The sequence below is a fragment of the Prinia subflava genome, chromosome 26 (assembly GCF_021018805.1).
Source record: "Prinia subflava isolate CZ2003 ecotype Zambia chromosome 26, Cam_Psub_1.2, whole genome shotgun sequence".
Classification (NCBI taxonomy): Eukaryota; Metazoa; Chordata; class Aves; order Passeriformes; family Cisticolidae; genus Prinia; species Prinia subflava.
In genome coordinates, this window is record NC_086272.1 from 1,074,862 (window position 1) to 1,146,196 (window position 71,335).

General features: G+C 51.7%; 2 pseudogenes; one reads left to right on the top strand and one right to left on the bottom strand.

The window, feature by feature from the left end:
• The first annotated feature begins 25,385 nt into the window (after positions 1–25,385).
• Positions 25,386–52,455, top strand: LOC134562174 (cytochrome P450 4F3-like; annotated as a pseudogene).
• On the bottom strand, positions 44,424–45,976 carry LOC134562065 (zinc finger protein 239-like; annotated as a pseudogene).
• Positions 52,456–71,335: the final 18,880 nt, after the last annotated feature.

Below are 71,335 nucleotides of genomic sequence, written 5' to 3' on the forward strand. Positions count from 1 at the left end.
CTTTCAGCCCAACCACCTCTGCACACTCGACAAGTCCTGCAGCCACCTGGTGATGTCCAGGATCAGGTACAGCCCCAGCCTGGCTCTGATGGCTGGTTGGGGTTGTGCTCTCTTGGAGATGCAGCACTGAGACCCCTCTGCTGTCCCCATCAGGTTCTTCTTCCTCAGCGGGTGCAGACTGGGACAGTCCCACCATTTCCAGCTGCTGAACGACTGGGCCAGACATATCCTGGACTACCCTGTCATTGATTACCCTTTTTCCCAGGTGAACCCTGCCAGGCTGCCTCCTCCTTCTCCCCTTCCACCTCTTCCTCCTCCTTCTCCACCTGCTCCTCCTCATCCAGAGCCCACCATTGCCTGTGAGACGTGGATCCTCTTACCTGACTCACCTGCAGCTGATCATGGCCATCCCACAGTGGGCACGGGGTACCCCAGATTGCCGATATGGGCACTGTGTCCCACCCCTGGGACAGCCTGACAGCCCTCAGGACAGCTTGGAACCTGTCAGGGCAGCCTGGTACCCACAGGGACAGCTCTGCATTGCTGAGATGGCCTGGCAGCCACTGCACAGCCTGACATCCTTGGGGACACCTCGCCACACACCTCTGCCTCCTGTCCCAGGCAGCTCCAAGGTGCTGCTGGTGGCTGTGGCACAGGTCTCACCTTGTGGGGACGTGGGTGGCAGTGATGTCACCCTGGCGGTGTCCCCTCAGAAGCTGCAGCACTTGTGGGACATCCCTGACATCGCCGACATCAGCACCGAGCAGGCGGCGAGCCGGGGGCGGCCCCGTGGAGAACCAGCTCAGCACCCTCCCTGTGCTGGGGTGACTTGATGGTGCTTGTATCCCCAATTGTCTGTTCTGTTGGTGCTGTGTATTGAGTTCTGTACCTTTCAGACTGGTTCTGAGAGCCAAGGGGGAGAAAGAAGCAGCGCTGAGTTTGTTTGGAGAAACAGCACTCCCTCCTGCACATTCCAGCTCCTGGACGGTGTTTGTCTGAAGCACGGACAGACTGTGGGACAGAGATTGCCTTTGCTTTCAGTTAGTTTGAGCTAGCTGAGGGAGAGAAGGTCCCTGGACTGTTTTCTCCTTTTTTTCTTGGGACTGTTTAAACTGTCCTGGCCTGAAAACCACTGAGAGACTCTGGGATCTCACACCTGTGTTCCACCAGGGCCTGGACCTGGGCATTTTCCAGCGCCGGTGGAACTGATAAGGGACTGAGTGAGATGAGATACACCCACATCAAGGACTCTCTCAGTGTTACCATCTCTCTTCAGAGCAGCCAGAGGTTTTATTGTTTCATATTATTCATTCTTTATGCTTGTAGCCACTTTGTTTTTTAAAGAAATAGTTTTTTCCACTTTTCTCTAAGAAGACTTTTTTGTCCTGGACCAATCGGAGGAGGGGCCATTTTGGTTTGCTTCTCCAGAGGAACCCCATTCAGAGGTCCCAAATTTGCCCTAAACCAGGAAAAATAATTTCTTTCTGGTGCCCCGCAAGTGGCTTGAGAAAGTGGAAGAAACTTGTACTGATTGCATTTTGTTTGTCCTTTGTGTGGGGATAAAGCAGGCAGTAGCCACATTGCTGCTTGAATTTATAATGTCCCTTGGGGTGGAGTCCTTCCTGTGTTTTGTTCCCTAGGCTTTTTTGTGGTTTTAATACCTTTCTGGTCCCTAGGATTTTTTTCTTATCCAGAACTAGCTCCAGTGTTGTCTCTAACACGGAGCTTTTACAGTAGGAGAGCACAGATTAGGATAGCTGTCCTCCTGGGCTTAGTGATCATGATTCATAGAAAGTTTATAAAGGTACTGGAGTTTGTGCCAGCTATGTTTGGTTTGTGGTTTCTTCATCCTACCCTGCGTCCTAGTTCCAGCACCATGTTTTGGGGATTTATTAGTAATTGCACGCAGTTTGTTAGAGGAGGAGTAGGGGATGAAACTTTTCAACCTTTCCTTTCCCTCTTTTGAATCTGTTACATCATTTTTTGAGAATGTTCAGTTTCTCCTGAATGTTAAAGTGACCACCTTCCTGGTATTTCATCTGGTGAGCTTCCTCTATATGGTTTGCAGCTTCTCTAGGGTGAGGGCTGAGATGTCCACAAGAGCTTGGTGACCCTGACCCAGAAATAGACCCAGGTGTGGAAAATCCTGAGTGGTGTGGAGAAAGGGACAGAATGGGCCGAACCTTGAAGGAATTTTCTGCTCCCCTAGCTTTGGACTTTCTACATGAACAAATTCAGAACCCAGATGAGGTGGGGAAATATCTGGTGGAGAAGTGCCATGATGACTGTAAGGAGAAAAAGCTCATTGCAATAAGCTGGGCCCTGGCATATGCTTATGGCACACTGCTAGATACTGTAGGGCAGCAGATGGAGCCAGAGGGCAGGGAGATAAATCAGCAGCTACCCCAGTCCCTCAGGCTGCAGCCAACACCCCAGCTACTCAGGCTGTAGCTAAACCAGACAGTGAGCCTAAGCCAGCAGCTAAACAATAACCCTAAGCCAGCAGCTAAACCAGACAGTGAGCCCAAGACACTGGCAGTCGCTGCAGAAAAGAAGCACACATGCAAAACCTATCAACCAGTGGACAGTGATTCAGGTGAAGGACTCTCAGTGCTTCCCGACATCCAGTCAGAGGCCGATCCAACTGACACAAAAGGAGAAGCTGAACCAAGGAAAAAACGATAACCAGGCTTAGAGAGGCCCTGCCTTTAGCCAGGTAAAGGCTTGGGAAAAACTTGTTTTTTGGACTGTGTGGATTCATTGCCCTGGCACATCAGAACCACAAAAATATGAGGCCTTGGTTGACACTGGTGCTCAGGGCACATGAATCCCATCCAGACATGTAGGGACAGAATCTGTTTCTATTGCTGGTGTGACAGGAGGATCACAGGATTTTACTTTGGCGGAAGCTGATGTGAGCCTGAGTGGAAATGAGTGGAAGAAACGCCCTATTGTGACTGGCCCAGAGGCCCCATGCATTTTGGGCATAGACTTCCTCCAAAATGGGTATTTCAAAGACACAAAGGGACTCAAGTGGATGTTTGGGATAGCAGCTGTAGAGACCGAGGGTGTTAAGCAATTGAACACCTTGCCTGGAATATCAGAGAACCCATGTGCAGCAGGACTCCTGAAGGGGGAAGAGCAATGAGTGCCAATTGCCACTTCAACAGTTCATCACCGACAGTACAGAACAACCCGAGATGCTGTGATCCCCATGCACAAGATGATCCGTGAGCTGGAGAGCCAAGGGGTGGTCAGCAAAACACACGCACCCTTCAACAGCCCCATCTGGCCTGGGTGCAAATCTGACAGAGAATGGAAACTGACTGTGGACTGTCGTGCCTTGAATGAAGTGACTCCAGCATTGAGCACTGCTGTGCCAGACATGTTGGAGCTCCAGTAGGAGCTGGAGTCCAAGGCAGACAAGTGGTACTATTGACATTGCCAAAGCATTTTTTCCATTCCTCTGGCAGCAGAATGCAGGCCTCAGTTTGCCTTCACCTGGAGGGGACTGCAGTACACCTGGAACTGACTGCCCCAGGGGTGGAAGCACAGTCCCACCACCTGCCATGGACTGATCCAGGCTGCACTGGAAAAGGATGAGGCTCCAGAACATCTGCAGTCCATCAGTGACATTGATGGGCACACAACATCCCCCTTCCAGTCCCCCTCCCTGCTCTCTTTGCAGACTGGTTCCAGCTCTGCCCTTCCCAAGTGCCCAAGACCCTCTGGGATGGCTCTGCCCTTTCCAAATGGATTTGAGAGAGGTCCCACAGTGACACTGCCCAGCCTTCTCAACATCCCTGACACCAGAAGCCTTTTCCATATCCCACAGTTCCAGGTCAGTACCCAGAACACAGCACAGCCCTGTCCACGTCCTTGGAGTGTTCAGAAGGGAGGCAGCTGTGATTTCTCCACACAGAGCCCCACCCCAATGGTCACTCTGTTCAGCCCTTGGCTGCCCTGAGCATTTTCCTCTGGAGCCTCCCTGCCCTGGATATTTTTCTCTGTGCAGTCCTAAGCACGGCCCAATGAAGAATTCAAGTGGTTTCCCAGAGGACGTTACTCTCAGAGTGAAGTGGCCTCAAGGCACTGTTTGTACCACTGGGATTGTGCCCCGCTGAGTGATGATGATGGTGTTTGTGCTCCCTGGGGTTCATCTCCCCACACACACACAATGCACTGCTGAAATCTCCTCAGCACACAGAAACATGGACTGCTGGCCTGGTCCCTTGGTGTCCCTCCATGCAGGGACAACCTCCTGCATGTAAAGGTGAGATGCCTGTGCTGGCAGTGGTGGTTGCAGGGGCTGGTGTGGGACAATTGCCCTGCGGCAGCTTCCCAGGCTGTCCCCAGAACAAAGACATAGCCCAGGACCTGCTCTGCTGCTCCCTCAGCTCCATCCCAGCAGCTCTGGCTGTGCCAGGACACTGCTGTGTGCCCCCTGCACACTCCCCCTCTGCCCCAGGCACTGGGCTTTGCTTTGCCAGGGCATTCCTGGAGCACATTCCTGACAGCAGCTCTGGGGGAGAGCAAAGCCCTCCTGCCCTGCCCTCAGGAGATGCCCTTTGCTGCTGGAGCTGGTGTGCTGGAGCCCAGCTGTGTCCCAGCAGTGCCCATGGCCTGTCCCTGCCTGTGGCACAGCAGGGACATGCAGCAGGACAGTGATCAAGCCTCCAGAGCACTGGGGCCTTACAGCCACAGAAGGGCTGGCAAGGAGAGGCTGCACTTGGGAAGAGCCAGGGCCACTGTCCCTGGCTGTGCTGCTGTGCTGGGGGTCTCTTCCCTGCAGCTCTGCTCACAGGCACTGCCCCTGCAGAGACAGAGAAGGGCTGAGGAAGCATCTTGGACACACAGGGCACAACAGGACACTTTATTTTACCTCAGTGCACAATGATAATGGCTTTTGACTGTCTCTGCTTAACACAAGCATGGTGGATACTGTGTGGGAAATGGATTTGTAGAGAATTCTCAAAGCCTGACAGAAGGCTCACATAGTATGCATCTGTATAAAAACTCTGGGATAAAATATGCTGACTTTGAAAGGCTGTAGGACAGACATTGTTGAGAGAGAAATTGAACTAGAAACACGTTTCAAAGGATGACCTTGCAAATAGATTAGGTATTTTTGAGAAATAGAACTGAGAAAGATATATTGTAGTACAATGCATGTGAGGTATTTTTAGATGATTGGCTTAAAAGCATTAGCAACTGTTATGAATGAAGGTCCCAGAAACATCCAAAATAAATTTTAGCAACAGTTTTTAATTGAGATGAATATAATCATATTGAAATGAATAGAAGCAGATTGAGGTAAATACATATAAGGTAAAATTTGGCAGTGGTTAATTAAGTCTGATTAAGGTTCTGATAAGGCATAACCAAAAGCGATCGGGGTATGGAGTGGGACCATTTCCCTCCTCACGTACAAGGCAAAACGATCCAATCTTGAGATTATATACTACAGGCTAATGCATATGGATTAGGATTTCCCATAAATCTCCTCCCTTTTCTATTTCTTAAAATCTTGGTCACTATATTTTACAGTGCGTGCTCCCCTTGTTGGTAGGGGTTCTCGTTTCCTTTTGGTGGTCTTCTGGGATGCAGATATCTCCTCTTTCTTTCTTGTCCTGCGAACGACCTCACAGGTTGCACCTGTGTAGTTAGTGTTGTGTCATGTAAGAAGGCATTATGTTCCAAAACCTAATTTGGCAATCTAGAAATACAGCTACAACTTTAGAAGTCTTTCCAACGCTACCCATCCCAAGGACAATTCTCAAGACAACTTTGTTTCTTCCCATGCCTGACTCTGTTTTGGGACATTATTTTTTTCAAACTACATCTTGCAACCTATTTTTAGATATAACATCTGCAAAGGGGTCTTTCTGACTTGTAAAATAATTTATTTTATTGCTTTATAATAGTTATTTCCTAAAATATTGATATTGTTATAATTTTCATTAGCATGGATCCATTATATAATCCATATAAAACACGAGGAAAAAGTAAAGTCCCCGCCAGGGTAGAATGTTGGTGCAGGAGGTGTCCCAGCGTGAGCCTGGGCCATGGCCTGGCTGTGTGTGCCAGGAGCCGGCAGCGCTGGGTGCAGGGAGCCCAGGGAGGGCCCAGAAATGCTGGGCTGAGAAATGCTGGGGGCACAGCGAGATGGGCGAGTGCAGCCGGCCAGGGCACAGGAGCAGCACGCACAGGGGGCACAGCCTGCAGGAGAGATGGCCCAGGGCTGGGCAGGGCTGGCAGGGCCACAGGCACCCAGGCCTTTGTCCCCTGGGCTCTGGCAGCGCCTCTGCAGCCCCACAGAAGGAACTTTCCTTTCAGGGCCTGCACTTTGGCTCTGCCTCAGCCCTCCCTGAGGAAGCTGGCAGGGCTTGCAGGTTGATGACATTTGTCCTTGCTGCCCCTCCCATCCCCCTGCCCCACAAAGAGCCCTGAGGCACCCGTGAGGGACAGGCCCTGCTGTCCCAGCCTGGGCTCAGGGCTTGGCCTTTCTGCTTCCTCCAGCCAGCCCAGGCCTTGCTCAGCATTGCAGTGCCCTGCTCACAGCCTTGGGCTCCCTGCAATCCTGCCCTCAAGGATCTGCTCTCAGCAGTGCCTGCGGAGCCTTGGGCACTCCCTGCCCTCACTGGTGTTAGGAACGAATTCCCAGTGGGTATGAGGGCTCAAAAAGCTGCCCATGTTCGCTGCTGTGGCCCTGGGAGGGGGCAGGGCTGTGTCTCTAGAACATCAGCCGCCGGGCAGCCACAGCCACGCCGTGCGGCCCTGACAGGCACAGCAGCCGCTGCTGACGAGAACCACAGCAAGGCTCTGAACAGAGTAAATGGAGGGGGGAGCACTGGAGCCCCCAGAGTTTCTCAGGGAAGGGAAAACCCCGGTCGAGAGGGATTGTGCCATCCCTGTCCTGCCCCCCATAGCTGGGGTGATGCTGCTCTTCCTAAGGAGCCGCTGACCCCCTCCCAGCTAGGCGAGATGTAGCCCCACACCCCAGCAAGTTTGAGGACTGGGGGGAAGCTGCCCTGTGGCATTCTCCTACCTCATTAAAATGTGAAAAGGAGCGGCTGCTGTCTAGATAGCCCTGTCATTGTTAGCTGTAACTACCTTTTTTCAGCAGGGATACCTCTGCTGGGACCAGGACAAATGCATATGCATTTGTATATGCAAATAAAACCAACCCTGTGAATCCTGGGAGGGCTATTTTGAGAGGAACTGCACCCCAAGATGGGAAGCTAGATGCATCAGAGGAGAATTAGATGGTGCCCTCGCCGAGGAAGGAGTGGACGCACCCCCTGGCCTGGTTTGAAGACTCACCATGACCTATGAGGAATCTGAATGGAATGGGAGCTAGCCAACTCAAGTGACTGAGACAAAGAATGGGAAACTCTTGAGGTTTTTCCCTGAGGGTAAAGAGCTGACACCTGCTATCCTGGACTCCAGTGACAGACCCCTCACCGTTCTGCCTTCTGATGGTTGACCAGAGAGAGCTTCTAGCTGTTCCTGTGAAGACAACGAGTCGGCACTTTCTGTGGGCAGCTGAGCAAAGAATTGCAACAGCACCTGCTCCTTTGGATTGCTGCAGCAGCGAGGAAAACTCCTGCTGGACCCTACTATCCAGCTGATGACTTTAATAAAGAGCTGATCACTTTAATGAAGAGCTGAATATTAATAAAGGCATATGCCCTGTTCTTTTCAATTAGGAGCTCCTTTGGGAGATCCACACTCACAAAGGACCACATCCAAAGAAGACGACCCTCTGCTTCGAGGGATCCTTGGGAATCGCTGGCTACTCCTGGACCCTGGGATCAGCGTGGGACCAAGCAAAGCAGAAGAACGCCGGATTGACCCTGGGATCAGCTTGGGACCAAGCAACGTAGAAGAACGCCAGATTGGTGAGATAAATCCGTGGCGGAAATGGGAGGCGAGTGAAGGAGTGCTTGAGTGAGATGGGGGCCAGCAGCTCGGACCCCAGAGCAAAAGTGGACCCCCTAGTATCGCGTTTCCAGACACCCGAGAGGGGGCCGGCCGAGAACGGGGGAAAGCAAATGGCATAGAAGAGTGACTGAGGCGCCTCCTTGGGGGAGGGCCCCTCCGAGTATGCAAAGGTTCTTGAGGTGTGAGGTAAGATCCTTGGCAGGGCAGGTGAGAGGTCCCTGGCAGGGCTGCCTCAGAAGGCAATTGAAAGAGGATCCCTGGCACGGCAGGATGCCCCATCAGGCAGGTGAGGGAAGATCCAAAGCAGAGCAGGTGCAAGGTAATGTCCCCAGCATGGCAGGGCAAGATGCCCCAGTAGGCAGGTGAGAGAAAGTCCCTGGCAGGGCAGGTAGAAAGTCCTGGGCAGGGCAGCATGCCCCAGAAGGCAGATGAGAAAAGATCCCCAGCAGGGCAGGTGAGAGGTCCCTAGCAGGGCAGGATGCCCTTATAGGCAGGCAAGGAAGATCCCTGACAGGGCAAGTGGGAAGTCCCTGTCAGGATAGGGCACAATGTCCCAGCAGGCAGGTGGGGGATGTCCCTGAGAGAGTTTAAACATATCCCAGCAGGCAAGTAAGATACCATTAGCAAGCAGGAAAGCAGGCATGAAGGTGAGCAAACAGACAAGAAAGCAGAGAGGCAAGCAAGAAGGCAAGCAAGAAGATGAGCAAAAAAGGCAGGCAAAAAGAGCAGGCAGATGAACAAAAAGGGAGGCAAAGGGGGCTTCGCCGGAGTTCAGGTGTAAGGCTCAGCAGGACGTTCGACCTCAGCCTGGCAGGGAGTTCGAGTCTCCTAAGCCTTGTGAAGTTAAAGAGTTCAAACAAGACTCAGCAGGGGTCCAAGCCTAGAAAGCCTAGCAAGAAGTTCAGACTTAAGTCGAAAAGTAAGAGAGAGATACCCTCAGCAGAAAACAACGGGTGTGAGTCATAGTAGTAAGTGTAATAACTGAAAGAGAGTTTTAAAAGAGATAGAAGAAAAAGTGTCAAGAGTGGGGTGCCAAGAAATTAGATTCTGACCATTTAAAGTTCAGTGAAGAGATTCAGAATGTTTAGTTGTAAGAGATCAGACAAGCTTTAGTTATCTTAAAGTTTAGATTGCCCATCAGAATATTCCAGTTCAGATTGAAGCACTGTTAGGGTACTTCGTTTTTCCATTTATTTTAAGGCCTAAAAACTGAGATGATGTTATAGAAAACAAGCAGACCCTTCCAAAAAGACAGTAAAGAAGATTCTCCCTACCATCCCCCTGGAGCAATTGTCAGACCAATATGATCCTTAAAAGACCACAAAGAGTCCAGATAAAGTTAAGATGATACATTATAGTAAAAGAATATAGCTGAGATTAAAATTACAAAGAGAGTAGCCATAGTGTAAGACCCGAATTCAGTAAATGTGTAACCAGTTAAACCAACATCTCTAAGCCCAAGAAGACCCTGGTGTAAAACAACTATCTTATGCAGCCTGCTGGCTAAAAAACTATAAGTCATGAAAATGTGAAAATATGCAAACTCTCCCTCCTACCCCAGCTGTACTTCCAGTCTCTTCCTTAACTTCTCCAAGAGTTCCCCTTCACCAATTGTGATACCCTCACTTCCCCCACCTGGGAGTGGAAACCACCCCTGCCCAGTGTTTCTCTTAGCCTCTGTCTCCACTACTACTCCCCATACCTGGTTTTTTAGAAGAGCCAGATTACAACACCCGATCCAAAGCACCAAGAACAGAGAAGGTCTTTCCCCTTAGAAAAGTTCCTAGAAAGTAACTAAAAAGATTAAGTTTGTAAATGGACCTTTGACAGCCTCTGAAGTCCAGGACTCTAAGAAAGAAATAGAGGAATTAGTAGAAGACCCTGCTGGAACATCTAACCAGCTAGACCAGCTTCTGAGGCCAAATAGTTATTCCTAGAGAGAGTTGAACTCTATTCTAATAATTCTGTTCACTCCAGAAGAAGTCCAGATGGCAAAGATAAAGATATAATAAATAAATAAACAAACAAATAAATAAATAAAGACCGTGGCCCCCAAAAGACCATAAGATGCCCTTAGTAGACACCAGCTAAAATCCAAACCAAGAAGAAAGAAAGCAAAACATGAGAGACTATAGATCCCTGATAGTGAGAAAATCAAAGTCTATAGTCTACCTCTCAAAACTCCTAGAACCAGTAGCTAAGAGATGGCCAACTTGCCTGCAAACAGTTGCAGTGGCAGCTATCCTAATAAAAGAAGTCCAAAGGTTGATCCTGCAAAAGAAAAATTGCTAAGCCAGAAAGCTTAACAGTAGTTGACTGACTCTAGAATAATGAACACAAGTGACTTAGAACTAATCACCCCATGCAGTTTCTCACTAGAGAACCCCATGCCAGTCTAGAACACGATTCAAAGTAAGAAGAAATTTAGTAACTGCAAAAGAAGAGAAAGCTTTGTTTGCTTTGTTTTGCTGTTGTCTTTAGTGAGAAAACAGGTTGTCTTCAAGCTGTTTTCATACTGAGTCAGTAGATAGTGTTAAGGAACAGAATAGTCCTCCTGTTATTCAAAAAAGTAGTCAGAGAAGTAGTAATTTTCTTGAATGTCTACCCACATTAAATCCATCCCAAAGAGATAAGAGAGCTGACAGATGAGTTTGCAAAGCCACTCTCCATCATCTACCAATAGTCCCAACTCACTAGTGAAGTTCTAGATGACTGAAAGCTGGCCGATGTAATTCCCATTCATAAAGAGTAGAGAAGAGTCTAGTAATTATATGCCAGTTAGCCTGACCAAAGTACCGAATAAGATAATAAAGCAGTTTATACTGAGAGCTATTGTGCAGCACTGACGAGATAGAGTATCAGACCCAGCCAGCATGAGTTTAAGAGAAGTAAGTTGTGTTTGACCCCACTAGCCTCCTTTTATGACCAGGTGACCCGCCTGGTAGATACAAGAAAAGTTGTATATGTTGTCTATTTAGACTTCAGCAAAGTCTTTGACACTGTTTCCCACAGCTTATACAAGAACACTCTTTGCTAAGTTAAGAACTGGCTAGATACCCGAGCCCAGAGAGTACTAATGAATGGTGCTGCATCCAGCAGGCAACCAGCCACCAGTGGTGTCCCTCAAAAGTCTGTGCTGAAGCCAGTTCTATTTAATATATTTATTAATAACGTAGATGTAAGTATTGAGTCCTTCATTAGTAAATTTACAGACGACGCTAAGCTGAGAGCATCTGTCCATCTGTTTAGAGAGTAAGAGGACTCTGCAGAGAAACCTAAAATGATTAGACAGATAAGCAAAATCCAGTAAGATAATGCTTAATAAGTCCAAATCCCAGGTGTTGCATTTTTGCCACAATAACCCCCTGCAACCTTACAAGCTGAAGGTAGTGTGGCTGGACAGTACCCAAGGAGAAAGAGACCTGAAAGTGCTAGTTGACAACCAACTAAATACGAGCCAGCAGTATGCCCGGATGGCCAAAGCCAACAGTATCGTGGGCTGTATTGAGAATAGTGTGGCCAGCAGGAGCAGAAAGGTCATCCTTTCCTTGCACATAGCATTGGTGAGGCCACGCCTTGAGTATTGTGTCCAATTCTGAGCCACTCAGTTTAAAAAAGACATTAAGATGCTTGAGCGTGTCAAAAGAAAGCAACAAAGCTAGTGAGAAGCTTAGAACACCAGCCCTATAAATACTAGCTGGAAGAGCTGAAGTTGTTTGGCCTAGAGAAAAAGAGATTCAGAAGTAACCTTATCACTCTACAACTCCCTGAAAGGTAGTTACAGTAAGGTGAGAGTTAGTCTCGTTCTTCAAGCAGCAACTGATAGAACGAGAAGACACAGTCTTAAGTGGTGCCAAAAAAATTTTCTGCCTAGAGAAGTAATAAAGTCACCATGCCTAGATGTGTGTAAGAAGGGACTGGATGTAGCACTTAGTGTCATCGTTTAGTTAGTTAGACTTGATCCTAGAGGTCTCTTCCAGCCTAGTGATTCTGTAAGTCTGTAATTCTGAAACTTTCAAGAAAAAAATATGGAAGTCCCTTCCAGGTGTCGCTCACCACACATACCGCAGTGCGAACTCCAGAAAGAAGTCAGACCCACGTTACTGGAATTACAGGACCAGTACGGCCCGCTGATGCCGGACTAGGCCCAACAGGACCACCTGCCACCTCTTCTACGCAGACAGCAATCGAGAGACCAGGAGACCTAAAATTAACTGTCAAGAAAAGGCCAAAGCAGTATCTACTAAGAGAACGCCCAGTAGGAGACTGTAAATTGATGAGGTCTTCAGCCCAATCAGAGAAATAGAGGAGGGATTTGTTATGAACAAGTTTCCCGGTCCTGGAGGGGCCTGGGCTGTCCCTGTCCTTGCCCCCCATAGCGAGACAGCTGCACCATCCCCCCAGAGGAAAACACAGAGCACCCATTAGCATATTAAAAGAGCTCTGAGCTCTCAGAATGCAACCTCCCGCTCCTCCCAATTTGTGCCGTCACCCAGCCTTTTAGAAAAGTGGGGTTTTTCCTTTTTGCAGAGAACCCCATAGCTGGGGTGAGGCTGCTGTCCCTGGAAAGCGGCTGACCCCCTCCCAGCTAGAGGTTATCCCCACACCCCAGCAAGTTTGAGGACGGAGGGAAGCTGCCCCGAAGGAAAGTTGCCGGACAGCATTTTCCTACCTCATTAAAATGTGAAAAGAAGCAGCCCATGCCTAGATAGCCCTGTCATTGTTCTCTGTAACTACCTCCTTCAGCAGGAATACCTCTGCTGCGACCAGGACAAATGCATATGCATTTGTATATGCAAATAAAACCAACCCTGTGAATCCTGGGAGGGCTTTTTTGAGAGGAACTGCACCCCAAGATGGGAAGCTAGATGCATCAGAGGAGAATTAGAGGGTGTCCTGGCCGAGCAAGAAGTGGACGCACCCCCTGGCCTGGTTTGAAGACTCACCATGACCTATGAAGAGTCTGAATAAAATGGGAACCGGGGTCTCAGGGTTGTAGTTTTCCTGAGATTCTCCTTGGGGTTGGTGTTCCCCAAGGTAATAAGGGTCTCCCAAGGTTGCTGTTCCCTGGGAGTTTCCCCTGGGTTGCTGTTCCCAGAGGTAATAAGGTTTTCAGTCTTCTCTTTGCCCTAAGTGTTACACATCAGAGGTAGAGACGACAAACTGAGTCCGCCGGTGCACATTTCCAAGGTTATTTATTCTACATTATCTCAGTCCTTTTTCAACTCTGCCAGGCACTTCCCTGGCAGGGTACCTTATCTTAGTTCTTTCTCAGCTCTGCAGGGTGTCTTCGCAGAGCAGGACACGTGGCAGACTGGGCGGATCAGAGAGCCCCGTACCTTATGTACAGTCCCCTTGACCCAACCACTGTCCAAGACGTATTTTTTATTTACAAAATTTTACCAATACCTATTACCTATACTAACATGTCAGTTCTACTCTAAACCAATCTCTAAAACCCAACTCAGCACAAGATGGGGGACGAGAACAAGAACAAGGAAGACAGGGGCCACTCCCCAATTCCTCCATCTTGTCTCTTCAGCCCCATATGCTAAGAATCCTAATTTCTATATTTATATTCTACAACAAACCATCCACTACTTATTTCAAATTCTTAGGATTTGTGATTCTTCCTGCATGTGAGTGTTCACTCCCATGGACAGGAATCAGAGTCAGTGTCCTCCTGGGACCTGTGTGGGTCTAACTGACCCCCCTGTACAGATCCCAGACCCCCCTGTCCAGTCTCCAAACCCTCCAGGGCGGCCAGAGGGATGTTCTAGACTCCGACACCGGGGAACTCAAGTGACTGAGACAGAGAATGGGAAAGTCTTGTTTTTCCCTGAGGGAAAAGAGTGGACATCTGCTATGCTGGACTCCAGTGACAGATCCCTCACCACTCTACCCTCTAATGGTTGACCAGAGAGAGCTTCTAGCTGTTCCTGTGGAGACAAGGACTTGGCACCTACTGCGGGCAGCTGAGCGAAGAACTGCAACAACACCTGCTCCTTTGGACTCTGCAATCCTGCTGATGACTTTAATAAAGAGCTGATCACTTTAATAAAGAGCTGAATATTAATAAAGGCATATGCCCTGTTCTTTTCATCATTAACTTGTGCGACTTTAACACTAACCTGAAAAAAAAAAAAAAGAAAAAAAAAAGAAAAAAAAAGTAAAAAAACAAGTTTGGTAAATTAATGTCTCTTAAGTTCTTAACAGGAAAGGGGAAGCAGAGGATGGCACCCCTGCTGAGAAGACTGCAGAAAGCTCTTCTTTTATGTTTTCAGTCTTTTAAACTGTTCTTGATGAACTCTAAACAAATAGTTACAGCCTTTGAGTGAGAACTTAACGCAGAACTGCTTCTCTCCTTCTCTTGTTTAGTTTGTCATCAAACCTAGGTTGAATGCAAATGTGTTGAATGTGAGATACTGTAGTACTGTGCATCTCATAAAAGATGAGGTATTTGCTATCAATGTGATCCATCAAGATGCATCAGAAATAATGCACAAATTCAACTATTAATGTGTGTATATAAGTTTAATCCACCTGAACAATTAGAGCACAGTAGCTTACTGCCACTGAGAATAAGGATATATGATGATTTCCTGACTATCATGATATTTACTGAGAATTGTTTCTAGTGCTCAGATATAGCCTGTTAAACTTACATGCTTTTGACAAAGATTGTGATCACCAGTTTGATTTTTAGTTCAAAAGACATTTCCCTGGAAATATTTGGGCTGGTGAATAGGCATGCATCCTATTTCTACACAACCCTTGCAAATTTCAATGGAAATCAAAACTTTACATGATGCACAAAAATTGCTGGGAACAATAAATTGGGTCCGTCCCTTGCTTGGGATTTCAAATGCAGATTTAGAGTCATTGTTTGCCCTCCTGGGAGGAGAGCCCAACCTCTTATCACCCAGACAGCTTAAACAGAGAAGCACAAATTGCGCTTCAAAAGGCAGCTGATGCTATCTCTCAGAGGCAATTAGCCAGGTGGGCTCCTGAACTGCCCTTGTGGCTAATCATTCTAAATCCCAACAAACAGCCTTATGCCTTAATATTTCAGTGGGACTCAGAAAAACCAGACCCTCTGCTAATTATCAAATGGGTCTTTTTGCCTAACAATATGCCCAAGATTATTCCCATGCAAGATGAACTTATGGCCATGCTGATTGTCAAGGCTCGTCAAAGACTGACCTCTTTGGCTGGGAAAGATTTTGATCGTATCTATCTACCTCTCACAATGTTTTATTTGAATTGGTTGCTACAGATGTCTGAAAAATTGCAAATTGCTTTAACAAATTACCCAGGGCAGATATCTATCCATCCGCCTAAACACAAATTATTGTGTTTTAATTTAATCCCCAAGCCAAAGAGAAGTGAGAAGAGTCCTTTGCAAGCTATGACAATATTCACAGATGGGTCTGGGAAAACCCATAAATCAGTGATTGTATGGAGGGACCCTGAAACTGGAACTTGGCAATCTGATATTGCTGTTGTTGAAGGGTCTCCACAAATAGTGGAGTTAGCTGCCGTGGTCAGAGTGTTTCAGAAATTCAGCACACCTTTTAATCTGATTACTGACTCCGCATATGTTTCAGGGATTGTACAGAGAGCAGAGAATTCTGTTGTGAAAAATGTTAAAAATTATATTCTTTTTTCCTGGTTAAAACTGCTGGTCTCCCTGTTAGACAAAATTACAGCTCCTTACTTTGTGATGCATATCAGGTCACATTCCAGTCTACCCAGCTTTCTCACTGAAGGTAACACCCAGGCAGACTTGTTAACCTTATCAGTGCAGCATGTTTTGCCTAACAAAATAGAGCAAGCTAAACTGAGTCACTCCTTTTTTCACCGAAATGCTGGAGCTTTGGTAAGACTTTTCGAATTAACTCCAGCACAAGCCTCTAATATAATTTCTATATGCCCTGACTGTCAGCGTTGCTCCCTTCCTAATGTGAACACAGGGGTCAAGCCGAGAGGTCTACAGAGCCTACAAATTTGGCAGACAGATGTGACACACATTCCTGAATTCAGCCGCTTGAAATTTGTGCATGCTTCTGTCGATACCTTTTCAGGTGCTCTGTTTGCCTCAGCTCACACGGGAGAGACAGGGAAAGACACCTGCCGTCATTTCGCTGCTGCCTTTGCCACCTTAGGAATTCCGCAACAGATTAAGACAGATAATGGACCCGCATACATTTCCTGTAGAGTTGCAAACTTCTCCTTATGGGGTATCACCCACAAAAGAGGGATACCTCACTAACCTACAGGACAGTCAATTATAGAACACGCCCATGGCTCTCTGAAACGTCTTCTGTTACAACAAAAGGGGGGAGCCAGGGACACTCCTGCTGAAAGATTATGCAAAGCCCTGTATGTTTTTAATTTCTTGAATTGTTCAACGACAGACTTAAATCCCCTCAAATTATTGAACTTGCTACTGTTGTCGGAGCTTTTCAAAATTTTTCTGTTCCTTTTAATCTAGTAACAGATTCAGTTTATGTTCCAAGAATCATGAAGCCTAAGCCCTGAAAGAAAGTGTAAAACCTGCAAACAGAGGATAGATTTGAATAGTTGAATAAACTCCTATAAGCTAAAGACTCCATAAATAGATTAGAAATTTAGTTAAAACAAGCTTATATGTATTAAGCATTATATTATGTATTGTTATAATCATTCCTTATATTTTACAATGTATTTAAACTAAAAGTAGAATCTGGATCTTGGCTAGATAACCTGTTTAGTGGCTGGGGTTTGACCCCTTGGCTACAAGATTTTCTTAGGATAGGAATGCATGTAATGATTTTAATAATAATTGTATTAGTTATCATACTTGCTTGCTTCAGTGTGTGCAGAGATTAATTGATAAAGCCATCAAGGGGGTGTTCTTGGTTAATACAGAAGGGGGAGATCTGGGAATACACAAGACAGAGTCAAACAGACTTGATTAGCATAGCTAGTTTGATAACCAAAATGCCATGGCAGGAACAAACAGAACTGGGAAAATTACAGAACATGGGATTACACCTGCTTAAGGGAAGAGAGAAGATTCAATCAACTTCTGCAAGCAAAGAATTGTTGTAAAATGCATGAGCTTTCTGTGTGGTTTTTAACCTGATTATTGTAGTAGAAATTATTAACCTGTTTGAAATAGTATGTAAGTTTTTGGGAAACCTGAGTAAAATGGAATTCCGATCATCGAATCAGTCTCCCTGTCTCTCATCAATCACTAATAGGGCAGGATGTCCGCACTGTCTGGGACACCCAGGGACAGGCAGTGTCCTGCAGGCACGGCAGCCCTGGGAAGGGGATGGAGGGAGGAGGGTGGGAAAGCAAAGCAAGACCCTGCCATGCCTTGGATCTCTGATGGTGAAGCAGCACAGGGTGGTCAAGAGCAGCCCAGAGGGCCTGGGGTTCCTGCAGCTCACCCAGCACTTACCTGAGTATAGAGGGAAGCCTCCAGGGTCATAACGTCCTCCTCTGGAGGAAGACAGAGGACACTCCGAAAGCAGGAGCTCATCAGCTGTGTGCTGTCCTGCAGCACCGACACCACAGAGCTGCAAAGAGAGAGGGCCCAGCTGCACACTGGTGATGGGAGCGGCGTCTCAGGGCCACGGGGTGCTGGGCTGGAGTCCCTGAGAGGGATAAGCAGGTACCTGAGAGCAGTGATGGCCGAGAAGGCGAGCAGCCGCACCTCCGTGCGCATCTGGTTCTGGGGCTCCTCGTTCAGCAGCTCCTGTCGAGCACAGCTGGGCTGGGACCTGGCAGCTCCTTGCCCTGCAAGCACTGCCCTCTTCCCCGAGGGTTCCCTGCCCCCTTCCCCAGAGCACCAGGTGCCCCTCACCTTGATCTTCTCTGCCAGTTTGTGTCCGCGGCAGAAGAGCTCCAGGCCTAGCAATGAGCCGCGTTCTGTGGCACTTCTGCACGGGGTGCAGACGCTCTCGAGGAACTTCAGCTTGGTGTCCTTCATCTGGCAGCCAGGGGACAGAGAGACAATGGGATGTCTGAGGGGGGGACACATGGCCAGCAGGACCAGAGCCCTGCGGGAGCAGCAGGGCACAGCCACCATTCAACGGGCTGCGGTTACCGGGCAAGAGAGGCTGACAAAGGTCTGGATGAATGCCATGGCCTCCTGTTCCGCTTCATACACAGGCAACCCACTGGCATCTAACAGAGAGGAGGGAGGGCTACAGAGGATCTGGCAACAGCCGAGAGCAGGGGAAGATCTGCCCTCCTCCTAGGCCTGTGCCTGTTCTGCTGGCACAGCCTTCCCATGCGGATCCTGGCTGGAGGGTGCCCAGCAGAGGAGCTGCCGTGCTGGAGAACAGTGTGGAGGGCAAAGCCCCCGTGCCCTGGGCTGAGGAATGCGCTGGCAGGGGGACAGGAAAGGTGCAGCGCCCCGTGGCATCCCTGCCTCCTGCCAGCCCAGCTGCTGCTCACTGCCCTGGCCCTGGAGCGGGAGCTGGGGCCCCTCTGCTCAGCCCCTCCTTGGCAGAGGCATTCAGCCCTGAGCAGCCTCGGCACTGAGGCATCACAGCCACCCCCGGGCTCCCAGCTGCTGTGTGCCAGGGAAAAGAGATCCCAGCATTGTGCAGGGTACGATCCCAGCTGTTGTATTTCTCTGGGGAACGGTTTTTGCCCTCGAAAGACCCCTGGAGTCTGTAACCATGTAGTTTAACCCTTCCTCCCCTTTCTGACCCTACTGGCTGAGTTCCAACTATCTCTTCCTTGGCAGGAGTCTAGATAAGGCCCTGCTCTTCCTCCTTTGTTCTCTTTCGCCCCTGGAAACTGTTATAAATAGGGCCAGGAGACCTTCTGCTCCAACACAACACCTTTATTAATCAGCTCTTTTAAAGGGGCGCTCGAGGGCTGCGCACACGAGGGCTGCGCACACGAGGGCTGCGCACACGAGGGCTGCGCACACGAGGGCTGCGCACACGAGGGCTGCGCACACGAGGGCTGCGCACACGAGGGCTGCGCACACGAGGGCTGCGCACGCCACCGCCGCTCCCACAGAGACGCCGCTCCAGAGGAGGAGTCTTCGGTCCTGCTGCTGGTGCTGCAGAGCCGGGGCTTCCATCCTCGCGAGAGTGCGCAAAAAGCCTCCCTTTGGCTCATTTGGTCTAGGGGTGTCTCGGTCTTGGAGCATTCTGTATTGAGGGCGAGGAAGCAGGCAACTCCGCCTGGTGACTCTGGCTGGTGGCTGAGGGGTTGGCCGACCCAATGGTGTCACTTGTGGGCTCCAGTCCGGTGCTGGTCAGTCGTTCTGGGGAGTTCTCCTCCCCAGCTGGACTTCCTGGTGGAGCAGTGCACCTCGGGAGCCTCTGTGTCTTTGCATTGTGGGCTGGGTCGGCAATAGTTTGATGGGCAGCCCAGGAGCAGCAGGACCAAGGCAACAGCAGCCACGTTCCTGGGCGGAGCCAGCAACTGCTCCACAGGCTGAAGAGGCGGAGCAGCAGCAGCGAAGGTGGTGTCTCTGGTTCGATGGGCAGGTGGGGAGCAGCGGAGGTGGCACACAACAGGGACAGGGGAGAAACAGCAGGGAAACAGGAACTGGGGTCACAGAACTCCTACTGTAAAACAACTTAGAACAAACTGGTTACAAACAGGTAAGTCATAGTTCCAGTATTTTTAACTCTTTTTAACTATTACTACTCTTCATCTGGGGGGGAGGGTATTCATTTCAGAAACCATTGAGAATAAATGTCTTGGACTACATCTGGGGGTTAGAGCCTCTTTTGGAATCTTTTGCCTTGTCCCTGAGATGTTCCTCCAAAGCCCTCTAGGATCTGAGCCAGCCTAGGAACTCTGGGGGGCTGCAGGGGAAAATTTCACCCAGCCCAGCAGGGCCCCTCACTCACCTGCCTGCAGGGGCTGCACCATTGTCACCTTGTAGGGCTGCAGTGGGGAGCTGCTGTCCTGGGGATCCCCGTCCTCCTGCCAGGCCACCCTGGGCTGCCTCGGGGGTTTCTTCTCCATCCTTCAGTAGAAAGGAAAAGGCTGGAAGTGGAGAAGGGGGAAATGGGAATCTTTGGGAAAAAACCTGAGCACCACAGGCAGCTGAAGAAGCAGGGAAGGTCTCAAGCTTTTGAGCAGAGACTCCTCGCCAGCTCTGTGTTCCTGTCCTGTCCTGCTGGACACTGAGCACAGGGGCTGCAGTGGGGTGTCACAAAGGGCTCCTCTGTGACACAGCCCCTGTCCCAACTGTGACACAGCCCCTGTCCCCACTGTGACACAGCCCCTGTCCCCACTGTGACACAGCCCCTGTCCCCACTGTGACACAGCCCCTGTCCCTACTGTGACACAGCCCCTCTCCCCAGCAACAGCTCCCAGCAATTGTTTACAGGGAACCTGCCCCCAGCAACAGGGCCCAGTGACCACTGCTCCAAGATGGGTCCCAGGCAGCTCCCGGGTGGGTTCCTGGTGCTGGAGGGGCAGCAGAGACAAAAAAAGCTGGTTCCAAAGGGGCTTCACTGCTCCTTGTGAAAAACAAAGCTCACTCTTTAGAATTTTTTAGTTTAAAAATAGGGTAAAAGAAGGGCAGTATTTCCAGCTCTGGGGGGCTTTTGACGCATGGCCAAAGAGCACTAAAAAAACCTTAAAATCATGTTCTATATATACAGTTCTATAGCTGGGCTTACATGCATATTTGTTAGCTTATACATCATTTAAACAGTCCCCAGAACCTTGGATGTTGCAGAGGCTCTTCGTGTTCAGGTTTCCCATCCTGACTCACCTGTGTGACATCCTGAGATCAAATTAATCAATTTGATTCCTTCCTGTGATTTCATCCTTGGTGTTTCACACTTTTCTGATCACAGGAGTTAACGAGCTCTCCCCCAGTCTCCTCCGGTGCTCTGTCTTGTGTCACTGTTATCCCTTGGGCAGGGCAGGCAGTGCATGGCCTCACACTCTTCTTCCTACTCACACAAAAGCCTTTGCACAGCTTCTGTTTTGCTAAGGTCTAGAGTACAATCTGCTCATCACAGCATTATTTCTGTAAGCAATACATAGACATTATATTTATTACACTACTATTTCTATGAGCAATACAGTTCCTACTTAAAGTGATATATTAAATTGTATTAACAAGGAGATAAAAAGACATACAATTTGTACTGTATCTAAATACTTATGATCAATAACAACATGCAAAGTCTAATATATAAATGCAAAGGCCAATGTTACCTGGTCGTTTTTAACACTCCTTAACCAAATGCTGCACTGAAACCTAAGTGGTTTGTGACAAAACCTTAACCAGAAGTAATATTGTAACAAGATGTGCAGGTAAAGCAGGTAAGATAGCACAGCAAGGGAGATTACAGGTGCCATAAAAAGCAAGATAGCAAATTTTAACAGAATTTGAGAACTGCAAATTAGCTAAAAACAAGTTAGACTGAAAAACAAGAAACACCAGGCATGGGCTGAAGATAGAGGCAAGAGGTTCAAACGTGAGGAAGACTACAGAAGCCTTCATCAAAAGACCACCAGAAGACTGAGGACCACCACAGAAGGATGCAGCTTTATGCAAATATGAGTATGCTAATAATATGTGCAATTGTGAGTTGCATGGTAGGACTTTTAAAATGTAACTGAAGGCTAAAGAAAATTGAGTGAGTTTTTGGCAGAGAGATCCCCCTCACTCCCAGTGCTGAATAAACCAAACACCTGCTTTGGAGCTGTCTGACTATGGAGTTTTATTTTCTTGCCCATTTTTGAGCATCAGCAGGGGGAGATGCTGCTCTTCACTCGGTCTGTGAACATTACATTGCTGAAATGTGCAAAAAACATTCAGTTTCAACAGCAAGTTTAGTTCCTACAAATGTTTCAAGAAGAAATTTATATTGCCTTCAGCTTAAAAATCTTTGAGAGCAATGTCTGGGTGTAGAGAGAATTGAGCAAAGTTTAAATGATTTAACAAAGTTTGAGCAGACAGTGCTTGGTTGTTCTTCATGTGCTGCAAACACAAGATAAACAAAGTTCACTCTTTAAATTTTTGAAAAGTTAAATAAGAGGCAAAAAGGGACTGTGTCCAGCATTGGGGTGTTTTTGTTGGTCAGCCAGAAGACTCAGCATTAGCTTAAAACAAGGTTCTCTATATGCTGTTACATCACTGGGGGTACATGCGTATTCATGAGTTTATACATTATTCTAAAATTCTTGTGAGTGTTTGATGTTCTAGGAACATTTTTTTTGGTTTTAACTTCTGACTTGCTTGTGTGGCATCCTGTAGATTAGGTCAATATATTTTATTTCTTCTTCTGGTTCCATCTTGTTGCTTCACACTCCCTGATAACAAGGAGTCTCTTAAAATAAATTCTCTTCCAAGGCTCTGGTTTTTTGTCATGGTTATAACTTGGAGAGGCCAGTCTGCAGGTGGGAGAAACAACATAATTTTTTTATACCGTTCTTTGAGTTAGTTACATAAAAGCATTTTAACATTGTATAATCTCTATTTTAATATTTTGCTAATGCCTGTGATATGTTTATCAAGTTACTATTTATATAAGCTACATGGTGCATACATAAACTGATAGATTATGTTATACCAACAAGAAGTTAAAAGGAATTATAAGTTGTACTATATCAAATATTTGTGATTAACAGCAACATGCAAAAGCTAATATATAACTGCAAAAGCCAATATTATATTGTCATTTATAACAGCACCCATCGCTCCTATCAATTGGCTCAACATCTTTGATGTCCTGGATTTTTTTGTTCAGTCCTGGGGCTGGGGCTGGATTCTCCCTTCCTTCCAATCTCTTTGTTTGAAAATCCCCCTTGAGCCAGAAGAGGCCATGAGCTGAGTGCTGATTTTTCCTTTCTGGACAAGTGAGCGCAGGGCCCAAGGGCAGCGCAGCCCCAGCAGGGCCCGGGAGCTGGGGTTGGTGTGGATCAATCAATGGCATTGATCAAAATGCCATTGATCAAAAATCAAAACAAAAATAAATCAAAAAAATCCCCAAAAATCGCAAAAAAATCCACAAAAAATCCCGCCAAAATCCCCAAACCCTTCCAAAAAATCCCCAAAAAATCCCCAAAAAAATCCCTCAAAAATCTCCCCCAAACCCTAAAACCCCCCCAAAAATCCCCAAAAAATCCCCAAAACATCCCTCAAAATACCCCCCAGAAATCCACAAAAAAACAAAAATAGAAAAAAAATTTAAAAAAAAAAATCACCTGCTTGGGTGAGCTCTGCCTGACACAGAGAGGGGCCCTGGAGGAGGCAGGTGCAGCTCTGCTCTTCCCCAGAGGGTTTGTGCACTGCTCAGGAAAGGATTGCCATGGAATGGGGGCAAAAATCCTCCCTGGGGCTCCCAGGAGCACTCTCAGAGATGACAGTGAAAAATATATATAAAAAATATAAAGTTCTGCACCTCTAAGGCTGGTTCCCAGAGCAGAGAAAGAAGGAGAAAAAGCACAGTTTGTTTGCAGAAACTGCACTCGCTCCCTCCCATTCCTTCTCACAGACTGTGTTGTCTGCAACGCAGGCAGCAGAAGAAAATAAAGGGGAGGTTTTTTCTTTTTCACTGGTTTTCCTCATTAGCTATGGCAAAGAAAGTTTTCCCAAGACTGTGTCTTTTTTCCTGGAACTGTTCAAACCTGTTCTGGACTGAAAAGCCAAAAAAACATCAGGAGCTCACACCTGTGACCCATCAGTGCCTGAGATGCAACATTTTCCAGTGCAAAAAGTCTGATAAGAGACTGAGCAAACCGAGCTATACCTCACAAAAAAAGATTATCTCTGAATTTGCTATCTCTTCAAAACAATGAAATGTTCCATTGTTTAATAGTATTCATTTTTCCATGTTTGTGAGTACTTTGCTTATTAAATAAATAGGTTTTTCCATTTTTCTTGAAAGCAACTTTTGTCTCCCAAACCACAGAGGGGAGGGGCTACTTGAATTTGCATTCTAAAAAGAGCCCTTCAGAAATTTCCTCCCTAAATCTGCCCTAAACCAAAAAAATGTAGTCAGCAAGACTTTGCTTCTGCCTAGATCTGTTATATTGCCAAAGAGAGAAAAGAAAAATCCACTCTTGGATGTCTCAGGATTCTAAATCTATTTTTATGAGCCTTAAACATTACAGCTCTTTGCACCATGGAAATTTCAAAAGATCCTAACTGTGAAAAAGGCATATTGTGTGGCTCTACGCAGATATTTACTATATATGATATGCTAGGTAGAAAAGTTATGCTGTATTAACATTTGAATAATATAGTGAATGTAGTTTTGTAATTAACATTGAGCTTTAGTAATTAAAATAGAAGCTATGTGTGTGAGATATTCTTTTTAGCTCAAGAAAGAGAGAAGAAATTCTTTGCACAGAGATAACAGTTACAAGAACTCCTAAATCTTCTAGTGAAGAAGAATTTATGGCTTCCTTATCAACAGAAGCAACCTCTTCAAGGACTTAAACCAGACTCGCAGATGCTAAAGAATTGAAAGACAAGTAACAGCTGAAAACGATTGTTTTAAATAAAATATGCATAGTCATGAGGAGGTTCCTGAAAAAGAGAGAGATTTCTCTCTAGGTGCCCTTCTCCTGACTAGCCTTTGTCTGGAAGTGGGAGGGGCTGTGGCCCGGGCTACCTTCTTTTGCTATTATTGTCTCATAAATTGTCCTACTCTAAATTGTTTAACTTTTATTATTGTATTTGTATTACTTTTTTTTTAATAACCATTTTTATTTTTATTAAATTTCCAAAAATCCCAAAAGCAAGTGATTGGTGTTTATTACACTAACCCACCATTTTTCCTCCTCACGTGGCTATTCTAAACCCAAAGTTTTCCTTTCCATGAATCTCTTTAACCAGTAAGAACCTTCTTAGGCTTCTTCTTACGTCTCCCCTTTGTCAGGGAAGACACAAGAACTCCTGTGGCTCAGGAACTGAGTGCATCCCTAAGGAGCATGTGGGTGAAACCCTGCTGTCCTGGCAATGCTGATCTGTAAAACTGACGCTGTCTGGAGCTGCAGCTTGGAGCTCCTGGCAGGAGCTGTGGGGACAGGGGGGTGCCAGGGCAAGTGCCAGGGCCAGCAGGGAGCTGGGATGGGGGCAGAGCCAGGGGAAGGGCTCTCCCAGAGCCCCTGGAATGTTGGGGCTTGGACCCTGGCAACCGTCAACAGCCCACGGAATGTTTGGGATTTGGACTCTGCAGCTGCCATCAGCTCTTGGACGTTGAGGTTTGGACCTTGCAAAGGCCAAAGACCCTTGGACATCAGGGTTTGGACCTTGCAAAGGCCAAAGACCCTTGGACATCAGGGTTTGGATCAGAAAAGGCCAGTGGCCTTTGGACATTGGGGTTTGGACTCAGCAAAGGCCAGTGGCCTTTGGACATTGGGGTTTGGACTCAGCAAAGGCCAGTGGCCTTTGGACATTGACTTTTAACCTTGCTGCTGCCAACAACCCCTGGATATTGGCACTTGCCATGGCCCACGCTGCTCATGCCAAGGCGCAGATGGAGACCACCCCCCTCAGCAGAGTTTTGCCTTCAGGGGAGCAGTGTCTCTGCTTGCTGCTTTCCCCAGCTCTCTGGGGCCTTCTTCCCTGCTCCTTCTTGGTCATTTGTGCTCTTTTCTTGCCTGTTCCTGCAGACCCCGAGAGAAAAGCTTGCTGCCAGGCAGGACTCAAGCAATCTCCAGCTAGCAGGCATCAAAGAGGAAATGAATCGCTTCCTTGAGCAGAGGGAGGCTCTGCAAAAGCAGGTGAGTGGAACAGCAGTGGCACCGCAGCCATCCAGCAGGTGCTCTGTGCCCTTCTGGCCTTGCCATGGCAGAGCAGCAGCTCAGGGGGTGATCCCTGGGGCTGCCTCACGCTGTGAGCGTGGCAGCTGCTCTGAAGGACACTTAGGGATCTGCTGGATCTCAGCTGCTGCCCTGGACAGCAGGGTTGGTCCTCTGGGCTCTTGAGCAGCAAGCACCAGCATGGATTTCTGCTGGCCCCTTCCTGCTGGCCTGGCTTTTGAGGTGCTTTTCCAGGTGCCCTTGGTGACCCAACGAGAGTTCAAAACAAGTTGTCCATATCCAGTGTGAGCCTGGTCCTTTCAGGACAGGGACATGTGGGAACTGACAGTGCTCAGATTTTAGGCTTTGGGCACTTGCTAAAAAGACAAGAGAGCAACTCTCTCATTCTGGCCTGGGAAAATCCAAAGGAGGAACCCAAACAATCCTTGGGAGGTGAAAAACAGTTAGCAGGTGGTGTTTTTCTAACCTGTTCAGTGGCAAAGATGTTTACAAAGAGGTGTAGGCTCTAAATGACCGGTCATTTTCATTGTACCAAAACACTGCATAAAAAGAGGGTTTTGAAGAACCAAGATTGCTCTCCACTTGCTGTAATAAGCTGAGAGTCGTGTCGTTATTATCGTGCCACCCTTAAAACAATAATGACGGGGACAAATGGAAAGTTGTCCTTTGCCTTTGCTCACAGTGTCTGCTGTGGCTGACAGGGACAGGCTGTAGCCTCTGACTGCTTTGCTCTGTTTGACTTGAGGTGGAAGAGTTGACAGCTCGGCTGGCAGCCTTCAGAGAGTGCCAGAAACCGATTGTGCACAAAGCTCAGCAAGATGGCAGTGAGGCTCTGGAGAGGGAAAAAGGCAGGTAAATGAAATCCTGTGGGACGCTGCCTTGTGATGAATGGATTCCCTCTCTCTGAGCTTTGCACCTGCCAGCATTTCCTGAGTGGCAGAGTTCTGAACTGTCCGTGCTGATGTGTTTCATTCCCTGGAGGTTGTGCTTAATTTCTTTGGAGCCCTCAGTTTCCCTGATGTAATAAACGCCAATCACTCGCTTTTGAAATTTATGAAAATTTAATAAAATTAAGAAATGGTTATATAAAAAATAGTAATACAAATATAATAATAAAGGTTAAACAATTTAGAGTTAGGACAAATTATGAGACAATAATAGCAAAGAGTTACAGCCCGGGCTGGGTCCCCTCTCCATAAACAAAAGTCAGCAGGAGAAGGACAACATTAAAAGAGAATTTACCCCTTAAGAGGAGTCACCCCATGATTATGCATATTTTGTTTAACACAAGAGATTTTGCCTGGTACTTGTCAAAAACTTTCTGCTAATCCCCCAGGCACCTTTGAGTCTAAGTCAGGCTTGAAGAGGTTGTTTCTGTTGATTAGGAAGCCATAAATCTCTTTCCTCTGGAAAATTTAGGGGTTTCTGCAATTGTTATCTCTGTGCAAAGAATTTCCTGGTTATCTTCTCTTTCTCTTGAGCTAAAAAATCTCACACGCATAGGTTTTTTTTATTTTTGATTACTAAAGCTTAATGTTAATTACAAAACTCCATTCACTATATTATTCAAATGTTAATACTTAATACTTTAATAACTTTTCAATCTAGCATAATACATAAATATCTGCATAGAGCCATATAATATGCCTTTTTCACACCTGAGGACAAAGGCTTTTGGAGTAGCTCTTTCCCTCTAAGGGCTGTTGTGTTGTTAGGTTGGTGTCTTAACCCTGCCCAAGCTGCAGTGTAAGGAGCTGGACACATCCATCAGCTCCACCTTGGGTCTGGTACCTCGAACCCTTTGGGAGCTGGGTCAGCCTGGCATCCTGATTGCTTTGCTGGGCAGAACAATCTTAAACCTGTGATCTCTGATCTGAGCCAGATTCCCCTCTGAGGAGCCCAAGGGACACCAAAGTCTCTCCTGGCCATCTGTTGCCTTGCTCTGCAGGCCAACTCTAACTCTGAAGGGGAAGGAATGGAGCCTCAGAAACCTGGAAGGAAACAACCTGGCCTGGGTCAAGCAGGTGTCTCAGCTCCATTCTGCTTTTCACTGGGGTGAGCAGCTCCTCTCAGACCGCATAGGAGAACTGCAGGAGCTCAGCACCCAGGTAACCTGTGCAGGGCATCCTCTTCTCCAGGGACACACAACACCACCTTCGGCTGCAGCTTGGAGCCCCAAGTGCTTCCCTCTGCCAGCAGCATCCACTGCTGCCATGTCCTGCCCGGGGCTGCTGCTGCGCCCTGGGGCCAAGGCTGGCTCTGGTGTCTTCTGATGAGGTTTTTCCCTGTTCTCTCCTGCAACAGGAACTCTCAGAGGAGAAGCAGGGGCAGACTCCTTTGGAGCTCCTCCATCCCTCTTAGCAGTGGAGTTGGTGCCTGGGCTGGGCACTGAGCAATGTGGGGAACACAGGCGTGGTTATGGCAGGCTGGGGAGGGCTCTTCCAGCACAGCCAGTCCATCCCGTGTTTGAGCTGCCCCACCAAGGATGCCCATTGCCTCCCTTGCTTTGTTTGGTCTTTGTCCCCGTTGGAATCCTTGGCTTTGCCCCTTCTGTGTCCAGTGTGGTTTTTTGTTGCTGTAGGACACGAAATGAACCACACAGATGCCGTGAATTCTCAGAAGGCTGGAAAAAGGTGTTTATTCAAAGTGTGATTTCTTTATCTACTATTTACAGAGACCAATATGATTGGGTGGCAAAGTAAACACCTCTTCAACCACACTGGTCAAGCCAGAGGGCCATCAAGAAGTCCCTCCTCTAAAAGGAAGGAATAACATAGATATAGTTAGCAAAACATTTCTTTTTGTGTAGAGCAAAGCGCCTGGGAAATTTCACAAACCAAAATATCTCAGACATGAAATCTACAGTTTTTTGCTTGAAGTCATTTCTCCCCCATTCCTCACCCTCCTGCTGCTCTGCTACCCCAGCAGCAGCCCTGCCCCTGAGGCTGTGTGCATCCCTGTTGCAGATCCGCTCCCTGCAGGAAGCAGTGCAGCAGAAGGATGCTGCCCAGGCAACTCGAGAGGAGCAGCTGCTGCAGGAGCTGCAGGAGTCCCGGGCAGGCGAACGGTGCTGCAGGGACGCGGTGCAGCTGCTGCAGGCCGAGGTCTCGGAGCTGTGTCTGAGGCTCCGCAGCTCCGAGGACAGAGCAGAGGCCTTGGCCACACAGCACCAGCAGGCCAGCGGTGCCCACCGCACAGCCCAGTGCCAGCTGGACAGACTGCTCCTGGCTGTCCACCGCATGGTCAGGGACAGCAGCCACTTGGTCACTCGCAGCTCAGGCAAGCGTGGCAGGGCTGGGCTGGCAGAGGTGCAGAGGCTGTGGGAGAGCAGGGGGAGTGACCAGCGGCCATGGTCAGCCTGGGGTGACAGGCTCAGCCTTTCAGCCTTTAGGCTGGCCCCAGCCTTGGCAAGTCCTGGCAGCCTGACAGCCCTGCAGGGTCACAGGTCTGTGTTTGGACAGGGAGAAATGATCAGCACCAGGAGGGAAAAGGGCCCGAGCCCTGTCGAGCCACAGGGCCCGTGCAGCTGTCCCTGGGGCAGTGCTGGCACCAGTGGTCATCAAATGAATGATGTGACACAGGCCCTGCTGCAAGGGCGGCTCTGGGACAGTGACAAAGGCACTGCCACCCTCTGGCCAGGAAGAGGCTTGGTCTGTTGTACACCCTGGCACTGAATCTTGAACCAGAACGGCTTCTCTTTTCAGAAGAGGGTCATGTTGTGGGCCTAACTGCTTCTCAGGCCAGGGATGACCCCGCAGAGCTCACGGTGGACACAGTGGAAGCAGCCCTGCAAGACCTGTGGCAGCACCTGGAGCATTCCCAGAAGGACCTGGTAACGTGTGCCCAGTGCACCCAGAAATCCTGTCCCACTGCTGGGCAGGCAGAGCACCAATGCCAGCCTGGGTGGCAGTCCTTGGAGGGGGTTTGCCGGGGGAGGCAGGAGGATCAGAGTCATATCTACCACTTCTGTCCAGCTGCCCTCTCCCACCTGGGCGATTTCTGCCTTAGTGTTTGTAGCCCTTTGTCTCCTGCCAGCAGTGGCCCCGTGAGGTGATTCTGCTCCTCTTACCTCTCCCAGAATGATGCAAGGAAGAAGATTCAGGCCTTGAAGCTGCAGCTGAGCACGACGCAGGCTCAGAGGGACTATTTGTGTGCCTGCAATCAGGAGCTGCAAAAACAGCTGGCTGAAAGACAGGAAGGTACAGCCTCTCCTCTCCTCTCCTCTCCTCTCCTCTCCTCTCCTCTCCTCTCCTCTCCTCTCCTCTCCTCTCCTCTCCTCTCCTCTCCTCTCCTCTCCTCTCCTCTCCTCTCCTCTCCTCTCCTCTCCTCTCCTCTCCTCTCCTCTCCTCTCCTCTCCTCTCCTCTCCTCTCCCACTGCCCCATTTCTCACCACTGGGGATCTCTGGTGCCACGCAGAGCAAAACTGCAGTGCCCTGAGATGGCGGAGGAGAAAAACCACCAGCAGACTTATCCCAAGCAGGGCCACTGAAAGCTTTTTTTGGAGGCAGATCCCGTGGCTGGCAGTGCACCTGGCTGTGCCACCAGTGAGCACCTGCAGAGCTGCTGCCTTTCAGGTGCCATGCCTCTGCCGAGGAACTGCAGCTGGACGATTCCTTGCCTTGACTCCTCCAAACTCCAGGCCAGCCCAGAGCCTCCAGGCTCTTGGCTCTTTGTGCCAGGGCTGGACAGGCTCCCCCCAGCTCCTCTCTCTCTCTTTGACTGCCTGCTCTGCATAAGCCTAAAAGCAAACACACTTTCCTCTTCCTCTCAACCCTGCCCTTTTCATTTGTTTTTTTTTCCTCTGCCCAGAAGTTTCCCTCATTCCTGTCAGCTGTGGGAGCCCTTGTGGGCTCAGGGCCCGGCAAACACAGCCAGGCAGAGATGCAGGATGCACATCAGTTTGCCTTTGCTTTGCTTTGCCCCTTCTCCCCCCTCCCTGGTGCAGCCATAGAGAGGGCAGAACGCAAGAACTCTCTAGAAACTGCCCTGAGGGAAGAGGCCACTGCAAGAAAGGAAGAGGCCATGACCCTTCACCAGGAGGTGGCATGTCTGCAGAGCAAACTGGAGAGCACGGAGAAGGAAAGGAAGGATGTGCTGGTGAGAGTGGCAGATACCATGAGGGGCCATTTCTTTGCTGTTTGGGGGCCTTCTCTCACTCTCTCCAAGGAGCTCCTTTCTCCAGTTACACTTTCCTCACTGCATTCTTTGGAACAGGGAGAAAAAGATGTCACAGCCGTGTCAAACCCAGTCAGGCCTGAGGCTGCTGACTTGCCTCCCTGCTGGAGCTTTCTGCCCTTGGAGCTGCAGCTCTCAGTGCCCACACCTGCAGCCCTGTTCCTCCCCAAAGGAACACCTGAGCAAGGCTCCAAGAGGTTGGGGAAGGGCAGGAAGGGACCTGGGACAGGCTGAGGGAGCTGGCAAAGATGCAGCAACAAGGGGGGCCCGGGAAAGATCTGCGGCATCCCGAGAGGCAGGGAGAGGAGGGGCAGCCCGTGCTGAAAAGCAAAGAGAGACACAATCACTGACTCTTCTTCTCCCTGTTTTGGAGCACGAACGGGACAGTCTGCAGGCAAATCAAGAAAAACTGGAGTGTCGGATCCAACTTCTGGAAGAATCAGTCACAGCCTCTGAAACCCGAGCAAACTCAGCCATGGAAAGGAATTGTGCCCTTCAAGAAGAACTCCAGACCATCATATCCATCTTTCAAATCAAAAAAGAAAAACTGGAATCACAGGAAAAGGAAATGGAGATGCTCCAGCAAGAGGCAGCAGAGGCCAAAGCTTTGCAGGGCCATCTCGCTGGCATGACTGCCGACCTGTCAGAAAGGGAGAGGGAAATCAGGTTGTACCAGGAGCAGATAAGAATGCTGGAAAAGAAGAATTTAATGCAAGCATCTTCCTTGAAAAGGAAGGAAGTAAACCAAATGAGAAGAGAAGCTGAGAGGGAAGCCATGAAGGAAGAGCTGGAGCTTGTGGCTGCTACTTTGAAGCAGAGGGAAAATGGAGAACTTGAATGGAGAAAGAAGGCTCAAGCCCTGAGTGCTGCCCTTGCCAAGAGTGAAATGTCCAAAGGGAGTCTAAGGAAAAAATCAATCATCCTGCAGAGAACAGCTCCCGGCAGGGACACGGACCAGAGCTGTCTGCAGGTAGGCACTGGGATTGATCTTCAATCCACTCAAACGCCCCTGAAGGATTCCAACGCTATTTCCCATCCAGAGGTGGGAATATATATCCCTGTCAGTCCATGGCCTGCTTGGGCAAAGCAGCCTTGTCTGGCTGACTCCAGCCAGCGGCCACTGGCCTGCAGGAAGGTTTCCTGGCACACCCGCAACGACTGACACAGCTCTGGAGCTTGCTGCTAAAATCAGCTCCACTCCAAGAGCTGGGCATGGGGAGCTGCTTCTCCCATGCCTGGGCAAGGGCAGGCAACACGTGGTGGTTTGGATTTGGTGCAGGAAGGAACGCAGCAGCTGAGCCCAGTGATGGACTGAACTGAGCAGAGCTTTGTCCCCAGGGCTGAACAGCAGCTGCACTGCTGGTGCTCGCAGCATGCCTCCAGAGAGGGAGAGTTCTGAGGGACAGTTTTGTGATGCTTTCAAAGAATGGAATCATCTCTGTTGCGGTGTGCGTTTTCCAGGACGCACAAGGCAGCATCGGGATGCGACACATTTCCCCCCGGGGAGACGTTTCCTCCCCGCTCTGGACTTCGGTGGTCTCGGCAGTTGCTTTTGGGGCTCAGAGGTGTATCAGAGGCGAGACAGGTCTTGGGGTAAACTAAGGAGATTTATTACAGGTATAACTGAAGCATAACAACTAAAAGCTGGACCCCAAAGACAGGGAGCACATGGTCCCACCGTGGGTTTTATAGACGGGGCGATACAAAGCAAACAACCAATGAGAATGCATTCAGGGAGGATTCTAGGGCAGGGAATACAGAACTAAATCCAATGGGAATAGCAAAAGCAGTGTAATGATATGAAACAGCAAATGATATATCAAGTTAGGGAAGATTGGCAAGGAAGGTTCTAGAAACAGAGGCAGGGACACAGAGAAATGACACATAACATGTATAATTTAAATCATAACACAAATGAAATATAAAGCTAGCTTGAAAACTTAGAGCAGAAAATCCACACCACAACACATCTCCCCTCTGAATACCCAGCAGGCTCCTGGAGCAGAAGGGGAGCGGCTGTCACAGCACTCAAGGAAAGGCCTGGAATGTGTGCTGAGTCTGCTTGCATCACCAGAAAAGAAGACAGAGTGGAGGGAACTCAACGCTGAGCCCAGCAGGAATCTTGGGCAGGTAAAATGGGCTTTCCCTGCCTCTGCAAAGCCTCAGGCTCCTCTGCAACATGACACTTTTCCCCAAGTAGCACTTTGAGGTGCTCTGCTTGTTTCCTTCCCTCTCCCTCTCCCCACTGAGGGCATCTCGGATTCTTGTCTCCGAGATTTGGTGGTAAAGTGTCTTTTGCCCTCTGAAACACCTGGCACCAGAAGCAGAAGAAGAGTCAGGAGTCACCAGTTCTGGTTTTCCAAGGTTGTTTATTCTTTCTCATCTCACAGTTCTCTCTGTGCTCTGCCAAGGTTCCTGCTGCAGCAGAGAACTCGTGGCAGCTCCCCTCTGGTCAGGAGGTCTAACCCTTTTGTACCATTCCTCTGACCCAACCATGGTCCACAATGCATTCTCTATTTACAACTAATTGCCAATACCTATCACCTACCCTAACCATGTCACTCTAAACCAATCCCTTGTGACCCTGCACTGCAGAAGATGGAGGGCAAGAACAAGAAGGAAGAAGAACAGGTCCACGCCCTGATTCCTCCATCTTGGCTCTCCAGCCTCCATTCTAAGAAATCCCAAATTCTGCCTTTTCACCCTGTGATAAACCAACTACTACTCATTTCACACTCTTGAGACTTGTAATTCCTCTTTCACTCTGTGCCAAGGTTTCCAACCCCCTTGTAGAGGTTCCAAACCTCCTGCTCGGGTCCCAGACCCCTCTGCTGGGGTCCCAGACCCTCCAGGGTAGTCAGAGAGATGCCCTGGACTCTGACATGGGCACACACTTGTATTTTCTCTCTCTTGGCCTTCACAAATGCACTTCACTGTGGTGCCTCCCTCCTCGCCCCACACTTGACTCTCTTTCAGAGCCCACAGCAAGAGCTTCATGCCCCCAATGTCCTCTGGTGCAATTAAGGGTCTCTGAAGAGACATCTCCTTGCCTTGACATCCAGAGGTCCTTTTGCTCCATGTGACCCCTTCTCCCACCCTGTGTGCAGGCAGAACATCAGTGGAGGAGCTGGAAGGGCTGTAGGCGTCGGGAGAGTTTGCTCTCTGTGCGTGGGGCTTCCAAGGAGCTCGAGTAGAAGAGTTCTTCAGAGCCTTGGGTAAGCAGCAGCCTCCTGCTGAGGCACAGCCTGTGGAGAAGGGGTCAGTGCGCTGAGATCTGCTCAGGGCCAGTCTGGGAGCCTCTTCCTTCCCCTCCGACACGGACAAAGGGTTTGCCAGGGCTGGAGTGGGGGCTGTGTGGGGGCACAGCCTGTGCCGTGGGGCTGCGGGTGCTCCTCAAGTGTGGGTTTGTCTGAGCTGGGCCTCTGGGCCTCTTTCAGGTGTGCCCACTGCATCTGCAGCTGGCCCAAGACCAACAGCACCAGCAGGAGGACGTGGAGAGCTGTGCAGGGACCAGCCAGGAGCTCTCCTCTTCCTCACCACCTGCCAGCCATCATTCTGGAATAAAGAGTTTTTCAGCAGAAGATTAGATTCAGTTTTTCACTGGCACAATGAGGCTCCGGCGAGCTGTTGTGCGATTTCACCGCTCGAGGCCAGAGCTTGTCCCTGAGACAAGAAATGGGAATTTGAGGTGTCACCAAACTGCTTCTGGTCCGAGTTTTCCAGGAGAGAATGGGGAAAACCTCATCAGGAGACACCAGAGCCAGCCTTGGCCTCAGGGTGCAGCAGCAGCCCTGGGCAGGACATGGCAGCAGTGGATGCTGCTGGCAGAGGGAAGCACTTGGGGCTCCAAGCTGCAGCTGAAGGTGGTGTTGTATGTCCCTGGAGAAGAGGATGCCCTGCACAGGTTACCTGGGTGCTGAGCTCCTGCAGTTCTGTGCTCGGAGTGGAGCTGCTCAGGAGCCTGCTGAGGAGCAGAAGGGAGCTGAGAGGCCTGGCTGATCTGTCACGGTGTCCCTCCAGCTGCTGAGGGTACCAGAGCTCCAGACCACCCACTCGTGGAACCAAGGGGCCACCGTGACACTGCGGGCTCTTGTGGAAGAAAGGGGCCACAGTGACACAGCAGGGAAAAAAAATGGGCCCAGGAGACTCTGGTCATGCTGTGGAACCTCATGGAACCAAGGGGCCTTTGTATCATAGTGGAGCTTTTTCAAACCAAGGAGATCATTGTGACATGATGGAAGATGATTGAACCAACAGGCAAGGCTGCATGGAGGCAAGGATTCCATTGTGACTCTGACAAACCAAGGATTCCACTGTGACACTGACAAACCAAGGATTCCACTGTGACACTGAAAATCCAAGGATTCCATTGTGACTCTGACAAACCAAGGATTTCACTGTGACACTGAAAATCCAAGGATTCCATTGTGTCACTGAAAATCCAAGGATTCCATTGTGACTCTGACAAACCAAGGATTCCACTGTGACACTGAAAATCCAAGGATCCATTGTGACACTGAAAATCCAAGGATTCCATTGTGTCACTGAAAATCCAAGGATTTCATTGTGTCACTGACAAACCAAGGATTCCACTGTGACACTGACAAGCCAAGGATTCCCAGCTCTACCCCTTTATAAATAAGAGTGTGTTCCCTGCTGCCAGTGACTGCCAGCACTTAGGAAAGACTCACACTTTTGACTCACAGTTTATGGTATAACATAAATTATGAATTTTATAATCATAAATCTATAATTAATATTAATAATTATTATTAAATTAATGTTACTTTATTAATATTAAATCATGACAGGTTAAGGTCCAAGGAGTGTCAGTGATAGTATCTGAGTGTAAAATTGCACTCAAATGAATACAGAGACAAGCTCTAATCCCCAGTGAAACAATTAGTGTGCATCAAGTACGATTCTTACCCAACAGACATCCTTATAGGGAAGAAGAGAGGTTCAGCCCCTTGACTGATGCCAGCAGTTATCGAGGAGTCTTCCCTGACTTTTCTCTCATTCTTGATTTTAGTTTTATACTATTTCTTTCTGTTTATGTGGAGCTTGAGTCTGCCTCAAGTCAGACCTACAAATTTGCACAATGGTGCAGTCGATACAATCACTCCGTGTATGAATGGCTGCATAATCTGATCCTTCGGATTTGAATAAAATCCTGGCCTCAAATTTTACACCTATACCCTCTAAAATCAGCCTTCTCTCCACCTCTAAAATGCTGGAGAGAAGACTGATTTAGTGAGGTTGGAATTTTGTAACTGTTAGGTAGAAATTAATGAGGGATTCCATCTTTACACCCAATGGGAGGGTTTGGCCAGGTACCCTGAGGTGTACGAGGTTCTAACAACCAGACCTGCCTCGGGAGGAAATATAATTTGCAGACAGAAGTGAGGAAAGCAGTCAGGACAGGCCATCTATGTTCAACCCTTACTCAGGACCAAATTATTCTGAATCTGACCAAGGTGGACAGGCCACCTACACTTGAAAGGGGACCATATAGGTAAATATATGCTCAATAAATAGCCAAATGCCTCATCATCTAATTACTCATGCACCTGGATGGAAGAATGAGATTCCCACAGCCCCTACCTACTATCCAATAAAACCACAGCCAAGGGAAGGGGCTTGGCAGAATCAGTGGGGAAAGAAGACCCTGTCAAGCCTGGTGCACTCTCAACAGTGGGGGATGACATCCTGCTGGTGTCGCAGCCTTCGGTGAAATACCACTACTCTGATCATTTTGGTGAGCAAAAATGATGCCCAAATGATCTTCCTGGGTAGAGGAGGGGAAGGCAGACCATATCTGAGACCCCAGTGGGTAGCCCTGGCCTTCTGTGACCAGGCTTGGCATGCTGGGGACACGGGGTACAGCTGGTCCCCTGCTCCAGTGGGGTGAGGTGGCCTCCCATCCCAGCAGAGAGAGAGCAGACCTGCTTCCTGTGACCAGACTTGGCCAGTGTGGGATGTAGAAAATGAGTTCCAAGTGTAAGTTCCTACATTTCCAGGGTGATGGGGTTGGTGACCAGTTAATTGCTGGTCATCTTCTTCTCGTGTCCCCTCCTGTTTGTTCAACTCCTTGAATTGCCTCTGCTGTTCCCAAAGATGGCACCTGTGACCATGAAGAGGGAAGTGACATCCAAGCCTTCATGCAAATTAAGAGACATTTAGCGCCATTAAAAGGAAGAAAGCCCTAGGAAAATGAGCCAACATGTATTTAGAGAAATTAGATCACAGTTTTTGCTGAGGAAGGAATAGGACTATCCCTCAGTTCCAGTTTGTAATCTTTACAGTCCCACCTTATGTTCAAAGGAGCAACACTAGAGGAAAGACCCTGGACCTCGAGCGGGCAAAGTGCCTTCCTGTGCACTCCCGTGAGGACAGAAGTCCCAGCTCTGCCGGCAGACAAAGCTGAACCCCTCCTCCTCCTCCGTGTCACCACCGGGAGGGTGGCAGTGCACGCGACCCCTCGGGCCCCCGCTCGAGCTGACCCTTAATGAAGGGGTTCAGAGGAGCTGCTCTCCTGCCCTCATTCATTTCAGCTGGGGCCTCATCCGGGATCAGCCACACCCAAAGAGGACTGAGGATGGGACAGGCACCCACCCTACCGGGCCTCCAGGCACAGCTGGATACACCTGGACCAAGGGACGGCTGGAGAGCGGCGACACGCAGGAGCACCAGACTGTTGGGAGCCCAGGGCATCCCTCTGGTCTCCCTGGAGGGTCAGGGACCCTGTCAAAGGGGTCTGCGACCCAGGCAGGGGGGGTTGGAACATGTACAGGGGTTCTGGGATCTGTACAGGGGGGGTTGTAGACCTTGGCACAGAGCCCAGAGAGACATGATCTTTGACTTCAGTCCATGGGAGAGACTACCTACATTGCAGGAAGAATTAAAAGTCACCAGGGTGTGAAGTAGATAGCAGTTAGTTTATCCCTGGGGGTGAATGTATTTTGGGTGTGTGGGCTTGAGAAGAAAAAATGGAGGATTTGGGATGTGGTCCTGTCCTTCTTCTTCTTCTTCTTGTCTGACATTTCTGCTGTGAAGGTGGCACGTTTGGATAGGGTCAAAGCAGATATGACCTGTCTAAGCATAGGTGTTGGGTATTGGTGATTGATTGTAAATAATGGAAACGCAATATGTAGTATAAGAGGTCAAGACCCTCCCAGGCAGGAGGAGTCCATGTGTGATCCTGCTGCTGCACGGAGCTCCTCAGGGCACGAGAAGAGCTGGAGAGATAAGACATAATAAACAAAGAGCAAGACCTTGAAAAACTAAAAACCTGAAGACTCCGTGTTTTTCTTTGCATCCTGCTCGCGATGCCTGAAAGGGCAGAGACATTTTACCACCCTGACCTCAGGGGGTTAAACCTGAGACTGGACTGGTGAGTGAGACTGGTGGTGGGAGTAGGAGGCGAGTGAGGTGTGAGTGAGACGGGGGCCGGCAGCTCAGACCCCAAAGCGACTGTGGACCCCTTACTACCGCGGTTCTGGGCTCCTGAGGGGGCTGGCTGGGAATGGGGGGAAGCATCACCGCGGGGCCTGACCAGAGAGAGGCTCGGGACACAGTTCTGTGTTCAGCAGAGCAGGGCAGGAAGAGAACTTTATTTACAAAAACCCACTCTTATACCTTTCCTATGAGGCCTGTGGATTGGAGGATGGAATTCCACCTCTCAATCCACATTTGTCAAGCCAACTGTCAATCACCTTTCTCCTCCCACCTAGAAATATGTAAACAATGAAAGACAGTTAGCAAAACATGGCCAGTGTTTACATTAACGAGCGCGAGAATCTGCACGTTTCTCCTTCAACATGAACGCTTGGCAAACCAGGAAAAAACCTCATGGCAACAGGGAAGTGAGAGGAAATAAGGAGTACTTGAGGTGCCTCCAAGGGGGATAAAGAGGGGCACCCACTGGGTGTGTGGAGGTAACTAGAGAGTGAGTGACACACAGAAAAAAGGGGGAGGCCCCTCTCTCAGGGCTTAGCGGCCCAGGCCCTTGCAGAGTGCAAAGAGCCTAGGTGTAGAGGGGGTGGTGTAAGCTTACAGGGTGTCCCCAGGCGCTGCTGGCACCAGGGTCCACGAGGAGCCCGGTCCCCTGGGTCACACCAGATGTGCCGTAAGTGTTGTGTTGGTGCAGTCCTGGGAGGGGGCCGTAAACCTGCCCAGAGCACAGGGGTGGGGGGCCAGGGATCAGACAAGAAGGAAAGAACAGTGGGACCTGATGTCAAAAATAATTGGAGAAGAATGCATCATGAGGGTAGAGGAAGAGTGTAAGACCTCAGTAGGAAAAACAGCTTGTAAAAGATATTTAATAACAAAAACTTTAGGCCCTAAGTACATTCCCCAAGAACCCAATCGTTACTGGTCCTTTGAGAAGAAAGAGAAAGGGTGCATCTGTCATGAGGGGTATGGGCTGCATGAACGTGCTGATAAAGAGATAAATCCCTTTTGGGGAGTAAAGAGAAGTGTCCAAATATTGGGAATGTCCACCAGAAACAAGCGGTACCTTTTGGGAGGCTCCTGAACAATTCTTTTGGATCTGCAGAAATACAGCTTACACCAAACTGCCAGGGGACTGGGCTGGGAGTTGCACCATAGGAATTATTAAACCTGCCTTCTTCTTACTCATAAAGAAATCAGGATCAAATTGGGGAGTTCCAGGATATGACGACCTGAGAAAGACTAACCGGAAAAAGAGAAGCATAGTTGAGATAGGGGGGACCCAAAAGTGGAAAAGTAAAGTATGGACCCCAGAAGAAAAAATTGAAACTTATGGGCCGGTCACCTGGGCTCAAGATGGGTCCTGGGGACACCATACCCCGATTTATATGTTGAATCAGATCATCAGACTCCAAGCAGTACTTGAAAAAGTTTCCAACAGAACAGCCCTCGCCCTTGATCATATATCTATATGGCACCAGCAAAGGGACAGCAGGGACAGGGTGGTGGCACCTGCGAGGGGACAGAAGGAATGGGATGGTGGCACTTGGGAGGACAGTGAGGACAAGGTGGAGGTGCCAGCAGAGGGATGGGGGGACAGGGTGGTGGCACCTGTCAAGGGACAGAGGGGATGGCCCCTGCAGGGGGGACAGTGAGGATGGGGTGGCAGCACCTGCAAGGGGACCGCAGGAACAGGGTAGTGGAACCCACAAGGGGACAGAAGGAATGGGGTGGTGGCAATTGGGGGGAACAGCAAGGAGAAGGTGGTGGCACCTGCCAGGGGACAGTGGGGACAAACACACATGTCCCCAAGGCTGGCAGTGTTCTGAGGACACACACGTCTCCCCAAGCCTACCTGTGCCCCCAGTGACACAGCTGTCCCCTGTTGTCCCCAGGGCCAGAGCACGGAGCAAGGCCTCCAGCAGGTGGACGCCTTGGTGGCCCGGTACCGTCATGGCTGCCTTTGGTGAGGGCTTCCCTGGCTGCCCGTCCTGCTCCTCTTCCACCCCAGCACCCTCCGGCCACTCCTCAGTGCCTCAGGTAGGACATGGGACACCAGATGGGACCCCAGGGCCACCCATGAGTGTCACCACACCTGGCACAGAGACCTGGCAGGGCCCAGGCAGTGGCCACCAACCCAATCCCAGCAGTGTGACCACAGCAAGGCCAAATGCCACCCTATAGTGGCCACCAACCTGTCCATGGGGTTCCCCAAGGCCACCCAAAGGTGTCACCATGTCCATCTCTGGTTTTCCCCCAACCCCCATCCTTAGTGGCCATGGGTGCTGGGAGAGGGTCCCCACCCCAGGGTCCCCACCTGAGGGTTAATGGGTGCAGACAGGGTGGCCTCATCCCCAGTGTCCCCACCCAGGGGACCCGATGCCACCCCAGTGAATCCCTGCCCACCCCGTCCTTGTACCCTGCAGCTTTTGTGGTCCCCAAGGACAAAATTTTCTACGGCTTCCTCAAGGCCTGGCTGGGTGAGTGCAGGGGGCTAGGGTGGGGACAGCACCCCTGGGTGCCCTGCAAATGGAGCTGGGTGTCACAGCACCCCTGGGTGGCCCCACAGATGGATCTGGCTGTGTCACAGGGGCAGTGGAGGATGGGGACATCACCCCTGGGTGCCCCTAGGATGGATTTGGGTGTGTCACATGGGACAGGGGCAGGGAGGACAGGGTCAGCCCCCCTGGGTGCCCCCAGGATGGATTCGGGTGTGTCACAGAGGACAGGAGAGGTGGGGGACAGGGTCAGCTCCCCTGGGTGCCCCCAGGATGGATTCGGGTGTGTCACAGAGGACAAGACAGGTGGGGGACAGGGTCAGCTCCCCTGGGTGCCCTCAGTGGATCCAGGTGTCACAGGGGAGGAGACAGCAGGTTTTGGGAACAGGACCCTCGGGCACCCCCGGTGGATCTGGATGTGTCACAGGGACAGGGTCAGCCCCCCTGGGTGCCCTTGGCAGACCCCGGTGTCCCCTTGCCAGAGGAGGGGCTGCTGCTGAGCGGCGGGCAGCGCTGGGCGCGGCACCGGCGGCTCCTGACGCCCGCCTTCCACGGGGACGTGCTCCGGAATTACCTGGGAATCTTCAACCAGAGCACCCGCGTGCTGCTCGTGAGAGATCCGAGATGGGCACGAGTCCCCCACCTCAACCCCAAATCCTGACCTGCACCCCAAATCATGACCTGCACCCCAAATCCTGAGTCCCGCACCCACAATTCTGGACTGCACCCACTGCTGCACCCCAAGTCCTGTCCTGTATCCCAAATCCTGTACTGTCCCACACCCCAAACCCAACTCTGCCCCCTCTCCCACCCCTGTCCCACCCCCAAATTCACCCCCTGCCCCCATCCTTTGTCCCTGACCCCCTCCCTGTTCCCTCCCTGACCCAGTCCATCCCCACAGGCCAAGTGCGAGGCAGCAGCAGCAGCAGCTGGCGGGGGGCCGGTGGAGTTGGAGGTGCTGCAGCCCCTGAGCCTCCTCACCCTGGACACGCTCCAGAAGTGCATCTTGAGCCACGAGAGCCACTGCCAGGAGCGAGTGTCACCTGTCCCCACTGACCATCCTGGTGGCTGTGGTGGCCTCACTGGTGACCGTAACACTGGTTACCGATGGTCCCTGCTGACCATCACGGTGACCGTATAGGCCCCACCATGGCCCCCACTGGCCATCCTGTGGGCCATGGTGGCCCCGCCGTCATCCCTGTTGGCCATCCTGGTCCTACCATTGCCCCCTGGCCACCCTGCAAGTGTCCCCATTGGTCATTCTGCTGGCCCTAATGGCCCTGCCATCATCCCTGTTGGCCTTCCTGGTCTCAGCATTGCCCCCATTGGGACATCTTGGCCCTGCAATTGTCCCCATTGGTCATTCTAGTGGCCCAAATGGCCCCAATGTTGGCCATGCTGGTGGCCACGGTGTCCCCTGCTGTCCCCATTTCCTGCAGGAAGCCCAGCGAGTACCTCCAGGCCATCCTGGAGCTGAGCTCGTTGGTGGTCCGGCACCAGCTCCAGCCACTCCTCCACCCGTGGTGGCTCTACAGCCTCTCCTCTGACGGCCGGCGCTTCGCCCCCGCCTGCGCCATCGTCCACGCCTTCACCGCCAACGTGGTGCAGCGCCAGCGCCACGCACTCGCCTCCCTGGGCCACCAGGCCTGGCTGGATGGCCACCTGGGACACAGCATGGACTTCATCGACCTCCTGCTGCTCACCAAGGTGGGGCTGGGATGGTGGCCATGGAGGCCTGAGGGTGGTCCAAGAGGGTGGTGGTGGCCATGGGGGGATGGTGGTCAAGAGGGTGGTGGTGGCCATGGGGTGGTGGCCATGGGGGCATGAAGGTGGTCAAGAGGGTGGTGGTGGCCATGGAAAGGTAGCCAAGGGGAGATGGTGGTCAAGAGGATGGTGGTGGCCGTGGAAGGGTTGGTCATAGACCAGTGGCCAGTGGGGTGCTGGTGGCCACAGGGAGGTTGGGCATAGACTGGTGGCCACAGGAGAACAGTGGTGGCCATGGGCAGCATTGACCATAGAGCTGGTGGCCAGTGGGATGGTGGTGCCCGTAGGGTGGTGGCCATGGGGGTAGAGTGGTGGCCATGAGTGGGATTTGGCCATAGACTGGTGGCCCCAGGTGGCCCGGGGCTCATCTCATCCCCACAGGATAAGAACGGCCACACCCTGTCAGATGAGGACATAGCAGCTGAGGCTGACACCTTCATGTTTGAGGGTGAGCACGAGCTCCCAGGTACCACTGCAGGGGAGCCACTCCAGTGTCCCCTCACTCTCCCAATGTCCCCACAGGCCACGACACCACGGCCAGTGGCCTGGCATGGCTCTTCTACAACCTGGCCAGCCACCCTGAGCACCAGGAGAGGTGCTGCCAGGAGGTCCAGCAGCTCCTGGCTGGCAAGGACACTGCAGACATTGAATGGTGAGATGTCCCCAGGGCCACCCCTGGCCATGTGGCTCTGGGACATGGTGCCACCCCTGCTTGTCCCCAGGGAGGACTGTCCCAGCTGCCCTTCACCACCATGTGCATCAAGGAGAGCCTTCGGCTGCACCCTCCTGTCACTGCTGTGTCCCGGCACTGCACCGAGGACATCCCCCTGCGTGATGGCCGTGTCATCCCCAAGGGTATGGCATGGCCAGGGTATCCCCTGTGTCACCACCCACCCTCATCTGCTGTCCCTAAAGTGGCCATTCCCATCCCACCAGGGGTCATCTGCCTGATGAGCATCTACGGGACCCACCACAACCCAGACCTCTGGCCCAAGCCCAAGGTGGGGCCACGCTACGAGGTGTCCCTGTCACCATAGTGGTGACAGCTGTGTCCCCTCGGCATGACGGTGTCGGTGTCCCCCCAGGTGTTCAACCCCCTGAGGTTCAGCCCAGAGAACAGCAAGGGACGGTCCCCATCATCCTTCATCCCCTTCTCTGCTGAGCCCAGGTACGCGCTGCAGAGGGGACAGGAGTGTCCCCAAGTGCCACCCCTGTCCCTGGCTGGGTTCACAGGGGGGTGACAGTGACAGTGGGGCCGTGGTGGCAGGAACTGCATCGGGCAGAGCTTTGCCATGGCTGAGATGAAGGTGGTAGTGGCACTGACCCTGGCCCGGTTTGTGCTGCGGAGGGATGCAGCGAGGCCACCCCCGCGCCGCAAGCCCGAGCTGATCCTGCGTGCCGAGGACGGGATCTGGCTGCTGCTGGAGCCACTGGTGGGACTGGCCTGAGGGACACGGGTCACCAGGACATGGGGACACTCTGCAAGGTATCTGGAGGAAGAGCAGGGAATTAACGGTAGCATGAAGGGGACAGTATCGTGGTGGTGGTGGGGATGTGTTGTCCTTGGTCATGGCAAACCTCATGGCATGGACATGGACACCCACAGACTTGTCCCCTAGGCCACTTGACACCATCCATGGCCACGTCCCTCATGTCCTCATGCATGGCCATACATGCCCATGTCACCATCTGTGTCTGTGACCCCCCCATGCCCAATATCCCTATCCACAGCCATGTCCCCACCCATGTCCATGTCCCAGGCCCCATGCCCACCATGTCCCCATCCATGTCCTACAGTGTCCCCAGCAATGACCCACAATATTTCCATCTGTGTCTTAGATCAAGGTTTTTATTTTTACCCCAGTGTTGGGTGAAAGGATGAAGAACAATGAACAATGAACAACGAAAGAAAATCAAGGTCAAAATAAAAGGATTTACGTGTCCATGCTGGCTGAGTATCCATGTGCTTGGGTGGCTGGAAAGAAACCTTTTTAGAGGAGTTTCCACTCCATTGTCTCCAAAATCTTCATTTTTTGTCCCACTCAGTCACCATTTGGTTCTGGAAGATGCCTGTGGAAGGGTCAGAAAGAATTAGAATCATGGAATGATTTAGGTTGGAAAAGACTCTTAAGACATCCCAGTATTCCTTGATGCTTAGAGAAGAAACAATAGGATGCAAAAGGTGGGATTTCTTGAGGTCAAAAGTAAAAAAATTCACTATCCCAAATGAATTCCTGATGCTGGTCTGCATCCCAATAGATTTTTGTCCTGCTGCGCCCAGGTGCCCCCAGGGGCCCAGGAAGATGTGGAGACCACCAGCCAGCTGTCTTCCCACCATGGATCACCAGGACCGTGGATCCCCAAGGCTCTGCCCAACGGGGCTCACTGGGGATCATCCAATGGGCTCCTCCAACGGGGGATGGAGTTGGAGCAGCGCACAAAGCTCTTCCCGCACGCGGGGCACTTGTAGGGCTTCCCTTCCTGCTGCCTCCATTGCTCTTGGGCCACGGCACAGCTCTGGGAGAAGCTCTTCCCACACTCAAAACGCTGTTAAGGCCTCTCTCCGCTGTGCATCTGCCGGTGGACAAGCAGGCTGGACCGGACAGCGAAGCTCTTCCCACACTCCCCACACTCATAGGGCCGTTCCCCAGTGTGAACCCTCTGGTGGACGATCAGGGAGGAGCTCCTAGTGAAGCCCTTCCCACACTCCACACACTCATAGGGCCGTTCCCCAGTGTGGATCCTCTTGTGGCGGATCAGGCTGGTGCAGCATGCAAAGCTCTTCCCACACTCCCCACACTCATAGGGCCGTTCCCCAGTGTGGCTCCTGTGGTGGATGATCAGGCTAGTGCTGGTAGTGAAGCTCTTCCCACATTCCCCACACTCATAGGGCCGTTCCCCAGTGTGGTTCCTCTGGTGGATCATCAGGTGGGAGCTTTGAGTGAAGCTCTTCCCACACTCCCCACACTCATAGGGCCGTTCCCCAGTGTGGACTCTCAGGTGGATCATCAGGTTAGAGGTATCTCTGAAGCGCTTCCCACATTTCCCACACTCGTAGCGCCGTTCCCCAGTGTGGATCTTCTGGTGCCGGAGCAGGCCAGAGTTTGTGTAGAAACTCTTCCAACATTCCGAGCACTGGTGCAGCTTCTTGCCATTGTGAAGCTGTTCATGCACCACCAGCTCAGAGCTCTGGCCACATCTCTGGCTGCCTTCCTGACACAGGGTGGGTCCTTCCTCCTCGGAGCACCCTGGCATGGGTTTGGAGCCCCTCCTCGGGCGGGATCTCTGTGCCTTTTCCTCCCCGTTGCATTCCTGTGCCATGGGGCCGCTCAAAACAGCCTCTTCCACGAGGTTCTGCTGAGGGGATTTGTCCTCCCTGGCCTCCTTGTCTGGGGGAGGAAGGACAAGGACAGCATGGGATTTGACTCCGTGCCAGAGGGAAGGCCAAGGAGATCCCCCCAGTGCATCCCCGGCAGGACGGTGTCGGCAGCGGGGTTGTCCTGCAGCCGGGGCCAGGCTGGGCTGGGAGATGGAGCAGGAGAGAGGGGCAAAGGGGCACTGACTTCCTCCTCACCTGCCTGGGGATCCGCAGGAATCCTCCTCTTCCTCACAGCCTTCTCCTCCTCTACCCAGCCAAAGTCTGGCACTGGGAATTCCTGGTGTGGGAAAGACATTCTGTGAGTGCATTGGCTTTGAAGGTCCTGCTGTCCATCTCCAGAAGTCACCGCATGTCTGGTGTCCATAAAATGCTCCAAAAATCGAGAAGGAGTCCAAAAACACTGTCCCAGGGCTTCCCTGTTTCCAGTGTCCTTACTCTGGGGTTTAAGGGGGTCCCTCTTCTCAGAGCTGCTGGGGGGCCCGTGGGTCCTGGGGATCCCCCCTCTCCCGCCTCCTGCTTTGGCTCGCTCAGGGGGTTTTGGGGCTGCCAGGGCTCATCCTGCCCTGATTCTGACTCGGCTCCCAGCTGTCCCAGGGTCCCCTTCCTCAGCATTTCCCCACTCCAGCCACTCAGCGCTTCTTCCCCCACTCCCCGACAACACTTGCAGGCTCGGGGGGCCCGGACCCCCCTCATCTCCAGCCTCCACCACCCCTCCAGGCTGCCGGAGCTGCCCCAGCTCTGCCATCGCCCCCCTCCCCACTCCGGGCCTCCCGCCCTTCATCCCCCGCCTCTCCCGGGATCCCCAAAACCAACGTCCCGCCCCGCCGGCACCGCGCGATCGCTTCGTGGGACCCCAAAATCCCCCCAGGGGCAACTACGGCTCAGCTTTGCACTCCTGCAAGATCTGAAAATATCCCCATCTCCTCCCCCAAACCTCCCAGGAACATGCAAAGATATTTGCGGCGCGATTCTGGAATCTCTTAGCTCCCAACGCCATTGCAAAAACCCACCCCCCCAAAAAAAAAAAACAAAACCAAACCCCAAACCTCTCGGGGACCCCCGGACAGATTTGGGGTGAGCTCCCTCTCCCTGGTCACCGGCAATGCTGCGGGGGCCGGAGGTGCGGTGCGCTCTGCGAGCCGCTGGTCGAACTCCGTCGCTCTTTTCCTATTCCGGCTCCTCCTCCTCCTCCTCCACCAGCACGACCCCCCTTCCCCCGATTTCCCCGGACCGCGGCCGCTGCAGCACCGGCGTTTGGGTGGGGAGACCCCGCCAGGGATGGGTAGGGGGCTTGGGGACACTGTGCATCCTTATTATCATTTATTAAAACGCTTAACAGTTTAAGAGGAGTGTGCTTCGTTTCTCTCATTGAACAAGAAGTGTGTGGTAGAGAAATAGGAAAGCGGTGTCAAAGAGAAAAAGCAATGGGAAACACCTCTGGCTTGCAGCTGCCCCCGCAGCGCCCAGCGCTCCCCACTCCCACCCCCCTGTGTCACCCCTGGTAGCCAGGCACCCCCGGGAGCGGAGTTTGGGCTCGGGGGGCAGGGGAACGGCACGGCCGGGTCTGCCCTGGGGGGAGCCCCGAGCCCCCCGCCCATCCCCGGGGGCTCCCGGCGGCTCCCCCTGTTAAAAATAAGACGCTTGACACGGCCAATATATCAAGCAGCAATTTAATAATTAATTAATTATCATGATAAAGTGTGAGCAAAAGGCAGCGCTGGGTACAGTGGTAGGGGTTTTCCCTTCCAACTGCACACCCATTGCTGGGCTTGCTGGTATTTTATTTGCTATATTCATACATATGCATAAACTTTCTCAGCAGTTTCCATTTCTAGTTTTAACGTCACAATTCAATACCTAACAGCCATAAATCTATAGATTGTCCTGTATAATTCTATAGACCATTGTGATCTATTCCGATATTTCAATACTCCAGGATGTACTTCCAGGATATGTTTTTCCAGGTGGTGGGATCTGGCTTCCAGATGTGGGGGTCCCATCTCTATTTTCAAGTCCTTCAATCTCCAATAGTGATGTCCAGCTTCTCTCTCCAGGAGCCATAAATCAGTGAGCTGAAGTCATATCTTCATGTCCAGGATGTTTTCCCACCTTGTGTGAAGCCTGAGCCCCCTCCTTATTTCCTTCTTTTGTCTAAAAAAACCCTTTTTGCACTCTAAAACTACAGTTTAAAATTCTTTATACATAGCAAGCTTCTAAAGTTATAATTAAAGGACACTTATTGCAGAATAGCTTGAGACTTATAATAGATAATTGCAAGCAAAAGATTTATTCAAAAACTTCCTTCTATGCTTTCCTCAGCTGTTTATTAGAACTCATCTTTTATAACTGTCCCATTGCTGTGTTCTACAACTACAATTACACAGATTTTCTTCATTTCCCTGACACGAAACATAACTTTGTATTTCACAGTCCCCACTCTGCTTGTATAAATTTTTATTTATCTTACTTATTCGTGTCTGGGTTTCGAATCTGGCCAAAACTTCAGAAACTTTTCCTTCTTTGTCCTTTTTCTTCAGTTTCATTATTTTGGATATTTTAGATGTTTTCTCAAAATGGCTAAATTCCCCTGTAGCTAGTTCAGGGTCTACTGGCATCACAGCGACCTGCATACCTTGTATCACAGAGTGGATAAGCTGAACAAAGCATGGAATTAAGCAAGGTAAAAACAACAGTCCAGTCAATGAACACAATATTATAAATACTATTTTCTTCCACCAAGCCCCTCTTCCAAACAACTGGTCTCACCATGGAGCTTGAAGGATAGAATTCTATTGTTAAACAGGCATTTGTTGGTTACTTAAATATCCTTCAGGGTTTTGTGGCTACCACCGATTTTAGAGAAATTTGTGGTATACATTTTCCTGCAAGGGGTTTCCCCTACCTTTGTCCCAAAAGCTTTCCCTTTCTTGGCTATGCATTCTTGGCCTATCACTACATTTGTCAATACCCATCCTTCTGTCCGCTCTTCAGGTTTTGTAATTCCTGTTCGCTTCTACTTTAAAATTTGTGCTACTTCTAACCCTTCTCCTCTCTAAGGCTATTGCCCTGTCATTTGGGTCCCACCACAAATCCAGCACTTGGAAATATTTAATTCTATTACAATTCATTGCATTAAATCCATAAAAAATTTCTCCAAAAGTGGAAAGGTCTAACTCTGGCAGCTGTTTCTTTAATTTCTCATACAAATTTGGGGAAGCAACTTTAGATTCAGAGTGGGTTTTCAACCCTTCTACTGCTTTCTGCACTAAATTCTCCCCATATTAAACTCCTCCCCCATCAGTGTATCCCCACATACTTGCTTTGGTAAAACATATATATTCTTCTCTTCTTGGACGTGTCTGGTAATTACAGCCAGCTCCTCCTCTTGCTCCTAAATTCCTTGCCATCCAAAATTCTCTTCCTTGCTCTTCACAAACCCTTAACTGACTTTCATCATAACCACCTTTGTTTATATGGGTGTGACCAGCAAAGGATACCGTTGTGACTCCTCTCCATTTCACCGCCTGGTGACACGGGTGACAATTGTCAATTGCCATGGCAATGCTTACACACATGATCAGGTATATAATGAGAGGTCCAGTATGACATGCCTTTCCACCCCTCCAACCTATCGGGTTCCTGCCAACAGTTGGGAATTTCATCTTCTTGGTGGCAAAGGCAGAGGTCAATCTGGTCTTGCCCTCTATTTATTCTTACCTGTGAATTGTTGCCAGGCCCACTGAAGCTTAGCTCTGTGCCACTCCCTTATTTCAATTTGGTATCCATCTGGTATCCAATTGTTGTAATCACACTCAATTCTTTCCAATTTTGCTTTTGCTTCTTCCTGCAGATCGATCTCAGCCCGTGTCCCGTGCAACCAGGTCTCCCACCAATCCTTATCACCTACTTTGATGTATCCTTTCTCTACTGCAGCCCTTAGTGTTCTATCTGTCTCTTTCTCTCTCATCCCTACAACTCCAGCAAAGGGTACTAGGGATCCTTGCCCCCACCAAGTTTGTATACCACAATTTCTGACACTCAATGCACCTGAAACAACCCCAGGGAAAACATTTACAGTTTTGGGTAGGACATTTCACTTTCCTTGGAAGGTTTTGATTCTGAAACCTCAGGTACAAGAGTTTCTGAAACATGCATCAATCCTTTTTAAGTCTTATTTTCAGTTCTCTAGGAGCAGATGAGATTTTCCACTGAAGCTCGGCCGGTGCCTCTGTTGGTGGTCCCACTGGTCCTTTAAGCGTGATGTGTGGGTCCAGCCTTTCTCTGCAGTCCAGATGGCTGTATCAGTGGTTAAGGGGTTAAAAATGGGCCTTCCCATTTAGAAGATAAGGTCTCCTCTTTGCAGCTTTTAACCAGCACTCAATCACTTGGTTTTATTTTATGTATGCTAAATCCTAGAGGGGTAGATTGAGCCAATATTCCTTTTCTCTCAACTCTAATACATGTTGTCTAATTGTTTGGATATATTTTCTGAATAGTCATATCTTCAACTATTACTGATGTTTGGGGTATCTCCTGGGAATATGACATTCCATAAAGCATTTCGTATGCTGATAGCCCAGTATCTGCATTAGGAAGTGTTCTTATATTAAGCAATGCTAAAGGTAAACATTTTTTCAGGACATTCTGGTTTCAGTCATTAATTTGGTTAAATGCTGTTTTATAGTTTGGTCCTTCTTTTCTACCTTCACAGAGCTCTGAGGGTGCCAAGGGGGTATGGTATTCTCAGGAAATACCCATGGCTTGTGTTACCCCTTTGATGACACTAGAGGTAAAATGGGAGCCTTAATCAGAATCACTGGCTCGAATAACCCCAAATCGGGGAATAATTTGTTCTAATAGTATTTTAATTACAAATTTGGCCGTGGCCCTTAAAGCTGGGTAAGCTCCTACCCAGTGAATTAGTTGATCTACTACTACTAACAGATACTTCCACTTACTGACATTTGGAAGCTCAGCATAATCCACCCGAACTCTTTCAAAAGGTCTATAGGCTATTTGCTTACCGCCCCCCCCCCCCCCCCCCCGTTGAAGTTTGCCTCATTACCTTTTTGTTGACTCTCTGACAAGTAACACGCCTCTGCGTTACTTGCTTTGCTATTTCAAAAAAATCCCAATACACCCATTATATTTTAAAAAAATGATCACACAAGGCTCTGGTTCTTCAATGACTATGCTGATGTAATTGGCTCAAAATCTTTTGTGCATAGGCTTTGGACAAAATTTCCCACCTATCTAAGAGTACTCCTTTTCTTTGTTCTTTCTTAGTATCTAATTACTTTATAGCTTCTTGGGAGCTATAAAATTTTTTTGGACTTCTCTTTGAACTTTTGTTATAATGTTCAACTGAATTGTTTCTTTCAATTCAAAAGCTGCCTCTTTTTGCAGCTTGGTCAGCTATGTCATTTCCTCTTGCTAAATAGCTTGTGTTTCTTTGGTGACCTTTTACATGTGTAATAGCTATTTTTTTTTCTGGTCTTTTTAATGATACAAGCACTTTAAGTATTAATTCTTGATAGATCAACCATTTTCTTTGGGTAATGATCAAACTTCTCTCTTTCCAAATCTTCCTAAAAGTATGTACAATTCTAAAAGTATACTTTGTATAAATAGTCTCCACTTTGTCTTTTAACAGTTCTAAAGCCTGGTATAACGCATATAACTCCTGGGCTTGTGCGGGCCAGCTGGAACTTCACCTTTTCCTTTCTACTGTCAACATGTTTCCTCCCTTTACAATTGCATATCCTGACCTCTGCTTCCTTTCTAATACTTTGGAGGAGCTATTGATGAAATATTTCTCCCCTTCAGATAATTTTATTTTTTTTTTATTTCAGTTAAATCTGGTCTTACTTTAGTTTGTAATTCAATTAACTCTACAAAATCATGAATCTGTTCTCCAGTTAACTTCTGATATAAAAATTTTTGCTTTTTGACTATACTTTTTTATCTACTGCCTACAATACTTTAATAGCTTTACCAGCTGTCTTATCTCTCCCTTTGTTCTGGGAGAAGGTAAGGCAAGTATGCCCGATACTCATTCGGGGTCCAGTTTCTTTGTTCCTTTACTTAACTAATGACCCAAATACTTCATTTGTGCTTCTACAAATTGCAACTTGGACATTGAAGCTTTCAAACCCTTTTTCTCTAAGAAGTTTAATAGCTTAATTGTGGCTTCTTGGGCCCCAGGAACTGATCTAGTTTATCAGACATCCCCATTTCCTTTTTAAGGGCTCTCACATCCCCAGTGGTCAGTGGTACTGATACATATCTAATAGCTGTCCCCTCCACTCCCCCCGTGGTATCTTACTATCAGTACCTTCCTTAATGGATACAACTGGTCCCTTTTGCTCTCATCATCACTGTCCTTGCGCCTTTCTGCCCGAACTGTCTCCCTGCTTCTACGTGCAGGTGCTGAATCTGGAGGACGAGGCAGAGCCACAGGGGCTTGAGGTGCAAGCGGTGCCATAGGGGCTTGAGGTGCTGGGTTAGGCACCTCTGGCGGGGCAGCTGGTTGTGGTAGATAAGGGGGGAGGTTGTGTAAGTGGTCCCATGGATTCTTCTCCTTTTTGGTTTTTAAAGCATACAGGGGACAAGGCCAGGACTTGTGCCATAAAGCAGCATAATCGCTCTCTTCTTGGTTAATTGGATCCTTTTTATTTACACAGGCATTTAGGGCCTGACAGATCCACCCCTCAGATGACCCGTACATTGGCCAGTACAAATTATCAGGTCATGTCATTTCTTTAGTCCATTCCATCATACAGTATTTCATCATTTTCTCTTTACTTTTTCCTTTCCTGGATTTACATTCATCCTAAAATTTTAACATTAACCCCAGGGGACTGTCCTGTGGTAAAAAGCTCCCTCCTTTCCCAGTACCTTTAGTACTTCTATTTGCCTGTTGGTTTATACCAACCCCTGGGTCCTTGCCTTGGCATTGACCCACCCTAAGGAACGGGTATTCCCTCACTTGCCTCGACCACGCTCTTTCTGACTTCAGTAATGAAAGGCCTTCCTATTTTCTCACTTGTCTAGGATTTCTTTAATAAAAAGTCCCTTCAACCAATACCGCTTCCCGCCTCTGATTTACTGTGAAGAAATCCTCCCCAACTATTGCCGCATCCCGCCCCCGACCTTTTTATAAGAAAGAATTCCCTTTACCAACACTCGCTTTGTTCCTTCACCTGCCGCTCCCCTCGCGGAGACACGGAACCGAGGTTAGAAGAACTCCACAATCGCTTCGTGGCCAGGCCACGTCTCACACACACACCACTCACACTCTCACACGTGTGTACCCGTTCTTAGCCCACCTAACCAAGCGATACTTACAGCCTCCTTTTCTCGCCTGGGTCTCTGTGCACGAGTTATTACAGGTGAATTTCACTGCAGCTTTATCCGGGAGCTCACAGTTCCTTTGCTCACAATTTACCTCGAGGATCTCCTTCTCCCTGAAAGATTCCCCAGTCACTCAGGGCCACCTGAGGCAAAAGCCTGCAAGGTGGGGCGCCTCCCCGAGATCAGGGGCCTCCCTCAATGGATTGGAGGTGCCCGCATTCTCCACCAAATTGTTAAAAATAAGACGCTTGACACGGCCAATATATCAAGCAGCAATTTAATAATTAATTAATTATCATGATAAAGTGTGAGCAAAAGGCAGCGCTGGGTACAGTGGTAGGGGTTTTCCCTTCCGACTGCACACCCATTGCTGGGCTTGCTGGTATTTTATTTGCTATATTCATACATATGCATAAACTTTCTCAGCAGTTTCCATTTCTAGTTTTAACGTCACAATTCAATACCTAACAGCCATAAATCTATAGATTGTCCTGTATAATTCTATAGACCATTGTGATCTATTCCGATATTTCAATACTCCCAGGATATGTTTTTCCAGGTGGTGGGATCTGGCTTCCAGATGTGGGGGTCCCGTCTCTATTTTCAAGTCCTTCAATCTCCAATAGTGATGTCTGTTGCCATGAATTTTCCTGGTTTGCTGAGCGTTCATATTAAAGGAGAAACGTGCAGTTTCTCACGCTGGTGAATTGTAAACACAGGACCATGTTTTGTAAATCTTGGCAATGTTATGAATACTTTCTCCAAGACAAGGGGAGGTTGAATGACAGCCTCCTGGACCAATGTGACAGGAGAGGTGGCGATACCCTTCTCCAATCCATGGTCACCTTGCCACAGATATATAATGGAAAAATAAACTAAGGGCAGGGTCTTCTGCCCTGCTGCTCTGATGCACCCAGATCTGTGTCCCCAGTCGGTGTTCCTGGTTGGGCCTCCACGGTGATAACTGGCGCCTATACGTGGTCAAGTTGCAAGCTAGTGAGGAACGAAAAAAGAAGAAAAAAAAAAAAATCTGCCTTCTACAGCTGCAAAAAGAAGAAACCCACGATGTTCTCAGAGGAACGATTGATGATGGAACTGCTCCACTCCTTTTTGTTGTCCTGTGACGCTGACTTGACCAGGAAACACGTGAGAGAACTGCTTAGCTGGGGAAAGAAACTTGGAATTTTTTATACTGCTGAAAAGGCACTCTATATTGGCCCATGGAGAACCCTGGGAAAAAGCCTTTTCTCTGCCGTCCTTGACGGAAACTCTAAGGCAGGCACTCTTTTACGGGCATGGACAACAGTCTTCCCACTTCTAAAAGAGGCTGGAGAGGACTTTGAAGTTGATTCTGGGCTTTCGACAGGAAGCAGGACTGGCTCCCCTGCGAGCTCCGTCGCTTCTGACGAGGATTGCTCTGATGCAGGGTTAGAGCCGATGCAGGAGACCCCCACCCCCATGTCGGGGGTTGGGCGCGCCCAGCGGGGTTTTTGGAAGGGCGGGGAAGCTTTTTTCGGTCCGCTCCCCGCGCGGTTTGCCGGGCGGGGAGCTGGGGTGCCGAGGGGGCGGAGCGCTCGGCCTCGGGTCCCACGCCGAGCGCGGGGGATCGCCCGCGCCGCCCCGGGCCGCCGTGCCGCGGCGACCCCCCCGCTGCCCGCCACCGCTGCGGGGTCCGCCCTGCAGCTGCCGCGCGGAGTTGCGCCGCCTCGGGCCCCCTGCGGGGAGCCGGGGGGGCCGCCGTGCACGCCGCCCCCGGCGCTGCCGGCGCCGCCCCCTGCCGCCACCTCCCCGGCCCGCCCCGCCCCGCCGCGATCTGCTCCGCGCAGGATTCGGCAGGCGAGAGCGGCGGGGACGGCCCCTCCTTGCCCCGTCCCCCCGCCGCGCCAAATGCTGTGCACGGGGTCGCCGCCGCCGGCGGTCCGTGCGGTGCCCGCAGCGGAGCCGCCGCCGCCGCCCGCCGCGCCGCGCCCCGCCCCACGCGCCCGGTGCCGGTCCGGCGCCGCGGGGGGAGGGCTGGGCGCAACGCTGCCCGCTGCTGCGGGGCCACCCGCGCAGGGCAGCCCCCCCGCGCCGCCGCGCGGCCCCGCCGCATGCCCCCTCCGTTCAGAGGGGACGGGGCCGAGCGCTGGAGCCGCAGAGCTGCTGCCGGCTCTGGCCCCGGCCACCGACCCATCGGCTGATGGAACAGGAGCTGAAAGCTGTGGCCGATCGGCCACGCCCCCCTGCCCAGCGCGACAATCACCCCCCCGCTCAGAGAGGAGTCTGAGCGAGTCACTGTCCCCCGCCCACCCCCCCTACGGGGCCGGGTCGGCTGTGGGAGATGATAACGGGGCAAAAGCGTTGTCTGATGTGCACGCTTTCCCTGTCGTGAAATCGGATGAGGTTTTTAGTTCTGCATCCCAGGTGAACCAGGCTGCTGACCTAAGAGAGCTGCTGCCTGAAGATGCAGCTTTGCCCAAGCCAGTTCAGGGAGCTGTGGTCGTGGTTCCACAGCATCATAGCCATGATGACCCATCATGGGCAGTCCCGCTTCCCTTATCAAGGGACGTGGCAGAAGATAATATAAGCTTCACTGAGGCAATTCAATGGATCAGTGCAGAATTTGAGAATCTGATCTTTCCTTATGTAATAAGAGGTCTTGCAACAATGATGCTTGAACCTCAACAGGTTTTTACCTTTGAAAGAAATTGGAAATTCCTAGCTGGACAAATGGCTGTCGAAAATAGCCACCTGCCTCGAGATGATCGCTTGTTTGGGGTCGGAGTTGACCTACTTATGGGGAGGAGTCAATATGCTTGCCCTGATGTGCAAGCTGGCCTTTCTTTCAGGGTTTTAGATTCGTGCAGATACATAGGGATATCTGCATTGATAAAAACCAAGTTATCCTTCTCCCCAAAGGAAGACTTCTTAGACATAGCACAGAAGCCAGAGGAAGCTTTTAATGAATTTATATCGCGTCTGATGCAATTTTTAAAGACGAGAGTCGAGGATATAACTTTGACAATGATAATTTTGGAGCAATTAGCAAGAAGCCATGCTAATTCTGCTTGCCAGAGGCTCCTGGAAACCATTCCGGAGACTTCTAATATCCTGGAGATGGTCCAGACCTGTGCAGTTCTAAACACCTGTGATTCTATGGTGATGACCCCAACGGCTGCTTCACAGCCGGCAGAACAGAGGCAGAATGATGGACATGAGACACAGGCAGATATTCAGCCTAGTGGAGAACAGGAAAAGGAGGCACAGAAAGTGACTCCCTTGTTTTTCTGCGCACAAGGTGTGGGTCCAGACCATACTGCAGAAACTTGCAAAGCAGTGGGTCATGCTGAGCCCACGCCAAGCCCGAAAACTCGGAGGCGAAGAAAAAGACGAAGACGTCAGGGGGATGAAACAGTTTCCCAAGCTCTAGAACAAGAGCAAAATTCTCTGGCTGGTGTACAGCCATCATCTCAAGTGTAGGAAGTGTTGATGTTGCCACATAGCTATGGTCAGTTTTCCTTGGACCTTGCAGTGGGTTTCTACGTCCACATCCTATGTTGCATGCATTCTTTGAGAAAAAGTCAATTGCTCAATTTGTGTTTTTTAAGTTCTCTATCCTCAGGTTCTGGGATCTTTGCCATGGAGGTGGCCGCTGAAAGTCTGCTGAGCTGCCTCAGGTGCATTGGACTGATCCTGTTTGATCCTGAAACCTTGTGCACCCTGTGCCACCCTAGTGCCACCCATCACAGAAGCCTCTTCGAGATCTGATTGACATGGACACGGACTGGCATCCTCTCTTTTCCTATATGGCCTCCATAGAGACTTTGGATCCTGTGGAGCTGCTGGACAAGGACTGATTGGAGCAGTGTGATGCTGAGAGCCAGCGGACTGTTAATCATGGACTCAGAGGAATTGTTTGCTACGGCTCAGTTTTATGTATGGTAGCCATTGTGACCTCTGTGGGGAAAGTGCACGTTGTTTGGGGGTTGTGGTTTTGGGACAGAACTTTTGAGGTTCAGAATTTTCAACTGAGTGGTAAAATTTTTCTTGGAATGCTCCTGCCTTTTGCACCGTATATTCCCTTGTATCTTATAAAAATTTAAAAATATGAGGGTGTTGGTTGAATTATGTTAGACTATGCTCGAGATATTTTGAGCAGGTTATTGCAAGGGGTTCAGGGTGAAACCCTGGGTAGCAAAGGCAGAATCAGACCAACATGTAGCCCTCACACCGTCACCTAAATGAAGGTCGGTGAACTTTATACAGGTTTTTTTTCTTTCTTTTTTCCTGTCATAGAATTGTTCATTTTTCTTTTTTTGTTTTCTTTTTAATATACTTAAAAGGGTGAGATGTTGCCATGAATTTTCCTGGTTTGCTGAGCGTTCATATTAAAGGAGAAACGTGCAGTTTCTCACGCTGGTGAATTGTAAACACAGGACCATGTTTTGTAAATCTTGGCAATGTTATGAATACTTTCTCCAAGACAAGGGGAGGTTGAATGACAGCCTCCTGGACCAATGTGACAGGAGAGGTGGCGATACCCTTCTCCAATCCATGGTCACCTTGACACAGATATATAATGGAAAAATAAACTAAGGGCAGGGTCTTCTGCCCTGCAGCTCTGATGCACCCAGATCTGTGTCCCCAGTCTGTGTTCCTGGTTGGGCCTCCACGATGATACACATCTCCATGGGGACCAGTACTGACAGTGCCGTCGGCACTGGAGCCCCAAAGATGTCACAGTGCAGAGCCTCAAAGAGCTCGTTGTGCTCTGGGACCTGCATGAAGAGGGGCTGGGGGGTCACCAGGGCATCACCGGGCTGGAACACTTAGGGGACACCTTGGGGACACCCAGGGAGGACTTCTGGGGGCTGGGGAGGCTCCACTGGGGTTGGGATTGAGGAGCAGCAGTTGCCCGTCACAAACACTGTCACCACAGGAGGACTTTGCCGTGAGACAAGCGCAGAATGGAGCACCCGAAGATAAGATCAAGGTGGGACAATTGTCCGGGGCTTATCCCAGACCCTGGGGGAGGTAAACAAAGCTGGGGGAGCAGAATGGATCCCTGGTGCTGGATAGGGAAATCCAACCCATCCCCCGAGCTGGAATCAGCTCCGACTGGGTCAAAGGCCACTGCAGAGGGGCAGATGGCGACCACCAACTCACGGCCACCGACCCCAGAAAGCTCCGGCTGAAGAGAAGAGACAGCCTGAGCTGGGACTGATCAGCACCCAAGGCCAGGGAATTGTTGAAGCAGTGGCATGAGAGAGCTGGGTAGCCCATGAGCACTAATTCCTTGGTTTGCTCATAGGGATAAACAGGGAAAAGCTCAGAATGACCTCAGGACCCCCCACCACTGAGAAGCTCCAGGGGAAGAAGGACCAACAGGACACTGCTGGATCCATGGGTGGTGCTGCCCTTCTGACTGAACCCTGGGCAGGGATGCGCTGTGGCTCCCAGCGGCAGCAGAGGAGCCAGGGCTCCAGGCTCCTGGCCGTGCTCCACTGCTGCTGCCAGCCCAAGCTGTGCTCCCTGGGCATGGGGCTCCCCGAGCCCTGGGCACAACCTGCTGCCCTCTGTGCCCCAAAGCCTGCGCGCTCCAGAGGCTGCTCTGGGTGCCCCTGGGCCCTGCCAGCTGTGGGGGGACATTCCAGGCTGTCCCAACCTGCCCTGCCCAGGGCACCAGGCAGGGGGGAAGGGACAGAGAGCCCTGGCAGCCCCCAGAGTCGCTCTGCTCATGGTGGGGGAGGAAGCGCAGCCTGGCAGGGCTGAGAGAGGGACAAGGAACACACAGGGACAGGGAACGTGGAACACACACAGGGACATGAGAACAAGGCCACACGGAGAGCCAGAGCTGCTTTGCTGAAGCCATTTATTGATTCTTGCAGGGACATTCCCAGGGCTCCCAGGGGATCAGGGCCTTCTCCAGGGATGATCATCTCTTCATGCTGCTGCAGGGGGACAGGACACGAGTGTCACCACCAATTCCAGACCTGAAAGGCAGAACCCAAATTAGGACCCTGCTGTCCACTGGGACATGAGAGGGCCCTTGTCCCCAGCCCTCTCTGCAGGGACCTGCAGCAGGAGAAGGGATTTGGAGCCCTGCATACACCTGGAACTGCACTTGGCTCTTGAGCTCCATGTGGCTCCCAGAGCCCTTCAGCCTGGAATATGCCAAAAGCTCCCACAGCCCTCCCTGCTCCCACAGGGACACTGGGTGTCCCCAGAGCCCCCCAGTGCAAGGAAAGCCTTGGGGACAGCTCTGTCCACCTCAGCCCAGCACATGCATCAGGGACAGTCCCCTGCATGTCCCTCTGCCAGCGCCAAGGTCTGCACAGCCCAGAGGGCTCAGGGATGTGCCCTGGCCCCCGAGGATCTTTGGTGGGGCTGGAGAGTCCCACAGATTTCTCACCAGGGCATCCAGAGGGGCAGCCGGGCATCACTCCTGCAGAAGCTTCACCTGGTCAGCCACAGGGGGTTGAGGGAGAAAGCAAGGGTTAGAGCCACACTGCACGGTACTGGGGCACGTTGGGAGATAGTGGGGTATGCTGGGGTGCACTGGGATGTACTGGGGTACCCTGGAGGGTCATGACCAGGACAGGGGAAGCTCTGGGCCCAGCAGAACTCCAGGTACTCACCCTAGACCTCTTCCCTTGCCAGAGGTGTTCCGGTTTCTGTAGAGACATGGGCAGATGTCCCTGGTCGCTGGGGTGTCCCCAGTCCCAGCAAGGCACAGGGGGACCCAAATGGCTCCAGTTCCCACACTGGTGCCCCAGTTCCAGGACTTACCTTAACGCATCCACCCCAACCTGCTACTGCACCTCCCTGTGGAAGCAGAGCAAAGGATTAGTCTGGAATGGCCCTTGTGGGGCTCAGAGGATCACAGGTGTCCCCAAGCCCCGTGGCTGGCCCCAGTCTGAGAGGGAAAATCCCTTCTGCTCCCCCCAGCCTCACTCCAGACAGTTTCCCCTGATCCCTGTTCCTGCAGGGACCATGGTGGGGATGGAGACAAGGAGAGTGAGGGGAATTTGGGGCCTCCAGGGCAGAGGGGAAGGAGTGGGGTGTGGGGAACCCAAAGACAGTGAATTCGGGGGAGCTGGGGGTCCCAAGGGATGGGGCTGGGGGTGTTGAAGGGATGGGAATTGGGGAATGTGGGTGGGGAGGCAGGAATTCCAGTGGGGGGGCCATGGGGCTGAAGTGGGGAGTGGGTGGGGGCAGGGGAAATCCGGGGCAGAGGAGCAAAATTTCTGGGTTTGGGAGGGGCTTTGGGAGTGGCAGTCAAGGAGGGGGATTGGGGGACACCACTGCCATGGGCAAAGAGAAAGGGAAAGGACTGGAGGGCAAGAGGAGAGGGAATGGAGTGGCCATGATGCTCTTTGGGGGTGACTGGGGTGCACTGGGCTGGGTGGGAATGCAATGGGGAGCCTGGGGGAAGGGGCAGCCTTGGGAAGCTTTGGGGTGCACTGGCATGCACTGGGGTGCACTGGGATGGCCTGGAGGATGATGGCCACGAGAGGGGAGAGTATGGGCACAGCAGGAGAACTCAGGGTACTCACCTTTCTATTTCCAATGCCACCAACTTGCTGTGGAGAGATCATGAGATGTCAGTGTTCACTGGGGTGTCCCCAGTCCTGGGAAAGCTTGGGGGTGACCAAAGTGCCCCCCAGTTCCCACACTGGTTCCCCCAGCTCCAGGACTTACCCCAGCACACACAGGTTCACCACTGCCATCCATGTTGGCTGGGGAAGAAGAGCAAAAGGTTGGTGAGGATTGGCCCTGGTGGGGCTGGGGGCACACAGGTGTCCTCAGCCCCCCGGCCCATGGCTCTTCTCAGCTGACAGTCCCTGACATTTCCAGCAAATGTTCCCTCCTCACGGCACACTGACCACACAGAAGGCACCTCTTGTGGCACAGGTGGCAAAACCCTGCAGACACCTGACTTGACTGTTTGCCTTGGATTTTCCCCAGGAGCCAGCAGGAAGATTTTCCTTTGGCCTCTTGGTGCTTTGTGCCTCCTTTGTTGGAGGATTGAGGAGCGCTGACCCAGGAGGGGCCCAGGGACATTTCCAGCCCCTGCACACCTGAGGGGCCATTGCGGGTGAGCCCAGCTGGGGCTTCATGGGCTCTGCACAGACGTGCTCCTGTTTGCACATCAGCAGCTCAGTGGAACATGGAAATGTTCCCCCTTTGGTGCCTGATGCAGGGAGGGGTTAGAGAATTCACCAGGGGGATCTGAGGTGCAGCTGATCTGTCCTGGGCTCTGTCCCTTCCTCTCCCTGAGCAGGACTCTGAGCAACTTGGGACATTTCTGATTTTCCTCTTATCCTTTCTGTGGGATGTTTTCCACACTCGGGTTCCAAATCAATTTCTGGCCCAGCCATTCTCCCCAGGCTGTGACTCCAGGGAGGTGTTGTGGGGGGTGACAGGGGGGAAAAGAGGAGCCTGTTGTGCCCACATTTCCATCTCCCTTCCAAGTTTCCCAGAGCCCTCCCGTTGCCAGACTCCCTTAGTGGCTGCGGTGTGCGGGAGAGGGCGGCAGACAGGGCAGGAGCAGGGGCTCTCAGTGCTGCTGGAGTGCTCTGGCTGGGATAAGTGGCTGCTCAGCAGTTGCTGGCCAGAGCAGAGCCATGCTGGGTGTCCCCATCAGTTCCTGCGGCTGTGCCCTGCTCCTGTTCCTGCTGCAATTGGGACAGGTGGGGTTGGGCTGCAGTCACTGGGCTCCCTGGGGGCTTTCTGGGAAGGGCTGCAAAATCCTGCCCTTGATCTTGGGCAGGCATTGCAGCTCTGTGCTGGGCCATCCCTCTGCTCTGGGCATGGAGACAATTGCCCATTTCCCTTCTTGCCTTTTGTCCTGCCTGGTGTTTTCAGCAGAGGACACACAGAATGGCCCCTGCCCCACCTGGGCCTCCATCGTGGCTGTGCTGTCCTTTATTCCAACAATTCTTCACTGTCTGGAACATCCTGGTGAATCTACAATCCTCCTGCTCTTTCTCAGGAAGAGTTTCCCAGCTTTTCCTGAGGCTCACCAGCTCTTTAGGAAGATCCCCAGGGATTTGCCCCACCCCAAAGCAGTGTAGCCATGGCTGACACGGAGGGGAAACACAGGCAGGTCCCTCTGAAGGTTGTCCCCTCCAACAGGCTGGGCCTTCAACCCAAGCAAGTTCAGGAGGGAGGGAGAGCCATGAGGTTTGAACCTAGGGAGCCCCAGCACCAACTCTGTGTGACACAGCTGGGCCCTTCCAGCCCCTGCTCCGATTCCAGGGAGGGGAACAGGGCAAGTTTGCATCTCCAGACACACAAACACCAGGCCATGGCCTTGGCTGCACTGGCTGCCCTGCAGCCAGGAAGGATGCATGGAAACAGAGGCTGACTTGGGAGAGAAGCAAAAAGAATCCAGCCACTCTCTGGGAGAGCAAATCGTCAGCTGCTTCCTCCAGTGCCAGACACCAGGGCCAAGAGTAAGGAATTGGAGGATACAGAGCCCAGCTGGGGAGTCCTTGCAGGAGATGTGGGCACTGACAGTGGCATTGGGGCAGCAGTCCTTCTGCAGTCCTTCTTCCCCATCCCCATCCAATTCCAAACCCCTCCAGCAGCCCATGGGACAGACAAAGAGTGCTCTGGTTTCATGTTCTGCCTACAACAGTTTGTGGTGAAGGATTTTCATGAGACCCAAGCTGGGGATCACAGACTGGTGGTGAAAACTTGCTTTGGGTTCTGAAGGCAGTGGGAGGTTTGGCTGAGCCCCAGTGAATCCCAGGGGTCCCTGGTTTTGTTTGCAGGATGATCCTGTCCCAGCTCAGAGCCCCTGGCAGGGGGAGCCCCGAGGGCACAGATCAATGACAGCCCCTGCCCAGGGCTCCCACCAGCTGCCAGTGCCTCCATTCTCCACTGACAGGCCCTGACATTTCCAGCAGATCTTCCCTCCTCACGGCACACTGACCACACAGAAGGCACCTCTTGTGGCACAGGTGGCAAAACCCTGCAGACACCTGACTTGACTGTTTGCCTTGGATTTTCCCCAGGAGCCAGCAGGAAGATTTTCCTTTGGCCTCTTGGTGCTTTGTGCCTCCTTTGTTGGAGGATTGAGGAGCGCTGACCCAGGAGGGGCCCAGGGGAGGTGAAGCTGCTCAGCAGAGGAATTTCCAGCCCCTGCACACCTGAGGGGCCATTCCAGGTGCCCCCAGCTGGCAGTTGATGGGCTCCTTTTGCAGATCAGCACTTCACTGAACAGGGCTCAGGGCTGATTGAGTCTGACAGCACCAAATTCATGGAAAACACCAAGCTGGGTGGGCCTGTGGATCTGCTGCTGGGCATCAAGGCTCTGCAGAAGGATCTGGGCAGGCTGGATCGATGGGCTGAGGTCAAAGGTGTGGGGGTCAATAAGGCCAAGAGCTGGGTCCCAGCCTGGGCTCACAAGAACCCCATGGAATGCTGCAGGCTGGAGGAGACTGGCTGGAGAACTGGGAAAGGTCCTTGGAGTGCTGGTGCCAGTGTCTGAAGATGAGCACAGGTGTGCCCAGGTGTGTCAGAGGCCAAGGGCTGCTGCGCTGTGCCTGCCATGGGGTGGCAGCAGGAGCAGGGCAGTGACAGTCCCTGTGCTGGGGCTGCTGAGGCCCCTGCAGGGCTGTGTCCAGTTCTGGCTCCGCATGGCCAGAGAGACCCTGAGGGGCTGGAGCATGTCCAGGGAAGGGAACGGAGCTGTGCAAGGTGCTGGAGCACCAGGAGTGTCTGATGGAGCCAGGGGGGCTCAGCCTGGAGAAAAGGAGGCTGGGAACCTTCTCACTCTGCACAACTCCCTGACAGGAGGGGCAGCCCGGTGGGGTTGGGCTCTGCTGCCAGGGAACAGGGACAGCATGAGAGGGAACAGCCTCAGGCTGTGCCAGGGGAGTTTTAGCTTGGACATCTGGATGAATTTTTTCCCTTTCCTGGAAAGGGTTGTCAGGCCTTGGAAGTGGCTGCTCAGTGAGATGATGGAGTCCCCATCCCAGAGGTGTCCAAGGAATGCCTGGATGTGGCACTCAGGGCTCTGCTCTGGTGACAAGGTGGGGATCGGTCACAGGGTGGCCTTGATGGTCCTGGTTGGCATTTCCAACCTCAGTGATCCCAGGATTCTGGGATTGTCCTGGAGAAGTACTTTTTGTCTTTTTTTCACCCTTCCAAGTTCTGGACTCGAGCTTCTAGTCTCTAGAGAGGTTCCCCATCCCACTTCCTCCTGTGCAGGCCCCTGTCCCACAGACAGAACCACGGGGTGACACATGGGCTGTGGCACCAGTGCCCCTCCCTGCAGCAGAAATTCTGCATGGCTGAGACTGTGGTCAGTAGAAGCAGGAAAAACATCCTTCATTAAAAGCTGGGGTAAGTGTGGGGCCAGTTTCTGCACAGCTGAGACACATTCCCGAGGGAGGCAGGGACATTCCCAGTTCCTGGAGCTGGGTGGCCTGTCCAGCTCATTATCCCCCCGCTCTTGGTGAATAACATCAGTGCACTTTGCACAAACTCTCTCTGCATGGACAGCGTGTTCTGGATTCCATCCAGGGATTGGGATGGCTGCTTGTTCTCCAGGGTGCTGTGAACTGCCTCCCCCAGAGCTTATTCCCTCAGATCCTGGGTAAAACCCTAAGCAAGAGATCCCAAGATCTTGCTCCAAGGGATTCCTGTCCTTCCCAGTGAGCAGGAGCAGCTTCCACAGGCTGAGGACTGCTGCCCTATTCCCAATGCCACTGGCAGTGCCCATATCTCCATCAGGGAATGCCCAGCTGGGTTCTGTATCCTCAAATTCCTTTACCCTTGGCCCTGGTATCTGGCACTGGAGTACCCAGCTGAGGGATTGCTCTGCTAGAGAGGGGCTGGAATCAGAGAGAGCAGAGCCACGATGGAGGCCCAGGTGGGGCAGGTGCCATTCTGTGTGACCTCTGCTGAAAGAACCTGGGAGGACAAAAGGCAAGAAGGAAAATGGGGAATTGATTTGGAACCCGAGTGTGGAAAACATCCCACAGAGAGTATGATGGGAAAATCAGAAATGTCCCAAGTTGCTCAGAGTCCTGCTCAGGGAGAGGAAGGGACACAGCCCAAGACAGATCAGCTGCACCTCAGATCCCCCTGGTGAATTCTCTAACCCCTCCCTGCACCAGGCACCAAAGGGGGAACATTTCCATGTTCCACTGAGCTGCTGATGTGCAAACAGGAGCACGTCTGTGCAGAGCCCATGAAGCCCCAGCTGGGCTCACCCGCAATGGCCCCTCAGGTGTGCAGGGGCTGGAAATGTCCCTGGGCCCCTCCTGGGTCAGCGCTCCTCAATCCTCCAACAAAGGAGGCACAAAGCACCAAGAGGCCAAAGGAAAATCTTCCTGCTGGCTCCTGGGGAAAATCCAAGGCAAACAGTCAAGTCAGGTGTCTGCAGGGTTTTGCCACCTGTGCCACAAGAGGTGCCTTCTGTGTGGTCAGTGTGCCGTGAGGAGGGAAGATCTGCTGGAAATGTCAGGGACTGTCAGTGGAGAATGGAGGCGCTGGCAGCTGGTGGGAGCCCTGGGCAGGGGCTGTCATTGATCTGTGCCCTCGGGGCTCCCCCTGCCAGGGGCTCTGAGCTGGGACAGGAGCGCGGGAGCCTCGGCTGGGGAGGTGAGCCCTGCTCAGGGCCAGCGCTGGCAGCAGGGCAGGGCAGGGCCATCCCTGGGGCCAGGGGCGCTGCGGGACCTGTGTGCCAGTGCCAGCATTGCCCAGCGCTCCCCAGTGCCTGCAGAGCCTGCAGATCCCAGTCTCCCAGCTGTTGCCATGGCCCAGGACCCCGCTGTGCTCCCAGCTCCCCGTTCTCCCTGATCCTGGGCTCCTGGGGCCCTGAGAAGAGGGCTCAGGGCAGCTCCCCATTCAGGCCAGGGGCTGCAGTGGCAACAGGGACAATTCTGCTGTGACACACCAGGGCTGGGGCTGGCCTCAGCTCCAGGCTCTCCTGCCAGGAACGCTCTGGCAGGGCAGGGCCGGCGGGAGATGGGGGATGTGGCACTGGGGGCTGCTGGAGGATGGATGGTGTTAGAGCAGGGCTTGTCCCCACAGGGTCCCCAGCTGCCTTTGGATCCCCTTGGCCCCCCTTGGGCCCCCCGGGTGCCTGGACCCTTGCAGGGGCAGCTGCCCCGTGCGGGAAGCTGCAGGGATGCGGGCAGGGGGACTGGATCCGTGCCACAGCTGGGATGGACTCTGGGCAGGGCTGGGCTTGTGGCCAGGGCTGGGGGCTGTGCCAAGCCGGGCTTTGGCCTGGGGGCTGTTGGGGAGGGCGCAGGGAGGAGTCCCGGCAGGGATAAAGGTGCCGGTGCCCTGCTGCAGCCTCAGGCAGCGCTGCCCAGTGCCAGAGGAAGATGAAGGTGGCTGTGCTCGGCGTGGCCCTGCTCTTCTCCATGCTGCTGTGCCTCCCAGCACAGAGCCAGGTGCGGCTGCAAGGCCACGGGCTGGGCTCGGCGCTGGGGGCTCTTCCCAAGGCAGGGGTTCTGCTGTGCTCCCCGGCCCCAGGAGGTGCCGCTTTCTGCTTGCCACCATTGCCTCTGGCCTTGCCCTTCCCGCCGGGAAACTCTCGGAGCCAGAGCCCGGCTTCCGCATGGATGCTCGCACCCGGCTCCTCCCTGCCAGGGCCCGAGCGTTTTCCTGTCCTGCTCCCCCCAAATCCCTGCCTTTGGGGCCTCCCCATCCCACCCTCTTGGTGCCCTCGGGCATCTCCCCAGCATCTCCTCTGTTTGCCACTCAGGCTGGAGTCGCACAAAGTGGGAAATGCCTCCCCCGGCATGATTCCCAGGCTCTTCTTTCCACTCTTTCCCCTCACCCCATTGCCTTTCCCTCTGCACTGGTGTCCCCAAATGCCCTGGCAGCCCTGCCCAGAGCAGAAGACAGCCATGGGCCGGGGGGGCTGAGGACACCTGTGTGCACCCCTGGCCCCACCAGGGCCAATCCTCACCAACATTTTGCTCTCCCTCTCCAGGCTCCCGTGGATGACTTTGCTTTTGCTCTATGTGTCCTTGTAAGTCCTGGAACTGGGGGCACCAGTGTGGGAACTGGGGGGTGCTTTGTAAGCCCCCAACCTTTCCCAGGACTGGAGACACTGCAGTGATTTGTGACATCTCGTGCTCTCTCCACAGCCAATTCCTGACTTTCTTAGGAAACAGGTGGGTACCCTCATTTCTTCTGCTGAGCCCACACCCTCCCCTCTCGTGGCCATCATCCTCCAGGCCATCCCAGTACACCCCAGTGCATGCCAGTGCACCTCAGAGCTTCCCAAGGCTGCCCCTTCCCCCAGGCTCCCCATTGCATTCCCACCCAGCCCAGTGCACCCCAGTCACCCCCAAAGAGCATCATGGCCACACCATTCCCTCTCCTCTTGCCCTCCAGTCCTTTCCCTTTCTCATTGCCCATGGCAGTGGTGTCCCCCAGTCCCCCTCCTTGACTGCCACTCCCAAAGCCCCTCCCAAACCCAGCAATTTTGCTCCTCTGCCCAGGATTTCCCCTGCCCCCACCCACCCCCCACTTCAGCCTCCATGGCCCCCCCACATGAATTCCTGCCTCCCCACCCACATTCCCCAATTCCCATCCCTTCAACACCCCCAGCCCCATCCCTTGGGACCCCCAGCTCCCCCCACTTCACTGTCTTTGGGTTCCCCACATCCCACTCCTTCCCCTCCTCCTTGGAGGCCCCAAATTCCCCTCGCTCTCCTTGTCTCCATCCCCACCATGGTCCCTGCAGGAACAGGGATCAGGGGAAACTGTCTGGAGTGGGACTGGGGAAAGCAGAAGGGATTTTCCCCCTCAGACCAGGGCCAGCCACGGGGCTTGGGGACACCTGTGATCCCCTGAGCCCCACAAGGGCCTTTCCAGACTAATCCTTTGCTCTCCTACCACAGCAATCTTCACTAGGTCCATGCAGTTGGGTAAGTCTTGGAACTGAGGCAAGGAATTGAGTGTGGAAACCAGTTCGGTCCCCCTGTGCCTTGCTGGACAAGGGACACCCCAGTGAATAGTGGCATCTGCCCATCTCTCTACAGAAAAAGAAGGGTGTCCAACGAGTAAAGAGGTCTAAGGTGGGTACCTGGACTTCTGCTGGGCCCAGAGCTTCCCCTGTCCTGGTCATGGCCCTCCAGGGTACCCCAGTAGACCCCAGTATATGCCAGTATCTTCCAATATGCCCCAGTACCCTCCAGTGTGGCTCTAACCCTGCCTTTCTCCCCAGTCCCCTGTGGCTGAGCAGGTGAAGCTTCTGCAGGAGTGATGCCCGGCTGCCCCTCTGGATGCCCCGGTGAGAAATCCTCAGGGCTCTCCAGCCCCACCAAAGATCCTCGGGGGCCAGGGCACATCCCTGAGCCCTCTGGGCTGTGCAGACCTTGGCGATGGCAGAGGGACATGCAGGGGACTGTCCCTGATCCATGTGCTGGGCTGAGGTGGACAGAGCTGTCCCCAAGGCTTTCCATGCACTGGGGGGCTCTGGGGACACCCAGTGTCCCTGTGGGAGCAGGGAGGGCTGTGGGAGCTTTTGGGATATTCCAGGCTGAGGGGCTCTGGGAGCCACATGGAGCTCAAGAGCCAAGTGCAGTGCCAGGTGTATGCAGGGCTCCAAATCCCTTCTCCTGCTGCAGGGCCCTGCAGAGAGGGCTGGGGACAAGGGCCCTCTCATGTCCCAGAGGAGAGCGGGGTCCCAATTTGGGTTCTGCCTTTCAGGTCTGGAATTGGTGGTGACACTCGTGTCCTGTCCCCCTGCAGCAGCATGAACAGATGATCATCCCTGGAGAAGGCCCTGATCCCCTGGGAGCCCTGGGAATGTCCCTGCAAGAATCAATAAACGGCTTCAGCAAAGCAGCTCTGGCTCTCCGTGTGGCCTTGTTCTCATGTCCCTGTGTGTGTTCCACGTTCCCTGTCCCTGTGTGTTCCTTGTCCCTCTCTCAGCCCTGCCAGGCTCCGCTTCCTCCCCCGCCATGAGCAGAGCGACTCTGGGGGCTGCCAGGGCTCTCTGTCCCTTCCCCCCTGCCTGGTGCCCTGGGCAGGGCAGGTTGGGACAGCCTGGAATGTCCCCCCACAGCTGGCAGGGCCCAGGGGCACCCAGAGCAGCCTCTGGAGCACGCAGGCTTTGGGGCACAGAGGGCAGCAGGTTGTGCCCAGGGCTCGGGGAGCCCCATGCCCAGGGAGCACAGCTTGGGCTGGCGGCAGCAGTGGAGCACGGCCAGGAGCCTGGAGCCCTGGCTCCTCTGCTGCCGCTGGGAGCCACAGCGCTTCCCTGCCCAGGGATCAGTCAGAAGGGCAGCACCACCCATGGATCCAGCAGTGTCCTGGTGTTCCTTCTTCCCCTGGAGCTTCTCAGTGGTGGGGGGTCCTGAGGTCATTCTGAGCTTTTCCCTGTTTATCCCTATGAGCAATCCAAGGAATTAGTGCTCATGGGCTACCCAGCTCTCTCATGCCACTGCTTCAACAATTCCCTGGCCTTGGGTGCTGATCAGTCCCAGCTCAGGCTGTCTCTTCTCTTCAGCCGGAGCTTTCTGGGGTCGGTGGCCGTGAGTTGGTGGTCGCCATCTGCCCCTCTGCAGTGTCCTTTGACCCAGTCGGAGCTGATTCCAGCTCGGGGGCTGGGTTGGATTTCCCTATCCAGCACCAGGGATCCATTCTGCTCCCCCAGCTTTGTTTACCTCCCACAGGGTCTGGGATAAGCCCCGGACAATTGTCCCACCTTGATCTTATCTTCGGGTGCTCCATTCTGTGCCTGTCTCATGGCAAAGTCCTCCTGTGGTGACAGTGTTTGGGACGGGCAACTGCTGCTCCTCAATCCCAACCCCAGTGGAGCCTCCCCAGCCCCCAGAAGTCCTCCCTGGGTGTCCCCAAGGTGTCCCCTAAGTGTTCCAGCCTGGTGATGCCCTGGTGACCCTCCAGCCCCTCTTCATGCATATCCCAGAGCACAACGAGCTCTTTGAGGCTCTGCACTGTGACATCTTTGGGGCTCCAATGCCGACGGTGCTGTCAGTGCTGGTGCCCATGGAGATGTGAAATGCCCTCAACAAGTAGTGGGGGTGGCCTTCATCGTCACCATCATCTTCATCACCACAACCACCCACACCATCAACCTCACCCCATCATCTTCATCACCAACACCTCCATCATCATCACCCAATACCATCAACCTCCATCCTCGCCACCACAGCACCAACAGCACCATCATCACTCTCATCTTCTTCATCACCTTCATCTTCATCACCCACACCATTGACATCATCACCATGACACTACTGACACTATCGTCACCATCATCATCATCATCACCACGTACCTCATCTTCCTCACTCCTGCCATCACCCACACTGTGCTGAACTCCATCACCAATATCCTCATCATCCAACACCACTGACACCGTCACCATGGCACCAGCAACACCACCATCACCCTTAGCATCTTCATCACCCACACCATCATCTTCATCCGTGACACCTCTGTCTTCATCACCTACACCTTCACTTTCATCCTCAATACCATCATCACCATCATCTTTGTCATCACCATCTTCATCACCCACACCATCATCTTCACCACCAACCCCAATCAACACCAACAAACACCATCATCATTACACATCACCATGGGCACCGTTACCACCACACCACCCACACCTTCATCCTCATCACCCACACCTTCATCTTCATCACTACCAGCATCATCACCAGTCAACTCCAACACAACCAACACCGTCACTGTGACACTGATAGCATCATCATCATCATCATCAATGGGTTTGATATCTCCTTTTCTTCAATTGTTAGAGCCGGGATTAATTGCTCGAGGGACGCAGTTCATGTTTGGACTCAGATGTTTATTAATTCTTATCTTTAGTACAGTCTCACAAGTTGTGAGTTCTAGCTAACAAGTGAAAAGTGGCTCTGTCTCTAACTCTTTCCAAGGTCTTTTAAGCACAAATTCTCCAATTATGAAATGACACCTAGACTATTTTTACTTTTCACCCAACAACCAAACACCCGTAGTCCACAATGTGGATTTTCTTACCCAATTACAGTATACCACCCAA